A 72,089-nucleotide genomic window follows, 5' to 3' on the forward strand; every position below is an offset into this window, starting at 1 on the left:
TGCATTTGATGCCCCTTTCATGCTTTAAAAGGTTGGTGTTTCTTGCTCTATGTTTGTGCCATTGTGTATGCCTCCAGGGTTAGATCATTTAGATGCCATCTAAGTGGTTTTTGGGGCTTACTTTTGCATGATTTAGGACTGTTTTAGTTCATTTTGGTCATTTGCTTCATATGTCATATGGCCATGGTTTAAGTCCTTGGGCTTGGTGGCATGCCTAGCTTGCATTGTAGATTGGTTTGGCACCTTCTCTAACATGACTTTCAGAGCTTATAATGCATGCCATTTGTCCATGTTTGCATCCTCTTAAGTGTGCTTGAGAGTTGTTTCTATATGCCTAAGTGTTGGTCCTTGTGTGCACGCATGTTTGCATGTCATTTTGCCTTCATTCTTGAGCATATTGGCCACTGTTTTGGGCTTAGTATAGAGCTGCCCAAATTAGTTTAAGTCCATAGTTCGCATGTTGTTGCATGCTCACCTTGTGTGTTGTTGCATACTTGTGTGTTGTCACATGTTTAGGTTGTCTAACATGTTTGCTCCATGTGTCGTGGCATGATTGAATGAAGTCACATGCTTGCTTGCATGCTTGAACATCCCCATTGTATTTGGCATACTTATTGGTTAGCATGATTGTCACATGCCTTGTATGCTTGTTCGCATTGCTCATGTTGCATACTAGCTCATACGTCTAGGTTGTGTTGCATTGACATGCATGCTTAGCCTCTTGAATTGAGTATGACAGAGGATGAGCTCCTTGCTTGTTTATGTGCATTTCATTTGAAATCAAAGTGCATAACTTGGTTTCTTGGGCCATCACGCATCGAAATGCGCGGTTGGTGTTCTGAGAATCGAGAACCATGTCCCTTTGAGTCATAAACATGATAAGGGATGTGTTGGTGCACACATTTGCTTGGAATGCATTGCCATGCCTTGTTTTGCCCTCTGCTGCTGTCAAAACAGGATTCTGCTGGAAGATTTGGCCAGCCGGCCATTTTAGTACCGACCGACCAACAATTGGTGGCCGATAGCTTAACCAGTGGCCGGTGATCATTTCCTTTGGCCGGTGACCATTTCCCTTGGCCGGTGGTATCCCACAGGGTTCATAGAGTGCACCTCGGGAATTTTGCAATGATCAGAGAAGGAAAACAGTGTGGACAGAGGCAACTTGTGCATGGCAGTGGACTTCCGAGCGGAACTGAGCACGCATTGCATTGGGCCCTCTTCCCGAGGCTGTTTACTGTTTTATTAGATTAGTTAATTTGCTTAACTAGTTTAATTAGTCTGTAATATTTAATTAGCTTGTAGGTTAGTTAAATCTGTATTATTCTTTTGGTCCCTCCGAGCGAGGGCAAATTTGTAATAAGTGTGGGTGCGTGTGTGCATGTCTTCCAACCCCCACTTCTTTCTCCCTTTTACTTACCTGCTTTGATGGTTAGTACTAGGACACATTTAATTTAGCATCCTTATGCTATGCATGCGTGCATCATTCATTAGTATTGCATGCATCGGGCTCGGCACATCATACTAACTGCATAGTATTTCAAATCTAAAATTGAATATGTGCATCAAATGGTTGCATTTCACATGCCATCCTAGGATTAGCCGAGCCTATCCTAATTACATTCTGTATGCGTTGCATTAGACACTTAACATGGACTTGGATCATACATTGATTGCTAACAAGTTCTTTGTTTTGGCTTGGAGTACACTGTAAGTATTTCGTGCTTTAGCATCTCGCACGAGTGTGAATGCTAACATGACAGCATGCTTACCATGTGGCTAGATGCTTATGTGACATGAACTGCCTGAATGCCTGTGGGTGAAGGTTGGATTGCTTGAGTTGGAACAACTCATCAAAATCCGTGTTTTAGCCTACTCGCGAGTAGCAAATTTCAAAACATTTTCCAAACAAACGGATATGCGATGCTTTGTTCCAAATTAGGCAATCTAGTCTATACTTGTTTTGCTGTGCGCATCACATAGTAATTCTAGCTAATTAAACCGGAATAAGAACACATAACGTTTTCAAAATTGGATATCATGGTTAGTAGAGGCCGATTTTCGGATCTGGCGAGAGGGGGTGCTCATAGCTGACCTTCCCCAATCGTACCCAAGTTCCCGAGCCGAGGCAACTTTGGTAATGACGGACACGTGGCCTTAGGCAAACGAGTCAGGGTTTCCTAAATTCCCTCATAAAAAAATATTTAGGTGGTGACTCTGTATCTGGTAAAGCAGTCCATGTTTGGCACTTCTTTTCTAAAAATTTGTTTTCTCAAAACGATCTGTTGGATTTGGACTCTTTGGTTTAGATTAAGAACCGTGACACAAAAGGAAGTCCGAACTGTCGTGGCATAAAGCCCGAGGGCGCGTCCACAGTGCCTCAGCAAGACCACCTAATATACCTCTCACACCTAACATCGAGGAGTGAAAGGAGGATCAAACGATACAGCGGTGATCCAGATCCAAGGTTTGTGTTCCCATCATGGTAGAGCCCATAACCGATCAGCCTTATGGCATGCTTTTCCAAGGAAGCCTCCGGCAAACCATTCAGGAATAGCAGATGGCAAACACTATGACTTAGGCGCACCAATGCAAATGCAATGCAAAGAAACACATAAGTGTAAATAAAACAACATATCATGAGTTCGAGTCAAGTTCTCTAAATCCCCAACAGAGTCGCCAGAAACTGTGGACTCGACTTTCTCCGCGCGCCACCCTTTCAGGGAAGGCGCGAATTGGTCCTACAGTTCGGACTCCTGTCACGGTTCTGAATCTAATCTCACAAAGTGCAATGTGAGACTGATAAACACCAAAGAGTCCAATCTGGCAAATTATTTTGGAATATCAAATTTTAAATCAAATATTGCCAAAACTGGACTGCTTTTCCAGATTACAGAGTCGCTACCTAAATATTTTATTTTTGGAAAATTTAGGAAACCCTGACTCGTGCCAAAGACCACGTGTCCGTCATCACTAAAGTTGCCTCGGCTTGGGAACTTGGATACGAAGGGGGAAGGTCCTGAAATGAGCACCCCCACTCGCCCGATCAAAGATCGCCTTCTACTAAACATGATATGTTGTTTTATAAACACATGTGTTCTTATTTTGGTTATTAGCTAACTTACTATGTGATGCGCACGTCATACAAGTATAGACTAAATCGCAAAAATTGGAACAAAACAATTCATGTTTGTTTTCAAAAATGGTTTGAAAGTGCCACCCTCGAGTGGGCTAAAGCGCGGATTTGCCAGCTTCAAGTGGGCTTAAAACATGATGATTTGCCACTTCGCAAAGTGGGCTTAAAACTTGCATTTGATGAATTGTCCCAATTCAAGCAATAAAGCCTTAATCCACAGGCATTCATGTAGCTAATCACTTAAGCAAATAGCCTCATGGCAAGTATGCTATCATGGCAACACTCACACTCATGCAAGTATGCTAAAGCGTAAAGACTTACAGTGTACTCTGAGCCAAAACAAAAGCTAGTTATAAATATGCATGATCCTAACTATACAAGATTCCTAATGCAACACATGCAAAATACAATTAAATAGGCTCGGCTATCTAAGATGGCATATGAATGCAACAATTTGATACATGTATTCAAATAGGTATTGAAATACGATGCAGTTTGAATGATGTGCCGAGCCCAATGCATACAAGACGAATGAATGATGCAAACATGCAAGCATAAGATATGCTAATTAAAACGTGTCCTAATCTAACCACCGAAAGCGGATAAATAAAAGGGAGAAAGACGTGGGGTTGGAAGACATGCACACACACACGAACCTTTATTACAACATTGTGCCCTCTCGAAGGAGGGTCCAAATGACTACGCTAAGCTACTCTAAGCTAAGCTAATTAAACTAATTAGACTAAATTATTACACATCCAAATTGAATAACTAGTAAATTACTTACTAACTATTACAACACTTAACTAATTAGCACACTAATTAATTAAATTACAAATTCATGCTATCTAACAAGAAAAGCTTTAAACTACACTGCCTCAGCTTTGTTTGAAGAAGTTAAATACGCATGTATTCGGTTTTTGCACCGAGAAACCCACCGGTTTGCTCTTCAGAGGCTCTATTTGCAGGGTGTCTCCAAGAACTTTCTGCTGAACCTTACCAAATAACTGTTGGGGAGTGCACCAATGGCCTGCAGGCCATAAGGGCTTGCTGCCGGCCATCTGCCTGCCAAGAGTGGGCTCTGCCGGCCAACAATGAAGCACTGCCGGCCAATAATGAAGCACTGCCGGCCACTGGTGTGCTGCTTCACCAAACTGCAATAGAGCACACACATAGGAAAAGAGACGGTTTTGCTAGGACATGTTTGTACTGCACCCTCTCCTTATCATCTCAAAACATCAACGGAAGGGGGCTATTGGATCCAAAACCACTAACCAAGCATTTTTGATGCATGATGGCCAAGAATCCAACTTGCACACTTTCAAGAAATGCACAAAACAAAGATCCAAGTCCACTACCTTATCATGGATGATCAAAGGTAATGGAGACCAAGAAACGTGACACGTTTCATCACTATGAGTATGGAACGTCTCGCATTTCTTGTGTTTGGATTAATATCCGATCCAAACACATGCAATGCAACACAAATGCTTATATTGCACAAGTTTTACTCTGCTTAATTTTTGTTTACACATTTTACATTACCGAGCCATTCATTAATCGGTTAAGTCTAAGTGATTGTTCTCTAATGGGAGAGGGGTTAATCAAAGGATGGTTTAAGACATGAGAGAGTCCATGCCTCTGACTAGTAGAAATCCTCAAAAGAGAGTTAAAGCCATTGAGCACAAGCTCTATCTCAAGCTTAAACACAACCTAATGGTAACCAACTCTCAAAACAAATGGAAAAATGAAGAAATAAGGGAGGTTGCAGACTTTTAGTGCTGAAATGGCATGAAAAATAATGCTAAACATGCAAGTAACACATGCACAACATGTTAAGGGCCAAAAGCATTGAAACTAGTGAAGAACACTACACTAGAGGCATGCAATATCAAACTTAAATGACCAAACCAGCTCTAGATAAAGCTAAAACATGCCAAATCAGTAGCTAAATCATGCTAAAATCTAGGCATAAAAGATAAGAAAATCATGCGCACATGTTGGCTCGCAAGCAAGGCATAAGGCATAACTCTCAAAAGCAATGAAAGAGTGAAAAAGGTGAGAGTATGACAGAGGTATATGCACTAAAATAATGTGTAAAATGATGCTACAACATGCACACATCTCAAGAAAAGCATGGTAGAGACCTTAAAATACAAAGCTAGAAAAACCAATTACACTATAGCCATGCAAGGCAAGCCTCAAAGGACCAAGACCACTCAAAAGAAAGTTAAAGCATGCTAAATCAGTAACAAAAATGTGCTGGAATTAAGCTAACACATGCTAGAATGATAGGCTAACTCATTAGGCATGCTAGGGTAGTAAGGACAATTACACTGCAAGTGCAAGAAGCAAGCAACAAGTGCTCCAACCAATCAAAAACAGAGTTGAAACATGTCAAAATAGAGCCTAAAACATGCTTGAATTAAGCTACAAAAAGGTAGAAACACATGCTCATATGTTAAGCCATCAATACATGCAAACAAGATACAAGGAAGGGAGGCCACCCCCTCCTATTTTGGACCTCAAAACCAAGTTTTTGCCACTGAAAATTCCTTGGATTTTAGTGGTTAAAAGGCCAAAAAGTGGTTGTTTGAAAAGCTTTAAAATGTAGCATAATTCTTAGCAAATAAGCAACAAAAGGGAGTGGACCACCCCTAACTCGAAAAAGGCCTTAAACCACCATTTTTAAACCTTAAAAATAGAGGTTTTTGTAGTTGAAAATTAGGCCAAAAACAGCATGCAAAGGTGGCCAAACAAGTAAACAAAACAAAGTTAAAAGGGGGTAAGGCTTTACCCTTGAAGCACAGTAACCAAACAACAAAGACCTGAGCCAAAACCAATCTTAAGACCCCAAACAAGGCCTCCAAGAATCTCAACACAAAGATGATAAAGTTTGATCAAGGGTCTGAGTGCAAATATGTAGAGAAAACTCACTTTTAAGCACAATATATATATATATATATATAGAGAGAGAGAGAGAGAGAGAGAATTCTAGAGAGAGAGAGTGAATTTTTGCTCACAAATATTTCTCACCCCTCACATGGAGGAGAAACCTCCTTTTTTTATAGAAATGCAAGCCAAAGCTTGCCTTCATCCCTCCATACACGTATATGGAGGGAAGCACCAGTGCTCACCAACTGGCCCAAAATATCTAAAAATATCTACTGATGCACTGGTGGCTGGCCGGCCATCAGTGATGGCCAGCAGTGGCTCATTGATGGCCGGCAGGCCTAAATGCATGGTCGGCAATGCCCAAAAGTGGCCGGCAGTGCACCTAAAGAAGCATGCTGAAAGGACCAACACATGGTTCGAAAATAGGACAAAATTGATGCAGGGTTTGGAAAGTTCAAACCTGTGGCGTTCTGCCGCAAAATTCAAGTGCTCGACGAGCAATCACACTTGTCACTGGATGTACCTGCAAGAACATCCAAGTCTTGAGGGTGGTCAAAAATGGGGTGTCTACACATGCACAGTGTTCTTAGCATACTTCCACCAATAATTTGCATCTCCTTTTCAATTGGAAACCCGCCAAAGAAATCCTCAACCCTTCGTCCTCGACTGAGCATATCAAGAGTCTTGGTAATCTGTTCCAATCAACCCTCCACCTCCGGCGGTTTTTCCTCCCTTAAAAACTCTGGTGGATTGGAGCGAAAAAACTCCTTAGTAAGCTTGAGGGTACGCCTATTGTCCCGCCCATTGTGAGCTAGAGCATCTTGCACCGCTCTCACAATCTTGCAACTTCCTTGCTGACAGTCGATGATGCAACGATAGGTGTTAAAGGAATCGTTGTGCCCCTACCGGCACTCCTACTGCCCATTCATCCTCTATTCCCTCGTATAGACATCCTATAGAACCCCAAAACAAAATCAATCTTAGTGTACATCGCAACTGCCTTCCCTAGGCACACACTCACCACCGTTAGGCTACAAGACACACTTAGCCCCCAAAACATACAATTCCCATTGCATATAAACAATTAAACATCTAAACACATAACCAAATCAAGTCCACAAAGATAGCCACTCATCCCGGAACTCTCAAGGATTTCCTATTAGAAACCACGTTGATCAAGTGTGTCTCCAATAGGACCTTAAAGCAAGATCATCAGCTACAAGTACTATCCAATAAACTTAATCCCATGCTCACATAAATGCAACATACAAGTCCTAACACTTATCCTAACTATATGTAACGTCCCCACCAAGCATAGTAAATCCTTTGTGGTAAAAACCACTTCCCACGAGCCAAAGTATTCAAACCCTGCTCGCTCTAATACCAAGTTGTAACGCCCCACTTTTAATACTCGGAATCCATTACCAAAATCATTAAATTAATTCAATTTCAGAGATAACATGTGGAAACTATTTACATCAACGAGAAAGAATAAATAAAGATTCTCTCATCCAAATACAAAATGAATGTAACAGGAATATAACTAAATAAATTGCCCAAAGGATTACATCTTTAAAAGTAAAAGAAATGGTTTAACCCTTTTACAATAACGACATTCCGCCTACAAATAAAAAGGCTCCATGGCTAACAAAAAAGGGTGATCCTCAATCTTGAGCACTTCTTGAAATCATCTGAAAAGAATTAGCAATGTGGGATGAGCATAAAGTCAACTAGGGATTCCAACATGATCCTAAGCAATAACAACATTTAGATAGCTATGATCATGAATGCTTCACATCATATCATATATATATTGTGATAGTTTATAACCAAAGTATGCATACATAGATACCTTTCTCAAAATCATCTGATTTATTCAACAACACAACCAGTTCACACTTACTTCTCATTTTCCCATCTTTAACAAAATATCATATAATAACCGTATTTTCCTTCTTTAACAAAGTATTACTTAATAATCACCTTGCCTTTGAAACAAATCACAAAGATCCAATTTTCTTTTCGTTGATTCTTATAACCTCAATACATAAACACATTCATCACATTTCCATGCCTTAAAATCAAGGTTAAGGAAAATACTATCAACAATCAATTTGATACACCCATGGGTACACATAACCATTTAACTCAAGAGATAAAAACAACACACACTCTAACCACTACCTACTCAACTTTTAAGACAACTCAGTTTCCCAGAACCATAATTATCATAACACATGACATATCACAGTCACACTAAAACAATAATAATAAACAACTCTACTTTACATGCTTTAAGCACGGTAAGCCAACAGTACATCTTTTCACAACAAAATGCCAATTATCCAAACACCGACTGGAAGGTAATGGTACCTCTGCCAAGTTCTCTAGGCGCTAGATGGAAGATACCGGTACCTCATATTCTCACCGCGTGCACATTTTCCAACCATCACTTTGTACAACAAGCATAAATAACTCGAGTGTACTACGTGCACATAATCTTTTCAACATCACAATGTCATCCTCCACCGATGACCAAGGACAAAACCTCTCAACAATATGTATTAAAATAGATGTAATACAATTATCCAATTCTTATGATGCATTAAGTCCAACAATAACAATAATATTCAAGGCTTCCAACTTCTACCTAAAGTTCTTTCTCAATTTGCAAAAGAGTTATAATTACCTCTTCTTTCCAAAATCAATTTCCACAATTCCCAACTCACAATACACCAGCTATATTTTCAAAATAAAAAATAAACGCATTTCCTTCGTTTAACCAAAGACCCAATCCATGGATAACAAAGACATAATCCACTCAATTTCAACTCAAGAAAATGCAACCCAATGATTCTAATCTCATGGTTAACCCCCTGTAGACACCCCATTTTTGACCATCCTCAAGACTTGGACGTCACCATTGGAACACTTGGTGATTACCCTTGTTTGTGTTCGTTTGGAGTTCCCGGAGGTCTCGGCTACGCGCCTTGCCTTAGGATCTCCGAACTCGACCGTTTAGTGTCTGGTTTTGCGCCAAACACTTGTGTTTTGCCTTGGAGGGGTAGGGAATGCCTTGTGAGACATCCCCACACACCACCGGCCATAGCCACAGGCCACCGGCTGTGTTTTGTTGCCATCGGCAATCTATTTTGCCGGTCGGCAGTATTTGTTGCCGGTCGGCACTATTTTTTGTCAAAATGACATTTTTGGGCAGCCGACCACTGTTCATCTACTTTATGTAGATATTTTGTGCCAGTTGTGATAGCTGGCACAACTCTGCCTCCCTCCATACACGTGTATGGAGGGATTTCCCTCTAGGCAAGCTTGTTGTGTAAGCTTTGCAAGAGGGACTTCTATAAGAGGAGAGGCCTTCTCCTTGCTCTAGGTTAGAGACTTTGAAGGCAAAAACCAGAGCTTACACATATAGATACACCCTCTCTCTATATTTCCCTCTCTCTCCCCCCTTGTGTGTGTTTCTTGGCCTAAAAGTGTGATTTTACCTTACTTTTGCACTAATACACACACTATTACACCTTGCTCCGAGATTGAGGGACTTTGAGGGTTGATTCTTGAGTTTTTGGGCTATTTTTGATCAAAAGAGGAGGGCTGCATTGGCTGTTCTTGAGGTGTGCTTCAAGGGTGAGCATTTTATTTTAGTTTCCCCAAACTTGCACTAGTCTTTTACCTATCTTGCTTGCTGATTTAGTTTTTGTGCATAACATAAAAAGGCTTATATTTTCATGCTTAAGAACTTTCATTAAGGGTCCTTTGTGGTTTGAGTTCAAACTCACCCTCTTAGGCCTTATTTGGCCTTTTTGTTGCCTCTTTGTTAAGGCCTTTTTTGCTTAAGTGTTTTGGTCCTTTCACCACTGAAAACCAGTGGATTTTTAGTGGTGAGGAAGGTGGTTTGAAGTCTTGCATAGGAGAGGGACACCCCTCTCCCTTCATTGTCTTATTTCCTTGCATTTTGGCTTAAAGGGTAACATGCATGCTTGATTGGTTTTTGCCCTTTTTCAGAGGTTTTTGGGTGTTTTTAGGTCATATGTAATCTCTGTTTTTGGTAGGATTTGTACCCCTTTGCATGCTTAACATACTTGCTTTACATTCCTCCATTTGGCCTAGAAATGTGTCTCATGCTTAGGCCATGGTTCTTGGATGCGTTGGCTTAGTTCCATGAAGGTGTTGGCATTATTTTACCATGCTTAAGGTCTGTTGGCCATCTATTTCAGTCATGCTTGCCTTATTTGGTGTCCTCTCTTTGTGTTTTGGCTTGTAAGCTTTGAGCATTTTGACTTCTAGCATGCATAGCTATGACCATCCTCATGATTTGGCATCATTTAGGATCATTTTTCAGCCCATAAGTCATGTTTGTATGTGTGCATGTGTGACCTCTTTCATGCCTTGAGGGTGTGCCCTCTTATGCCTAGAAATGAGCCTTGGTGCATGCATCCCTTTGAAGCCATTTAAGCTGCCATATCAGTAGGTTTGGAGTCTATTTTGCATGTTAAATTTCTGTTTTGGCTTGTCTAATTCATGCCATGAGTGGTCATGTTGGTGTGAGTGAAGTGCCCCCTTTTGTGCCTTAACCTAAGGACCATTGGCTTGCTTGTTGGCATGAGTATTTGTCCACCCTTTTAGGCACTTTTGGCCACTGTTTTGGGGTGGATTAAGGTCTGCCCCTTTATGGTTTAAGGCCTCTTTGCATGCTTGTCTCATGTCCATTGCATATTTGCTTCATTAAGTGATGTAATATGTTGATCCCATTGCTCAAATTGTCCATGTTTGCATTGCATTTGCATCTTGCATGCCTAGCATTGCATACTTGCCATATTAGTTGCATGGTATTTGGCATGCCTTGTATTTCCAATCCCATGTTGTATCTTTGAGGCATTGTTTGCATAACATGCATTGCATTACTTGGTTTGGGGTGTCAAACCAAGTGTAAGGGCCAAGGAGCATTCATACTATAAGTGATGTAATGCGCCTTGACTCTCGGTCACCGAGGCCCTTGACTTCGGTATGATAGGGTCTTGGTCCTCATTTGTGTGATTGCATGCATTTTTACATCAAGTGGCAAACTTGATCTCTTGGGCTATCATGCACCATTGATGGCTCGAGGATCGAGGGCCATGCTTCCCTGAGTTCAAAGCATGATGGGAAACATGACCATGCTCACATGTGCCTGGAATCCCATGCCATATACTGTCTGTCTTCTGTTGCTGTCAAAACTGGCCTCTGCAGGAATCTTCTGCCGACCGGCATTGTGTGAATGGCCGATAACCCCAACAACAGCCGATGGAAATTATACAGGGCCGGTGGAAATTTCCTCCAGCCGGTGGTATTCTTCAGCATGCAAGGAACCTGTCCTAGGACTTTGGAAATTTTCAGAGAGACAGGGCAGTATAAACAGAGGCGGCAGTGGTATGGTGCGGGTTTTCCAGGCGAGCCGGGATTCGAGCATGCATCATTCGCGCATCCCGAGGCAGAGGCTGCGGCCACCTTTCTCCTTTTTTTGCATTCTTTCTATTAATTAATTAGAAATTCTGTAATAATTAATGTATTTGTTATTCGGACTGTATTATTTATTTGGTCCCTCCGGGCGAGGGCAAATCTGTAATAAGTATGCGTGAGTGGGTGTATGTCTTCCAACCCCACGTCTTTCTTCCCTTTTATTTACCTGCTTATGATGGTAGACTAGGGCATATTTAAAATTAGCATACCTTATGCAATGCATGCGTGCATTGATACATTTGCCCCGCATACACCGGGCTCGGTACATCACGCTAACTGCATTTGTATTTTAGTTCCAAATTGAATACGTGCATTAATTGGTTGCATTTCATATACCATGTTTAGGTTAGCCGAGCCTATCTAATTGCATCCTGTATGTGCTGCATTAGTCAATTTAACATGAACTAGGATCACGCATGTTTGCTAACCAGTTTATTGTTTTGGCTTGGAGTACGATGTAAGTATTTATGTTTTAGCATCATCGCGTGTGTGTGAATGCTATCATGGCAGTATACTTACCATGTGGCTAGATGCTTATGTGATAAACTGTTTGAATGCCTGTGGGTGAAGGTTAGATTGTTTGAGTTGGAAAAACTTGTTGAAATCCGTATTTTAGCCTACTTGCGAGTAGCAAATTCCAAAACAAACGGATATGCAATGCTTGTTTCCAAATTAGGCAATCTAGTCTATACTTGTTTGTTGTGCGCATAATATAGTAATTCTAGGCTAATAACTGGAATAAGAACACATAACGTTTTCAAAAACGGATATCACGATTAGTACAGGCCGATCTTCGGATCGGGCGAGAGGGGGTGCTCATAGCTGACCTTCCCCAATCGTACCCTAGCTCCTGAGCCAAGACAACTCCGGTGATGACGGACATGTGGCCTTCGGCACCGAGTCAGGGTTTCCTAAATTCCCCCATAAAAAATATTTAGGTGGCGACTCTGTATCTGGCAAAGCAGTCCATGTTTGGCACTTCTTTTCGAAAATCTGTTTCTCAAAACGATTTGCCAGATTTGGACTCTTTGGTTCAAGATTAAGAACCGTGACAATTTAAGAGTCCAAGCTGTAGTGACCCCAAAATGAACGGAACGGGAGCTCACCCTCCCGGAGCGTTCGGGGACGTCTACACCCCCTTTTTAGCAATTAACAAACTACTCAATTATAATCAACCCAACACAAAGTTAATGCTAAAATCATGAGACCTGATTTAATCTCAAATTAATTACCAAATCATTAATCAAATTCCTTAATTCATAACATGATTGTTTCACAATTTCAACCCTTTTTACCTATTGGGCATTATTACAAAAATTAGGGCTTTACCTCTATCTCAACATGAACATGTTAAACCACTCCCCAATTAACCCAAGCAACAATCAATTTCACAAATCTCCATCTCAAATATCAAATCCTAAATCCCCTTTCATGATTTTTGAAAAATGCATAACGAACATGGTTTTTATGCAATAAAACCTTCCACATGTCTATCTATAGACGAGGTATTAAAAAAGATCAAATAAGTCCCTACCTCAAAGAGAGAAGGGGAGAAAAGCCAAAAATCAACTTCGTCGGAATTCAATCTCCATCGGTCAAAATAAATCCCTCGGTATGCTCATCATTTTGGTATAAGGAACTAGTACCGAAATCCCAATGGATTCATGGGATCAAAAGGAAATGTAAAGTTTTGAGGGTTTGGGTAGAAAGGGATGAGAGAAAACAAAGAGAAAAGATTGTAGAGAGAGAGATATATTCTGAAATGAGAGAAAGAATGGCCAATGATCAATAAATGGTTGAAAAGCACAAAACTCGAGGTAGTTTCACGTGCCTACTACAACAAAAAGCACATTTGGCGACCAAAAAATTAGTTGCCAAAAGTACAAATTTCGTCGCGAAAAGAATCGATGACAAGTACCCAATTGGTCGCCAAAGGCCTGTCACTAAAAGTATTGGTGACCAAATAATAAATTGTCACCGTATGTAGACATTTAGTGACAAGCAAAATTGGTCGCCAAAAATCATGTATTTTGTCGCTATAAAATTCTAATTTGTCGCTAAAAGGTTAAGATTTGGATAGACTATGTAGTTTTAGTGACAAATAAATTCATCGCCAAAAGTACTATTTAGTGACAAAATTAATTTGGTCACTAAAAATCAACTTTTTAGCAACGACTAAGTTTTGGTTGCTAAAAGTTCTTGGAATAGCCACTAACTTTTAGCGACAAAACAATATGTTGTCGCCAAATGTATTAACAGCGACCAAAATATCACATGTCACTAAAAATTCATTGCACAAATTTGGATTTTAATAATTTTCTTGTTCAAAATAATTCAAACCACCAGTTTTTCTATACACAATATATACACAAATGCAATGTAAATAGTAATACACCTTTGTAAGACATTCATAATAATTCAAAATTAATAGCTATTGAACATCCCAATAAACATAATTACAATTCTCTATCAATTTGAAACATTCATACCAAAGTACTTACAAACTATTAACATCAAATGCACAAATCCATTACCAAATCCTATATCAAAATATTTTCAAAAACACAAAACCAAATATTTTGATGCTAAACATCTAACCCACAAGTCATTTACCAAAATCCTATGTCAAAATATTTGCAAAAACAAAAAACCAAATATTTTGATGCTAAACATCTAACCCATAGGTCATTTACCAAAATCCTATGTCAAAATATTTCCAAAAATACAAAATCAAATCTTCTGATACAGCCCGAACTATTTTCCACGATTGCCAATCTCTCACGTGAAAAAGAAAAAACAATATTAGATTAACAAGAAAAAAAAAACTTGGTATGAATTTCACAATTTTGATTTTAATTTTGTAACGGGAAGTCCAATCGGGGTGTTATTTGCTCAAACAATTTTATTTAGTCTTGAGCATGTTGCCCGTGCCAAGTTTTGGCAGTTTCGGTGGTTATTTCACAATTTTGCCCTCCCAACGGGCCTTTTAAGTCTTGTGTTTACAATTTTCCTTCTAATTTTCTAACCGAAAATCCAATCAAGGTCCCATTTGTTCCTACAAGTTTATTTAGGCTTAAGCAAGCTGCCCGTGCTAAGTTTCGGCAGTTTCGGTGATCATTTCAGAATTTCGCCCCCCAAACGGGCCTTTTAAGTCTTGTGTTTTACATTTTTTATTCTAATTTTCTAATTGGAAATCCAATCAAGGTCTCATTTGTTCTTACAAGTCTATTTAGTCTTAAACAAGCTGCCCGTGCGAAGTTTCGGCAGTTTCGGCGGTCATTTCGCAATTTCGGCCTCCAAACGGGCCTTTTAAATCTTGTGTTTTATAATTTTCCTTCTAATTTTCTAACTGGAAATCCAATCGAGGTCTCGTTTGTTCCTACAAGTCTATTTAGGCTTGAGCAAGCTACCCGTGCCAAGTTTCGGTAATTTCGGTGGTCATTTCGCAATTTCGGCCCCCGAATGAGCCTTTTAAGTCTTGTGTTTTACAATTTTCTTTCTAATTTTCTATCCGGAAATCCAATAGAGGTCCCATTTATTCCTACAAGTCTATTTAGGCTTGAGCAAGCTGCCCGTGCCAAGTTTCGGTAGTTTTGTTGGACATTTCGCAATTTCACCCCCCGAACGGGCCTTTTAAGTCTTGTGTTTTACAATTTTTCTTCTAATTTTCTAACCGGAAATCCAATCGAGGTCCCGTTTGTTCCTACAAGTCTATTTGGGCTTGAGTAAGCTACCCGTGCCAAGTTTCAGCGGTTTTGATGGTCATTTCGCAATTTCGACCCCCGAACGGGCCTTTTAAGTCTTGTGTTTTACAATTTTCCTTCTAATTTTCTAAGCAATCAAGGTCCCGTTTGTTCCTGCAAGTCTATTTAGGCTTAAGCAAGCTACCCATGCCAGGTTTCGGTAGTTTCGATGATCATTTCACAATTTCGCCCCCCAAACGGGCCTTTTAAGTCTTATGTTTTACTATTTTCCTTCTAATTTTCTAAATAGAAATCCAATTGAGGTCTTGTTTATTCCTACAAGTCTATTTAGGCTTGAGCAAGCTGTCCGTGCCAAGTGTTGGCAGTTTTGATGGACATTTCGCAATTTCGCCCCCCAAACGGGCCTTTTAAGTCTTGTGTTTTACAATTTTCCTTCTAATTTTAAGTATTGTGTTTTACAATTCCGGCACTTTTGTTCAACACAACCAGACATACTAAGTCAAATGCTTGTCGTGATTTGAAAATTAAATTATAAAAAATATACTTACAAAAGTGCTTGTCAATAAGATTCCTCTGATTGATAATCATCTTCATCAACCTCTATGCCTGCCCGATCCTTTTGCATCCTTATAAACTTCTCAATCTCTTCAAATCTTTTGTTTTGCATTTCAATCATTTTAGCTTGCTGTTGTGCTACAGGTTCTGGGCTGCAATTTGTTATTGCTGGACCTCAAACAAATTCTTCAATGACTCTAGTTGTTTTGGTAGGCTCGAAACCACCTCAATATGTGTTTGTGCACTAACAGAAGATCTGGATGATGATGGTTTTATACCAACTCTAAAGCCTTTTAAGTATCCCGATTTCTTTTCAAGAATCTCAATTGACAGCTGCTCCTGAGTTAAAGGTACTGCCCCAGGCTCTGAAGACTCTTCACGTCGCTTTTTCAAAGCTTCCTATCAATTTTTAAACAACTTCAACAAATACAACCATTTACATAAATATGTAACTCTATTAATTGGCATACTTACATGTAATTGACCACATACTAGGGCTACCCAATCCGATTTTCTCTTGCTCCAATGGGAATCTTTGTAGAAGTCTACAATGTCAGTCTTCTCGGTATCCTATTTCCATTTAAAAGTAATCACACTTTAATTATAACTTAATCGCACTTTTAAATATAATAAATGCATCACCTATTTATACATTGCAGCTTGAAATGACTTGGAGCCCATTGTATGATTATATGGTAACCTCGATCGACTATCCCTTGATTTTTCAGCCAAGTTCTACAAAATTAATTAATTAGTAAAATTAAATTAAAATTACAACATAATTCTTTAAATTATGAAATTTTACCTGATGATCGCCATCAAGCCATACATGATTGATCATGTATACCCAAGCCTCATAATTGATCCCTTTGTATGGTTTACTGTAAGTGTTAACACCAGCGTCTACCAACTTCGAGTAATGAGTCTTCATCTTGTTACGCCAACTTTTGTAAAAAGTTTTGCACTTTTTATTAACTCCTTTCTGATCCTCTTCATCCTCATTATAATCAACAATCTCAAATTTATCCTACAAATATAATGAATACTTTTATTAGTATCAAAATGCAAGTAATGGTTATAATCTAATTATTTTAAAAATAACAAATACATGTATCAGAACTGCTTGAATGATTGGGCCTTTATGAATCTCATCCATCTTGTCCCACTTTTTTATACCAATGATTGGTGCAGCCATCCTTATCTGTAACCCATGTTCATTTGCAAATGGAGTGGCATAAGGCCCTACTGGAACCTTTGCATCTACAAGGATCCAAACAGAAGTTTTTTACCACCATTGTTAGCTATGAGACGTGCTATGCTCTTCCCTCGTGTCTGACCCCTTACTTGTCTAGAACGAGTACGCAAACTAGTTATAGATGGTGCATCCTGGGTAGTAGTTGCATTAGTAGATGGTGTAACCTGGGTAGTAGTTGCACTAGTAGATGGTACAACCTGCGTAATAGTTGCATTTGTAGATGGTGCAGGCTGGATACTTAGAACATTTGTAGATGGTACACTCTAAGTAGATGTGGTTTAATTAGGTGGTGCATACTGAGTAGGGGCAACAACTCTAGCTGCAGCTTGTTGGGTAGGTAGAGGAACTTTGGATGATGCTGCACTTCGAACTTTACTAGGGCTTACCATCTAGCACAACAACTCAACAATTACATGTGTGACACATACATAAAATAAGCAATTACATTAATATCAATGGATGTATGATATAATCAATATCAGAACATAAGTGATAACTAAGCAATAACATGACATAAGAAACGAAAAAAAAACAAAAGCAAAAAAAAAATGGAGAAAGAGAAAGATAGAGAGAGAGAGAGAGGGGGGGGGACACACACAAACACACATACTCAAAAAATCTTTTTGAATAGTCATTGTACTCAAACTCAAAGGCACTTAAACAACAGTTTCATAAAAACATAAAAATGATACAATAATTAAAGTTCTATGTCAAAATCTATATTAGAATTAAAATGATTATGTAGGTCATCTTCTCGAAAAATCAATGCTCGTAGTAATCATCTTCATCATCGCACCCGTCTTTATCATCAACACCATCGTTGTGTGCTAGACTAACTGGTTGTAAAACCACCTAACTTGGGATAATTTAAGGATCAATGTCATTCCCATCAAGTGAGATTGTGATGGGATCTTCAACGCTGACTGGGACAACATCAGTTGTTTCATTCTGTTGGAATACATCATCAAGTTCAATGCCATCTTGTTCTGGTACATCCCATATTCCTCGATGTTGTAGTCTTTCTACGACTTTCCAATATCCACCTAACTTTGTATCATCAACATAGAAAACTTATTTCACATGACTTGGTAAGACAAATGGAGCATCTTTATACCATTGACTTCTAACATCAATACTTGTGAAATGTGTATCGGTACGTAATGTTCTATTGCTACCGGTGTTGAACCATTCACATTGGAATAAAACAACTCGATGTCCAAGTATGTAATGCATCTTCCACACTTTATTCAAGTACCCATAAAAGTCAATTGTTTGTCCCTCATGCTCCCCTTCCACAACCAACCCACTATTTTGGCATTTATGACTATTGTCACGATCCTTACTATGAAATCGAACACCATTGAAAATGTAAGCTGAATACAAATTAACTATCACAGTAGGACCATTTGCTAATGACCATAAACCATCAGTTGTTTCTGGTAATCCTTGACCTCGTAATTGGTTCATCTACATAACGACATCAATTTCAATCATTATGTTAGTATTCATATAAGTATAGCTCAAAATCTTTAGGATTATATCTTACATGTTCTTTGAACCATTTGGGGAATTCCTCTTTCTGTCTCTTTGTGCTGTCACGTGCACCTTGATTTTCTAAAAGATTCTTGTGTTGCCTACTTACAAACATATGATTGATAAGTAATGTATTATATTAAAAAACAATTCTACAAAAAACAATAATAAGAACGTACTCACGATAATGGACCAACTCAAGGCTATTATTCAAGACAAACCAATGACCCATTTCACGTTCTTTCTGAGACATTGTAATTAGCCCAAAAGGAAGAACATTTTGCGTGAAGGCCTCTAACCCCGACTCATGCACACCAACATCAACATTTCGTTCCTCTCGATTAAACATCTTCTAACAAATTTAGGATTTCATCTTGATCTTCGTCTGTCTCCTCTTCCATTCTATCCCCAACACTTCCAAAATTATTATGGTTTTCATCATTCAATACATGAGATGGATTCATAGGAACAGATTTCCCATGATGCACCCAAGTCTTATAAGAAGGGGACATCCCTTTCACGACCAAATGATACTCCACAATTTTACTAGTGTGTCATTCACAATTCAAACAATCCATACAAGGGCAACGAATCTTATCATTTAGCCATACATTTGTCATTGCAAATTGAACAAAAGCCTTCACCCCATCTCTATATTGGAAACTCATCCTATTCTTAAGTAACATCCAACTCTTGTCCATATTGGGTCACCTACAAAGCCAACGTTATGTGAAATTCTTTTGCTATTATGTACATTAAAGTAGTCCTATCCCATTTATGAATGCACGATGCAAAATATACTAAAATATACCTTTAACTTAATTAGGCATATGTAATTTATTTGTAAGACTAACTTAATTGTTTAGTTGTTACGATGACCCACATGATATGGCAATATTAATTATAGATTTTACAGGATTATGGTTCCATATCTTTTGCTCCAAAGTTTTATCTAATAGTGATTTCCAAGTATCCTATTTTGATAGTTCTAAATCTTGGATTATTAAAGTTGTTGTATGCATTACACCATAAAATAATTTACATTATTAACAAAGTTGTATTAACAATAGTAAGTGATAAACAAGAATCAATATTTAAGTAGAATATGCAATCTATAGTTAAGGGTGAAAAATAATCATATAGTAAGTGACGAAATGGGTATATAAATTAGAATTACCGTATAAATTCTAGTGTTGAAATTGTTACATATTAATTTAGTTATTCTTGTAAAAACATATTCATCTATTTTAGCTATTTGACTTATTTATTTGTTGAGTTAGACATGAAATTAAGATTTTTAAAACCAAACACAGCAGTCACCCCTAATTAGCGCATTTGGTCTTATCTTATTTATATGTCAAATAGTTCTTTGGGTCATCTAAGTATTTTTCATATTATGAATGCTCAAAACATTAGGAAAAAAAAAAAGTGAATCCTCTAACAACCACAAATTTAATTAAAAAAAAAAAAAGTGCCAAAATTCTATAAGTAAATTAAAAATGCCCGAACAAATAGTCAAAACTTAATTGATGTAGTAATTGCCCCAACAAATGATTGCAGCCTTTTTATCTCTTTGCATTAGCCAATAACCTCTAACAATTGTAATTGTAAGTCAAAGTTTAAACTAAAATCGCACAATACATGAAATTAATAGAGAGTTATGGGTATGAAATGAATATCAAATAATATACAAGGACACTCGTGTCCTGTCTTCTTCTTTTTTCCTTTTTCTTTTCTCTTTTCTTTTTTTTTTCTACAAAAGAAGCCACAATCACAATAGTGAATTGTGTAAAACAAAGTAGCTAAAGCAAAAACTAGAAGTGGAAAAGAAATTCAACAAAGTGGAAAGCAACAATTGGATAGCAGCAAAAGAAAAGAAAGGACGAGAATTGTCGAGTGGAAAGCAAAGGTTAGATAACAAGATGTGAATATTTAATTTAGTGATTTCTTTTGCAGATGATACAAGAAATTAGGCTATTTTGGGCCAGAAAAGAAAGCTATAGTTTGTGAAAGACTTCAATAGCAGAAACATCTTTAGCTAATTTCTTTAAAAGATGAAACTAATGCCTTATTTCTCATCATGTCAACATTAAGTCGTATGATTTTTGTTCTTCAAAATTATAATCGCGTTGCCAAAAGAAGTAAAACCCTTAATAAGAAAACTTTACCACAAATGAACAATTAATATGACGATAGAATTTTGAAATAGGATCAAATTTAGAACTGTATTGATGGGCATCAAAACACTAATCCTTAAAAAAGTATAGCTCAAACAATTCTTGCATTTAATTTCATAAAGAGATAATTTTTACAATATAATGCACTCAAACTATACAACAGAATATACTCTCTAATGAATAATAGCCCAAGTTATGAGATTGGGACTAATTATATCTGTTTCTCATTCTGAGATTATTCAAAGCCTTTTTTTTAATTTTATTTATATTATTGTTTGTATCATGTGAGATGTGGTTTTTATTTCCTTCATGGATTCTTTGGCTGGATGGTTGTTTAAAATTTCTGCCATAAGAGTGTAAAAGGAAGTAGTTCATGACCATATGCAATAAATCATATGACTAATTTCATATAAAATTGGCAAAACTATTATATGTACTTAAAGTGTCAACAAATTATTGATTCCACAATATTGTCATGGGATAAAATATTAATATATTGAATCGGCTTCTTGGTGACAAAAGCATCAACTTAAACATACATGTACATGAAGAAATTTGTGCCAAAGGAGATGAAAGCAGAGTAATTACATAAGCTACCAAACTTTCAATAAAAAATCAAAATACAAGTACTTGATTTTATAAAAATCATTAATATTCTGTTTCTAACAAAGGAAATCATGCATAGATTTTTGATTAGTGAATATTATTGTCACAACCCCAAACAGCCCCTAGAGTTTGGTGCCGTGATGGCCAGTAATCCGAGATTACCAAAGGCCAACTTTCAAAATTCACACACAGACAGAGTATAAATATATATAGGGCTCACAAGTGCGGAAGCAATAAATTTAAAAATACGAGTGGTCCATAAGAGCAGTGCGTAAGTTACATAGAATGACACACAACTTTACATAATATTACAACTTGAATACAAATACAATGAAGTACAAAATACATTTTATATCTTGATCAAAAGGCTTCTTCAGCCGACATGTGTAAATTGCAGACATTATAAGCCGAGAAGCATAGTTTCAAGACTGCCGACATGTATACAAGTTAAGCCGACATAACAAAACCCGAAACAGCTTGCGAGTCACACCTAGGCATCACCGCCTTCCTGCTCATCACCTACATATATATAGAGAGGGTAAGCTTGGATACTCAGTGAATGGTATAAGAAATAAAAGGGTTTGCATGACTGGTATTCAAGATCTTTACCAACATTACTTAACATAATTAGTGCAAGTCAAGGGATGAACCAAGTCCATCTTCCAAATCTGTCAAGTTTCAAAGGATGCTTACTAACATCATTATAATACAAGTGATAACATCTCGGCAAACAAAACCCACGCGGTAAACTGTCAGTGGCAAACAAGACAAGACAAGGCAAGACAAGGGAGATATCTCAATTCAATGGTGTCGTTGCATTATAGTCCCCGAACACTAAGGACTTGTGCTACTAATGCTTAGAGTCCCCTAGCACGTACGGACTTCCAAACTTTGTGCTACAAATGCTTATAGTCCCTTAGCACGTACGGACTTTCAAACTTTTTGCTACAAATGCTTATAGTCCCTTAGCACATACGGACTTTCCAACTTTGTGCTACAAATGCTTATAGTCCCTTAGCACATACGGACTTTCCAAACTTTGTGCTACAAATGCTTATAATCCCTTAGCACGTACGGACTTCCAAGAATGTCATCAGAGCAATGTAAATATATTTTCCAATTAGGAATAACCATTCATGCTTTACAATTACTTTTCAAAACGGAGCAAACAAGACTTTTATCAAAGCATTATAACATAGCTTTATTAAAAATACCACTCACTTAGTTTTTCAAACGTCGGGGTCAAGGCAATTCCAAATCCTACAAACACATGGCAAAGTCTGTTGAATGCGCTTTCAAACAAGTTTCACGTGCATGCAGATGATCTCGGGAAAACATGCTGGGCAACTACCAGGTCTAGGCCGAGGTTCCACATCCCCTGGCCGAGGTGTGACCTCGATGGCCACATTCAAAGGAATGAAGTCGGGAAAATCTGGGTTTCCCTTTTTTGAAGAACATGATGGACATGAAGAACAAGAACACGAGGAGATGAATGCAAAGGTCGTGATTTGCTATTACAAAATCTGAGATTTCATGCTATGAGTTCAAAAAACATGGACCTGGATACCCATATTCAAGGATCTTGTGAGAACAAACACAAAAACGTGAATCTTAATGTAAACTTTCAGATCAAACAAGACTTTTCCTTCAAAAACACATGAACGCTATTTTCTCTTTCCAAAACCAATTTTAAATCGATGCATGACATGCAAAATAGGTTCGATCATGCAATGCAGCTAGATGATCAATAAGAATGTCAAGAGTAAATCAAGAATCTAACCTCAATACGTGAATCTAATGGTTTGATCTCTAGGAATCAAGCTCGAAACCCACTCTCTCACTCTAAACTTCTTCTTTTTCTTCTAGAGCTTCTCTCTCCTCACAAACAAAGACATACAGCAAAATGATACATTTATAAGTCTGCTGGCTGACTTAACCCTCTACAGGGGCACGTGGCAGAGGCTGGTTGGTGCTACACAGAAAGGTGGCTGAGTGACAAGACAAAACTATGACAAAGTGTGTTCAACAAGTAAGACGGCATGGGCACTCTGGAGAGTAATGATCTCGACTAAGAACAAGACATTGGCAAGTAGGGAACAATGACCTCGGCTAGGAAGGACAACGCTTGACTAAGCTGTGCCATACCTTGGCCTAGATGCGCCACACCTCGGTCTAGGTCATACCTCTCCGGGACAAGATCACTTAGGTGCAAAAGTAACATCTCGGCCTAGATGATTCACTCCTCGGCCTTGGTGATGAACACCTTGGTCTGGATAATGACATCTCGGCCAATATGTCAGGGCGAAGGTGGAGGTCAAACAAAGTGGTTCCAAGGGAGTTCTAGACTAAAGACGCCCTCGGCTAAACTCACACCAAGCAACGTACAAAACATGCTGTAACACTTAAACGAACAAGGACAAGACTCGAAATGCAAGTTTACAAGACAGGATCACATGAATGCATATAAGTATGGTTAGGATAGCGTGAGGGTTATTACAATTATTTTAGGACAATAAATCTATGAAGAAAAAAAAAAGAATTTTGAACCCATTTCTTTAGTTTCAATAAGATTCTAGTGGGGTGAATTTTTAAAAATCTTAAAATTATGAACAAGGCTTGATTTCTTTTCCCCAATATTTTAAAAGATCCTGAAATATTTGCTTTAGGGGTTTTAATTGGTCTACTATGTAGACCTATTCAGATTTAAAAGCCCTACTGGATATGGATGTATGTCTATGAGCCTTTGATAATGAACAACAACAACAAACAAACAAACAAACAATGAAGTGTTGTCCTGTGTTCCAAAATAAGTCCCAAAATCAAAATATCAGTCCTAAAATTAGAATATCAGTCCCTAAAAAATTCAAAATCAGAATATCACTCCCAAAATCTGAAAATCCGTTCCAAAATCAGTCAGAAAATCAGAATATATCAATCCCAAAAATCAGAATAGTAGTCCGAAAAATCAAATTGATGACAAAGAAGAAAAAGAGAAAGATGAGGTAGTGTGAGAGAGTGAGATGGAGAGGGAGAGGAAAAAATCAGTCCCAATATCAATGTTGTGTTGTGTTCTGCCATGCTGAACAAGAGAATCAGATTGATGACAAAGAAGAAAAAAAAGAAAGAGGAGGCAGTGTGAGAGAGTGAGAGGGAGAGGGAAAGAAAGACGAAGAAGTGGGAGAGAAGACATACCTCTGTGTCTTCTGCTGTGCCACTTCAGGTTGTAGAATGAGATGAATACTAGGTCAATCTTGTTTATTCACCTAAAGGTCATAAAAAAAAAAGAAAAAGAAAAAAAAGACGGATTCAAAATGATGTCATTTTGACCCCTAATTTATTAGTGACGAAAATCATTAGGTTGCCATAAATATCATTCAGCTTTTCATGACTATTTTAATTTTGTAGCCAAAAAGTTACACTTGGCGACCAAAAGTTTCGTCGCCATATATTAATTTGGTTGCTAAAACATTTTTAGCACTCTCGCGCAAAAAATTAAATTGGCGCCAAACATTTTTGGCAACCAATTGAGATATTGGTCGCTAATAGTTTATTTTTTGGCAACCAACACGTATATTGTCGCCAAAACATACAATTGGCAACTAAATTCAATTTGGTTGCTAAAATACGTCGCCAAAAATGCTTTTTGTTGGCCACACGTGCGGAGCCCTTCCCGTACGTGCATAATTTCCCACCGCACGTGCAATTAAAGCAGAACCAAAACTTTAACCCAGCTCAACCCCCTACGTGCGACCCTTTCTCCCACACGTGCAGCCTCTATTCCTCACGTGCAACCTAAGCCCCGGCACATGCAGTTCCACCTAACTCGGCCCGAACTTCTCGAGGTGATCCCGGTCCCCTCAGTTTCGTCCTTACGCCCGAATTCAAAAAAAAATTAACTCGGTCTAACGCGAGGTGGATTAAACAAGTTCGAACTCCCAAACATCAATGTAACACAGATCATCAAGGTATCGAACAGGAAAAAAGTAGGTCCAAAAGGTACATTCAAGTCGGGTGCAAGACCTGGGACATCACAGTTAATATTTGAACCAAGAATGGTTTTGTACAAACAATTTCCAATGTTTTTTATGTACCTGACTTGAAAAGTAATTTGTTAAGTGCTGGTCAGTTGCAAGAAAAGGGTTATGTGATAACTCTTAAAAAAGGTGCCTATGAGATTTATGATCCTTCAAGAGGAGCAATTGTTATTGTTAAGATGAGTTCAAACAGATTGTTTCCTTTCAAGATAACAACAACTCAACCTTGTTTAATGGCTGAAGTAAAAGACCCCTCATGGCTTTGACATTTTCGCTATGGCCACTTGAATTTTGGTGGATTAAAGACTCTTCAACAGAAAGATATGGCTACTAGCCTCCATTGAATTGCTATTCCTTCTCAAGTTTGTGAAGAAACGTCATTCTCTATTCTCTCAAGGAAAGTTGTGGAGAGCCAAAACTGTCCTGGAGTTGGTTTATTCAGATATTTATGGGCTGATAAATCCATCTTCTAATGGGGATAAAAGATATTTTATTATTTTTATTGATAATTATACTTGAAAAACTTGGATTTATTTTTTGTATAAGAAATTAGAAGCTTTTAGTACATTTAAAATCTTCAAGACACGAGTTGAAAATGAAGCAAGAAAAACTATCAAAACTTTCCGTACTAATTATGGTGGAGAATACTACTCAAAAGAATTTGAAGGTTATTATAAAGATCATGGTATTCAAAAGGAACTCACAGCTACTTATACACCGTAGCAAAATGGTGTATCAGAGAGGAAAATATAACTATCCTCAACATGGTGAGAAGCTTGTTGGCAAGAGGAAATATTCCAAAAGATTCTGGCCGAAGGCAGTAAACTGGAGCATTCCTGTGTTGAACAGAAGTCCTACTTTTTCTGTTCAAAACATGGCACCTAAGGAGGCTTGTAGTGGGCGCAAACCAGCTATAAATCAATTCAGAATTTTTGCATGTATAACTTATGCACATGTTCCAGATGAGAAAAAGAAGAAGCTTGATGACGAAGGCGAAAAATGTGTCTTCCTTGGAGAAAGTTAAGACTCCAAAGCTTACAAATTGTTCAATCTAATTACTAAGAAAGTAATTACCAGTCGGGATGTTGTTTTTGATGAAGAACAGATGTGGGATTGGACTGGAAAGGGCAAAGAACTACAATAAATTCCACTTGATTTGATGATGCAGAGAATAGGATTGAAATGCAGCAGCAGTCCTTTGATAAACACTTGCCCAGTTCTTCAGCGATTTCACCAACAAATGAGCAACCACCTGAGAATCAACGTCCAAGGAAAAGACCAGCTTGGATGATTGACTAGGTAAGTGGAGATGAACTCTTTGATGATGATCCAATTACTCATTTTGCTTTATTTTCAGATTGTGACCCTACAACTTTCGAATATGTTGTCCAAGAATCAAAATGGCGGAATGTGATGAATGATCAAATTGCAACCTTAGAAAGAATGATACTTGGGAACTATTTGATCTTTCAAAAGGGCACAAAACCATTGGCGTGAAGTGGGTTTACAAAACAAAACTGAATAAAAATGGTGAAGTTGACAAGTATAAGGCACGATTGGTGGCTAAGGGATACAAGCAAAAGTTTAGAGTCGACTACACAGAAGTTTTTGCCTCGATTGCAAGGCATGATACAATTAGATTGGTAATTGCGCTGGCAGCATAGAATTCTTGGCCTATCTTCCAATTGGATGTCAAGTTGGCATTCTTGCATGGAAACTTGGAAGAACAGGTATTTATTGATCACATCCTAGTTATATTAAGATTGGAGATGAGCATAAAGTGTATAGATTAAAGAAAGCTCTCTATTGATTAAAAAAGGCCCACGAGCATGGTATAGTTGCACTAAGGCTTATTTTTTGAAAGAAGGTTTTCAAAAATGTCCATATGAGTACACACTTTTTGTTAAAGTTAGAAATGGAGGGAAAATACTCATTGTTTGCTTATATGTAGATGATCTTATATTTATTGGCAATAACAGTGTCATGTTTGAAAAGTTTAACAAGTCTACGATGGTTGAATTTGAAATATCTAATCTTGGTATGATGCATTATTTTCTTGGCATTGAAGTGGTGCAATCTGCCATTGGAACTTTTATGTCTCAAAAGAAGTATGTGCAATAAATTTTGGACAAGTTTCAGCTGAAAGATTGTAATCCTGTATGTACTCTAACTGAGTTTGGCTTGAAGCTACACAAAGGTAATAGAGGAAAAAAGGTAGACAACACACTTTATAAGAAAATTGTGGGTAGTTTGATGTATTTAACTACAACAAGACCTGACATAATGCACTCTGTGAATCTAATCAGCAAATTTATAGAGAATCCAATAGAGCCGCATCTTAGAGCTACTAAGAAAATTTTTCGTTACTTGCAAAGAACTAAAGATTTTGGGCTGCTCTACAAGAAGGGTAAAAGGTCAGATTTGATTGGGTTTACTGACAGCGATTATACAGGAGATCAAGATGACAGGAGGAGCACTTCAGGTTATGTTTTTATGTTGGTGTATACACTCCATTTTTTACCGCCCTTACAACTTGGGCGTCACCACTTGCGCACCCAATGATGAATTTGTATATGCTTGTCAAGTGCTTGAAGTCCTCAACAGAATGTCACAACTTTGAGCCTTCAAACCCTGCACACCTTTTGCCTTGTTTTGGACCAAAATCACAGTTTTTCAAGCCTAAATACCCTGGGACTTGCAGGCCCCCTAGTGTGGGCTACTGGCCACCAATGTGGGCTACTGGCCATGTGCGTGGCCTACTGGCTACTTGTGTATTTTTGCAGATATTTATGCCAGCTGTGCCAAGTGTTTCCACAAGTGCATGTATCTGCCTACACGTGTATGTGTGGATATTTCTGAGGGAGTTTCATGTTTTTCTATAAATAGAAGACCTCCCCTTCCATTTTTGGGGGTTAAAAAATTTGGAGCAAAAATATTTCTCTCTCTCTCTCTCTCTCTCTCTCTCTCTCTCTCTCTACAATTCCCTCTCACTTTAAAATTCTTAAGCCTTTGCCTATACACTCTAAACCAAACCTTGTGGTATTTGAGCTGAGATACTTTTGAGCGTACTTTGAGCTTTTGAGGGTGTGTAAGTGTTGGTTTGCCACTTAGAAAGGGTTCTCCTCTTCAAGAGTTATAAGTCTTGGTTCATTTCTTTGATTTATTTGCTATTTTTCCTACTATTTTTGGACTGTTTATACTCTGTATTTTTGAGCTGAAACTTGTGGTTTAAGGCCATTAGGGGTAGAGGGGTGGATCACCCTTATTTGAACCTCACTTCTCAAGCCTTTGCCCTTGTGTTTCCCACCCTTTTGTCAACTTTTTTTGAGCTTTTTAATCCTAAATATCTGAGGTTTTTCAGAGGCTAAAACTATGTTTTGAGGTCCAAAAAATGGAGAGTTTAGCCACCCTCTTTATGCTTGTTTGCTAGCTTAATTGCTCCATTATTTTAGCTTACTCTTTTAGCTTTTTTTTTACATTAACTCCAGCATTGTTTTAGTCTAATTTAGGACTATTTTGAGGTGTTTATTTCATTTAAGCTTTGTATAGTATGCTTGTAGTGTAATGGTCCTTATAGGTTTGGTGTTTTAGGAATTAGACACTAACCTATTTGAGTTGATTGTATTTATTTCTTGCTTTCCATACTTGTTTTCATATCTAATCACCTTTGCAATCTCCCTCCGTTCTTGGTTTTTTTTCTTTGCTTTGAAAGTTGTTTCAAACTACATGTTTGTTTAAGCTTGAGATTGAGGTTGTTGTGCTTAATGGTTTAATCCCTTTGGGGGTTCATTACCAACGACATAACAGTTCTCTCATACCTAAAACAACACTTGGTTTGGTACTCCTTTCCATTAGAGGACTTAATCTTTCACTTTTGGACTCAATTGAACTAAGGAATGGTTGGTAATTAAAATGAAGTAATAAAATTGTGATTAAAAATTATGCAAGATAATAAGCAATTTGGTGTTCAATCGGACGTTAATTGAACACATGGAAACTTGAGGCGTTTCATACTTGCTAGTGATGAAACGGTTCAAGTTTCCAAGGTCAGTCACTTCCCTCGATCAATCCACGATAGGGAGGAGGTTTGAGAGTCTTTTATTGTGCATTTATTGAAATTGTACACCTTGGTTTGTAGGCCATCATGCAATAAAATTGCATCAATTGATGGCTTGCGAATTGAGCTTGCCACTCTTTTGAGCTGTTTGATGATAAGGAGGGGTAAGGTGTACAAACATACCTTGAGAACACCCTATTTGTGCTCTGTATGCTTTCTGTGCAGCAGGAGGAACCAAACTTCAGTGGCCGACCACTTTTTCTGGTCAGCAAGCCACTTCTTTTGGACGGCAGGCTACAATTTGTGGCTGGCCGGCCACTACTTCTAGCCTCCCAGCCACTTTTGTTAAACTGAGCATCAAATTTTTGAAACAAGAACAGAGCAAAGGCTGAGGCGAAAAGATGTTCTAACTGTGCAACAGAGGTACTCTGGCAACAGAACAATGGGCTTTTCGGGTGGAAATCCACGTATGCATGAGCATTTCTCGCTTCCCGGGGCTGATTAGTTAGCTTAGTTATTTTTTTCATGTTGTATTCATGTTGTAATTAATTAGTTAGTTCTATAGAATAGTTAATTAATTAATAGGTTTTGTAATAACTAGCTAGCATAGTTAGTTTATTTGGTTTATAATAATTAGTTAATTCATTTTGTAATAGCTAGTTAATTAACTTAGCTAGTTTATTTATTCGGACCCTCTTGCGAGAGGGTACAGTTGTAATAATGTGTATGTCTTCCAACTCCACGTCTTTCTCCCTTTTATTTACCTACTTATGATGGTTAGTTTAGGGAATCATGTTTAGTTTAGCATCTCTCATGCCTTGCATCTGTTGTCTTTCATGCATCGAGCTCGGCACATCATTTTAACTTGCACTATTAATTAATACATTCTTTGAATACGTGCTTAGACCGCATGCTATCAAATTGATTCATATGTATGTGTTATATTAGTCATATTGTATAGTTAGGATCATGCATTATTCAAACTCTGTCATATTTTTTGGCTTAGAGTACTAGGTGAACTTTTATGTGCTTTAGCATATTGCATGAGTGTGATTGTTGCCATGTCAAGCATACTTGCCATGAGGCTAAGTGTTTAATTGATATAACCCTTGAATGCCTGTGGATGAAGGCTAATTGCTTGAATTGGAATAATTTGAGTAATGTATATATGCGATCACTTTTTCAAGTGATACATATTCAAACATTTTGCAAACAAACATGAGATCAAGTGTTCCAATTTTTGCAAATCAGTCTATACTTGTGTACGCATTACATAGTAATGTTAGCTTAATAATCGAAACAAGATCATATAATGTAAATAAAAATCACATCATAATTAGTAGAGGCCGATCTTTGATCGGGTGAGTGGGGGTGCTCAATTCATGGCATTCCCCTCTCATACCTAAGTTCCCAAGCTGAGACAATCTTGGTGATGACAGACACGTGGCCTTTGACACAAGTCATGGGTTTCCTAAATTTCCCAAAAACATTTAGGTGGCGACTCTGTATCTGGCAAAGCAGTTCATTTTTGGCATTTTGATTCAAAATCAATTTTCCAAAAGATTTGTCGGATTTGGACTCTTTGGTGTTTATCTATTTCACATTACACTTGTGAGATCAGATTCAGAAACGCGAGAGTCTGAACTGTAGGGCTTATCGTCTTCAGAAAGAAGCACAAAAAGTCAAGCTAGAGCTGGGTACAGGGGTTGTTTCGTGGTCATCTAAGAAGCAACCAATCATCACTTTCTCCACCACTGGAGCTAAATTTGTTGCTGCAACGGCTTGTGCTTGCCAAGCTATCTGGCTAAGGAAAATTCTCGAAGAGATGCATTTCAAGCAAGTGGGAGCTACGACAATTTTTTGTGACAACAGCTCAATCATCAAACTCTCCAAAAATCCTGTGCTACATGGAAGAAGCAAACATATTGACGTGAAGAATTATTTTTTAAGAGATCTCAGCAATGATGGAGCAATTGATTTGAAATATTGTAGAAGTGAAAATCAGCTGGCTGTTATATTTACTAAATCTCTCAGATCTTTTGCTTTTCACAATTTGAGGAAGTTGTTAGGACTATGCACTTTGGAGAATCTTGCTTGAAGAAAGTACTGCATAATTAAACTAAAGTCTTAAAACTTTCAGTTTAAGGGAGGGTTTGTTGAATAATTTAAAGTTGCTTGTTTATTTTCTCTGTATTGAGTCAGTTAAAGTTGTTCTAGTCTGTAGGAATTGGTTGTCCTAGTTTTTAGGATTTGATTAATAATGGAGTATTGTTCTACAAGTTGTTTTTATTTACCTAGTCTATAGGAGTTTGTTTTTCACATTTGAGTAGTGTTGTGAAGTGCCTACTTTTATGGTATTTTCTGTTATGTATGAGCCTATATAAAGGTAGTTCTATTTTATGAATATAATCAAATCCTTAAGTTTCAGCTTTTCTACATATTTAATTCTATCCATATATTGATCTATTTTATGATGGTGAAGTTGTTTGATCCACGTGGTCTCATTAATTCCTATTATCCAAGCATGTTATTGAACTGAAGTTCTCTCACTTATCTGAATTTGACAGTTTTGCAGATTTAAGCATTTTAGAATTTTGTTGATTGTTCTCATCAAATTGGTTTGAAATTTTATAAATTATTTTTACCTTTCTAGAGATTTCTAACAAATATAGGGACCGCCCATGTGGTTTCAATAATTACAGAAACCTCTCCTACTTTAATTGACAATATCAAGATTCTCCCATTTTTTTACTACCATTCATACAACTAACAGAAACTGCTGATGTCATCAAAGATAAATATTGAAATGCCCATAATATCCTCCAGAGTTTTGTTGAGACAAAGCAATACCCAGATTCAAACAAAGCAATACCTAAGTTCAATTGATTTTTCAAATCTCATATATACGAACAGATACATTTATATAAACACATGCAAACATATTTTGATTTTAGAAAAGAAAAGAAAAGAAAATCCAATTAAATTAATTTCTAAATTTGTTTAATAGATATATGTATATATGTACACACATTCAAACATGGGAACAACTTTTTTTTCTTCTAAATTTAAGATACAAATATATATACACACACACACATAGATATATGTATACATGTACACACATTCAAACATAACAACGACTTTTTTTTTTGTCCTTCTAAATTTAAGATACATATACACACATTCAAACATGGAAACAACTTTTTTCTTCCCTTCTAAATTTAAGATACATACATATATATATATATATATATATACATACACACACACACTCATTAAAATTCAAATAAGAATTTGTTTGGATTTCCAACAAAGAATAGAAACCCAATTTAACAACTGAACAAGATGAATGACCAACATAGAACAATTGAGAAGTCATCCAAGACTCACAAACCCATCATGTATAGTAGGAATGAAGACAATGAAATAACAAGAAAAAAAAAAAAAGTTGATAAAAATGGTTATTGAAGTGATCAATCCATAGATTCAAACACCCAAGCCCTCGATTCTAGCAAAATTGAGCATCAATATTGTTATTTCATCACACTCAAAAGTAGATCAAGCTTTGATCTTGCTTGAATGTGTAGCCCCAACCAAAAATCATAAAGAAATTGATAGTAACCTCCCAAATTAAAAGTAACCAACTTCCAGGTAAATCTTTAAAATTAAAGAAAATTAAGTACCCAAAACCATAGCAATATCGTGTACTAAAAAAGGCAATCAAAGAAAACCTTATATACCAAAGTCAAGAATGAAGCAAATCAGCTAAAAAATTGGTAGTCATGTCCAAAACAAGAAAAGAAGTGGAATAACAAAACTGTGATGTATACATAATATTAATATATATACCTGCGATTGGAAGCTATGGGAGTGATGCCATTAGTGGTAAACCCCTGATAGTGAACTAAAACCAAAGACTTGAAGGCCCTGTTTGGTACAGCTTAATTTCAGCTTATTTCAGCTTTCAGCTTAATTTAAGCTATTTTGATGTGTTTGGTTTAGCTTATAGCTTATAGCTTATAGGTTTGTGGAAGTCAGAAAACAGCTTATTCTTTAAGTGGGGCAGGAGATGCTTTAAGAATAAGCTGGAAATCAGCTTAAGCTGAAAGTTATAAGCTATAAGCTGTTTAGGCATAAGCTATAAGCACTTTCCCACAGCTCTACCAAACAGGGCCGAAATTTACAAAAGATTGAGAAAGTAAGTCAAGACCCTTATCGGAAACCAGCATCCTCTATAAGCGTAGGCCCTCTAGATTAACACCATTCTTGGCCATGGCTTTAATCCATGTATACACAAAGCCTCACCAATCATGCGAGACCAAATTGAAGTTCGCAAAATGGGGTTTTCCTTTCAATGTTAGAGACCTAACTCTAGAAAACCTCTTGATCAACTTCTATGGACTAATTACATAATAATTCCCTATGAATAAACTTTCTCTGCTGAACCTCTCCACCCTATACCATGACTTGCACACCACTGACACCGCATTGCGGTCTTTATGTGACATTAATAAATCAAATACATGTTCTAAGACCTCATCCCAATGATAACCCTGATCCCTCTCACCTTCTCTCTCTATTTTTCCAGATCTGGCGATGGTGATGGACAAGCAAGTGCGATAGGAATGAGAGAGGAGAGAGGGCGACAAAGGAGAGTGGTCACCATTAGAGGAAGGGTGTTGAGGAAAATAATTGCCAGTGGGCTTTGGGATCACCGGAGGCAGTTGTACTAGTAGTGACCGGAGAGATTATATGGATGAAAGAGGAGACGAGAGAGAAACAGACAGAGACAGAGCATGGTGAGGTAGGTAAGAGAGAGAGAGAGAGAGGGCAGAGCATGGTGAGGTAGGTATAAGAGATTTAGGGATGAAAGGGTGTTTTCGTCTTTTCATGCTTAAATGAAAGGGTAATATGGTCATTTTATAAAATCAAGTAAAATTGTTTGTGCAAAATTGACGGATTGAGAGAATCTTGATATTGTCAGTTAAAATAGGGAAGGTTTATGTAATTATTGAAATCACAGGGAAGATTCCTGTATTTGTTAGAAACCTCAAGGTAGATATATGTATAAATTCCTCGTCTTTAAAACCAAATTGTTATTGTTGAAATCTTACATTTCAACAAAACCCACATTTACTCCTTTTGTGATGGGGGCTAGAAAAATCAAGAAAAGTACTTTAATATACAAAGATATAAGGATAAATTACAAATATATTCCTAAGATTTGATAGTGTAGTGAGTATTCTAATAAATAGCAGATAGTAATCACTTGCCAACAAATTCAACTTGGAATGATAAGGGTATTTTTGCATTTATGACCTGTCACCCCAATCATATGTATTTGTATATGTATTTTGGTATTACTTTTTTCTGATCATAGTAAAATAGTAACGATTATAGATAATGCGTTAATTTTAAGGTCAACCACATAAACTTTTTATTGTTGTATATGTGATTTATAATTTATTGTTTACTTAATTTTCTATTTTTTGCATTTCATATATCCTCACTAAAGATTCCACAATCATTAATTATTTCAAAGTTCTCTACCATATGATCAAGCTAGAGGTGTTTTAGAAAAGTAATTTGGTACAAGTAAGGATCTAAGGAGAATATCCGGCCACCAAAGAGAGAATCCAATACCAATCATGTTCATTACTTTTTGCCTCTAATCATCCAAACTCTTCTTCAAAAACATCAAACTCCCCCATCACCACCTCTCTATCCAATGACCCACCACCAATCTCACCACCAACCATTTGGGTTTGTAAATATAACTTCTCTAACTCTCTTCCCCTATCTTAAGTGATTGTTTCGCCTCCGAATTGAACTTGTTTCACACTATGTTTTCTATGTTTGGTGATGGTGGTGGTGGTGGTGGAACAAAAGTGGATGTAGAGGTGGTGGCATGACGGTAGTGTGGTGCTGACGGTGGTGGTGGTTGTGGTGTGGTGATATTAGTAAAATTTTAGATCGAAAAATATTTTTAGCCTTTTAAAAATAGAAAATATTTTCTATCCAAATAAACTTGTTTTCAAATTACTTTTGTTTTTTATTTTACCAAATATGAAAAAATATGAAAAATATTTTTTGCCTAAACAAACGGTGTGTAAAAGACTATGATATTATATATTGTTTTGTAATTCTAGCTATTTGAAATATAAGAGTAGCTTGAGACCTCACTACAACAAAATTGACTTTTTATGGCACCACATTAACGGCATACAATATATGCATGTCGTAGTTTCTCACTTTTACGACTTATTTTTTTTCCACATCGTAAATACTTTTCTAACCACGACGTGTCTATTGCGTAGGCCGTGAATGGTAATAAAGATGATTTTTTTACGACTTGCAATGCATGCCATAAATAATAAAACTTTCTACGATGTGCATATGACATGCCGTTAATACATCAATTATACACGACGCACATATGCCAGCCGTGAAAAGTGAATACTTTTCATGGCGTACACAATGTCTGCCATTAAAAGCATTGCACTTTTTACGATGCACACATCACCTGCCGTTAAAAGTATTACTTTTTTACGATGCACAATACATACCGTGAATTGTATACTTAAAAAAAAAAAGGCGCCAAAATAAAATTTGGGGCTCCATTCAAAAATATATATATATATATATATATTAATTTTTTTTTCCCAAAAAGAACAATTTTGCCTTCCTCTATCCAGAATGGAACATTTCAATCTCTCTCTATGATGATGACGATGAAGGCCGAATCAATTGCTAGGGTTACCAGGATCATCTCAGCTCTTTTCTTCGGTTGTGTATCTGAAATCAAAGGTATATATCGTCGCCTCATGCTTCTCTTCTCTTCTCTTCTTGGTTGTGTATCTGAAATCCCTAATTCATTCTCACTCCCAGCCCAGTCCTGCCCTAGTTTCTTTCGCTTCTCTCTCTTTCAGCGGCCGTAACACCGTATACAGTATCCCATACGGCGACGTGTTGGCGCCGCCCTATTTCAACCACAACAATGGCGTCTCTCATCCCTGGCATCCTCTCCAAACTTCTCCAAAATCTCAGCAACACTGTCGCGGGAGGGTATTGAGAAGAAAGTAGGTGTGAAAGAAGAGATTGAGGGTTCGGAGAGTCTTCGATCTTCGGAGCCATTGATTAGCCCCCAATCACATAGTGGGTTGAATACAAAACCTGATTTGGGGTTTTTTGAGAAGGTCTCTGTAAAAAAAGTAAGATTTTATGGATGGGTTTGATAAGTTTAAGATTGTAGAGAGATGGGTTAGAGAGAGAACGTCCTCCTTCGTTGCAGAAGTAGCAATCTTCGAGAGTCACAGCAACAATGGCAGCGATGGCTGCTCTTCAGAGCTCCTTCACTTCTTTTTCTCTCTCCTAAAATTGCTTCTTGGGCCAATGCATCTTGTCCCCCTCCCTGGTATTTGCTCTGCTCTCTCAAATTTTGTTTCTTTTTGTCTTTTAAACCCATATTCTCATGGAACTTGAATTACCCATATTAATTTAATTTCAATATTTTGGTGATTTTCATTCATATTATGATTTTTTGTTGATAATATCAGATGGGTTTCTCACAATTTGGAGTAATTGTTCTTTACATGGTCATATATCAATTATTAACCCTCAAGGACTTTTGGCTTCAGTGTTTAATTTGAACTTTTTGTTGTTAAAAATGGGTTTATTGTACACAAACTGATATGAGGCAATTGAATTTGGTCTGCCATTCTCTCTCAATCTGGGTTTATTTCCTAGTTGCATTAGATAGTAACACTTGTTCTGTAAGACTATTATACTGTCTTTATACTTGTATTGTTTTGATAGACTTGTTTGCTTTTATTATCTTTAACTGAATTCTAATTGCTTGCATTTAGGAATGTGGAATCATCAGACTGTTAAGCCACTATAACCACTGTTTTGTAGTTATCCTCACAAATGCACTTACTTCGGAAATATACGTCTTATGATCCTTGCATGGATTTAAATGTTTTTATTATTTTCTATTTGAAATATCAGGAACTCAAAATTGAGGTATTTTAGATTCTCAACCCTTTTTTTTTTGTCTTCTTAGTAACATTGAAGCACTGACTTTTCGACACTGTTCATATGTTTTGAATAATAGTTGCAATTAAATTTGTTCTTGCATTGCAGGAATGGGCATACTTTCTTAACGAATGGTCTAAAGTGAATATTTCATAGTGTCAAATCCCCAAGTTCTGCCCCTTTGTCCCTTGTAATAGCCCAAGGTAAATTTAAACTTTTCAATCATGAAATTATGGCAAGACAAATAGTACTTTTTTGTGGATGCAATTGTACATGCTACTTTTCAAGTCTATAAACACTTTTTTAATAATGTCAGGGATTAAAAGAAATGTAGTTTCTGGAGACCCTTTTTGATTTTGCTTTGAAATGGTTTACTAACATTTAGGTCCCTCAAGGAGCACATTGGAATCATCCTGATCAGCATGTAGATGTTATCTGATACATATTGAATTGTTATGGTCTAATGAGTCGTGTTTAATCGTATCAGAGAGTGACATCAATGAGTAGGAGGGAGTTTATCTTTGTTATTCATATGTGAGCATATATTTAGGTTTCTAGAAAGTTTGACTTTTATGTATAGGAATATTTAAAAACTAATCCAACTGCTTCAAAATCTTGTTTCTTCTCCCACTAGGAATTCTAAACCTGTTACTTATCTCATGTCCACTGCTACACAGTGTGTTCTAGCCGTACCAGCTTTAATATAGCAAATATTCAAAAATAATCTGTCAATTACAAGAACTATGAACCCTCTTAAGTTATAAGTTTATCGATATACACATGTAAACATTTTAAGCCTCAACACATACAAAAATGTTTTTAGTTTCTTCACACTTATGACAATTCTGCAGGGAGAGAAAGCCTTGTTGAGTGGATAGAGGACCCATTGTATCCTAATACAACTTTGTCTTGGAACATTATTCACGGTATTAAGGGGGGTAATGTTACTGTTATATATTGTATGATTAAAAAAATTTGTGGTGGATTAGGTTATTAATCTTTATGTCTTTTCCTTGACAGGAAATCGTATCATCCAACGGGAAGTTTTGTGGTCTACATTGTATTATATTGCTGTGGGAAATTTGAACTCTGAGGAGGTGGAGGTAATTGTGGAAGTATTTAAAGACCTCTGTGTTTAGTAGGGAAAAATAAATAAATAAATAAATAAGTGATTTTGTAAGCTTGTGAATTTGTTTCAAATGATACCAGAATTATGGAGTTCTCAGGATAGATGCTTGTAGTATTTGTTGCTCAAAATTCAGTTGGGCAGTATCTTCCTAGAATTGATTAAGATTACATCGAATGACTTTCCTATTTGTAGTCCACAATCTATGCACCTTTAGAATTAAGATTGCCATTGAGAATTTTATTCTCTATGGTCTTTAGTGCTTCTAACAGAATCCTTTGTGTCAGAATAGGTGAAACATTGGTAAGAATCCTTTTCATTTGCAAAACTTTGGTTGCTTTCATTCATCTCCAAGGATTTGGTTACTGTAGACGTCCCCGAACGTCCCGGGAGGAAATCCCGTTTTGTTCATTGGGCTTACTATAGTTCGGACTCAAATGTCATGGTCCTGTATCTAATTTCGCAGAGTGCAATGCAAAGCCGATGAATCATCAAAGAGTCCAAATCCGGCAAATCGTTTTGAAAAACTGATTTTTAGAAAGAAGTGCCAAACATGGACTGCTTTGCCAGATATAGAGTCGCCACCTAAATATTTTATTTTGGGGGGGATTTAGGAAACCCTGACTCGTGCCTAAGGCCACGTGTCCGTCATCACCAAAGTTGCCTCGGCTCGGGAACTTGGGTACGATTGGGGAAGGTCACTTCGTGAGCACCCCCGCTCGCCCGATCAAAGATCGGCCTCTACTAACCATGATATAGAGTTTTCGAAAACACATGCGTTCTTATTCCGATTATTAACCTAGAATTACTATGTGATGCGCACAGCATACAAGTATAGACTGGATTGCCTAAGTTGGAATAAAGAATCGCATATCCGCTTGTTTTGAAAATGGATTGAAGTTTGCTACTCGCAAGTAGGCTAAAACATGGGTTTCGACGAATTATTCCAACTCAAGCAACCCAACCTTCACCCACAGGCATTCAGGCAGTTATATTACATAAGCACATAGCCTCATGGCAAGCATGCTATCATGGTAGTCACTCACATACATGCAACGATGCTAAAGCATAAACACTCACCGAGTACTCCAAGCCAAAACAGAAACTAGTTAGTAATCAATGCATGATCCTAGTTCATGTTAAGATGGCTAATGCAACACATGCAAGATGCAACTAAGATAGGCTCGGCTATTCTAAGATGGCATATGAAATGCAACAGACAACATGTTTTCAACTCGAAATTGAAATACAATGCAGTTAGCATGATGTGCCGAGCCCGGTGCATGCAAAACAGATGAATGGATGCAAACATACGAGCATAAGGATGCTAATTTAAACGTGCCCTAAAACTAACCATCATAAGCTGGTAAATAAAAGGGAAAATGGCGTGGGGTTGGAAGACATACATCACACACACACACACACACACACACACACACACTTATTACAACATTACCCTCCTCGGAGGGTCCGAATAAATAATACACAACCGAATGAATAACGAATTACAGCTAATTATTACACAATATTAATTAATTAACAAATTAAACTAAGGAAGCAAATAAACTAGCATGCAGGCTACATGAAATGGACTGCCTCAGCTCGGTCTTGAATGACAGGGATGCATGCATGCTCGAGTCGCCTTGCCGGAAAATCCATCGCAATGTCCCAACTCACCTTTGTTTGCAATTGATTTCAGAATGTTACACGAGGCCCCAGAGAGATGAAACTCCACCCAGGGAAGCTGTGGGAAGGCTACCGACCAAGCTATGGACAAGGGAGACCACCTGCCGACCACCCTTGGTGGTGAAGACCAGAAAAGGTGGTCGGCCTGCCAGAAAACCTGGTCGGCCGACCAGTTCATCCTCCTGGTTTCTGCTTTTTCTGCAACAAAGGCAAGAGAGAGAGAAGGCAAGGTATTTTCAACATATGTGTGCCCGACCACTCTCCCCGTCATTGCATAAGCTCCAGGGAGTGTAGTCCTCGATCCTGATGCCACCAACCATGCATCTCGATGCATGATGACCGAGGAGTCGGATTGCACGACTCGATGTAAAATGAATGCACATATAAACACAACAAGGCCTAAACTCCATCATGGGTAATCCGGAGTGTCGGCGACCGAGAATCAAGGCACGTTTCGTCACTTGGAGTACGAAACGTCCCTCGTTTCCCATGTTTGGACTAAACCCTACTCCAAACACAATGCAACATACATGGCATGCATGAATGCAACTCTAACATGCAACCTAAACATAATGCCACTAAATGATGCAAACATGCAAATGATGATATGCAAACATGCTACTAGCATACACAATGCTATGAAATAATCAATGGTATACTCAATGCACATGAAAACTATATGGCATACGCAATGCACACATGGAGACTAACAATGAAATGATCAAGGCATACACAATGCAATGGTCAATCATGCAACAACATGGACTAAATGGCATATACAATGCAAGATGGACTTAAACCAAGATAGGTGAGCCTCAGCCACACCCAAATCAGTGGCCAATCATGATGAAATTAGGTAACAAAACACATGCAAATATACACAAATGCAAGGGACCAAACCTAAGGCACCAAATGCCACTCTATCAAAGCATGGCAAGGGATGAAATATGGCATACAAACACACATTTTTCAGCTCTGAAATGACATGTAAGATGGTCCCGAATCATACAAACATGTCACACAATGCATGTTAGATAGCCCGAATACCGAAACTAGTGAAGCGCATTACACTAGAGGTACATAAAGCAATGCACAAATGGAAAAACCAACCCCCAAAAGACCCTAGGCAGGTCCAAGACAGTGGAAAAATGGTCTAAAATGATGGCTCGAAAGGCACGAAAATGAAGCTCATGCAATGATCCAAAAACGAGGCATACAAGCACGACTCTCAAACACATTTAATGAGTGGAAAACATGGGAATATGGCATACATGTAAGCTCTGAAATATGATGCACAATGGCCCCAAAACATGGAAACACTTCAACATAAGCATGCAATAGGCTCCAAAACTCAAAGTTAGGCAAGGGTATTGAACTACAACCATGCATAGCAAGCATCATTCGACCATGAGGCATAAAAACAGAGCTAAGGCAGTCCAAAACATGCACAAAATCAGTTTAAAGCATGGCCAAAAAGTGCTAGAATCAAAGGCCGAAATAACATGCAATATAAACTAGTAAAGGGGGTTTGCACTACAAGCATGTGAGGCAATCAAGATACCATCAAACCAGCAAAAGTCAGAGGTATGACATGCCAAATAAAGCCCAAAAACCCACTGAAACATGGTCTATGCATGCAAGAATGATAGGCTCCTTTGATAGGCTATAAAGAGGGTTGTTCTACACATGCAAGATGGACACACAAAATAGAAAAATGGGCTCTAGAAAGAGCCTATGCAAGTCCTAAAACCCACCAAAAATGGCCTGAAACATGACTTGGAAGCATGCAAATAAGGGCTCCTTTATTAGGACAAATATGCTAGTAAATAAGACAAGGGGTGAGAGGGTCACCCCTCTCTGATTTTGGTGCTCAAAACAGCATGCTAGCCACTGAAAATCCATTGAATTTTAGTGGCTAAAAGGCCAAACAAAGGCCAATGCCAAGGCCCTAAGGCATGGCTCAAAAAAGATGAAATGAAGCATGCAAGGGGGTAGATGACCCCAACAGAAAAATGATCTTAAACAAACGTGTTAAGGACCTCAAAATAAGACTTTTTTTAGTTTATGACAAAGCCCAAATATGCTTGCAAGTATAGAGCTAAGATATGAAGCAAAATAAAGGCCAAAATGGGAAATAGGGTGTTACCCTTGTAGCCAAGAACTCCAGCAGCTTTTGGACCAAAAAAGTAACTCCTTAGCCTCTGAAAACAAGCTCCAAGGACCTTAGAGTGAGGGGTTAGGCTAGGAGGTGGTACGTAAAGGTGCAAGAACAAGGGACTTTGGAGCTTGACATAGAGAGATAGAGAGGGGTGTATATATATGCCTTAACCAAATTTTTTGAACCTCTACAAGGAAGGAAAGGCCTTCCTTTATAGCCAAGAGGGTCCAAAGCTTCTCAAAGAAGCTAAAAACAAGCTTGAAGATCCTCCATACACGTGTATGGAGGATCCCTTCTGTGCCTTCCAGCTAGCACAACTGGCAATAACTCACAGAGACAAGACTGAGGGAGGCAGGCCGACCAGTTCAGGTGGTTGGCCGACCACTTTCCCTGGTCGGCCGACCAGTTCAAAAGGGTCAGGTGGTCGGCCAGCCCATTTGGTGGTCTCCCAACTAAATGTAAGCTAGTGGTGTGATGGGAGACCAGCAATTGTGGCCCAAAAATGAGGGAGACCAATTACCTGTCAAGGAAACCGGCCGGCAGGAAAAAAGTGGTCTCCAAGGAGAAAAGGTGATCTCCCACCCTTGTACCACCTTCCAAACAATGAAAACAACGTTCATGCCAAAAATGAACCAACACGGATGCAAAACGAGGGTTCGGGGGGTCAAAATGCACAGCCGGGCGCCCCGAAAACAGGCTGTTAAGCATCGAAAGTGGCGTGCAACCACGAAGGTGGTCTACCGGGCCACAGTGTCCCTCTAGAGAGAGGAAACAAAGTGTGTGCCAAAAATCGGAGCAAACGGAGAAAGTTAAGCGGTCCCGAACCGAGGCGCACGACCGACGGCTCCGAAAATCGAAAACTAGTCTCCAAACGGGAACAGTGGTCTACGACCACGAAAAGTAGCCTACGGCCACTGAGAGATGGTCTACGAGACCTCTCCCTCCCTTCGAGAAGAGAAAACAGAACCTTGTTCGCAAACCGAGGCAAAGCACAAAAGAGTCCCGAAATCCGGAAGCAAGGCTCTCAGCCGAGACTCCGTAACCTCAAAACGAGCACAACATGCACAATCGCCGAGCGCTCAATCGATGACGTTTGAGTCTTAAGGTCGGTCAAAAATGAGGTGTCTACAGTTACATGAAACATTTATATTCTCTATTTGGTTTTGAGCTTTCAAAATTAATTTTTGAGTTTTTTTATTTTTTTATTTATTTTTTTATAGTTATTTTATTTAATATTTTCATAAAATATCTTACATTTTAGATGATTTATAACTGCAAGAAACAGTAGTATTACGAGCTTTTGTACAAGAGAATTATTAAGAGCGATAAATTCCCATTATTTGTTGTTCCATGCAGTCATAGAGTGATATAAACCATGTTATTTAACATATATTTTTACTGTTAAAAATATAGTCAAATTATTATCACTGGGGGCAATAATATACGTAGTATAAACATGCTGGTGTCTTCGATTTGACTTATTTTGCTTAATTCTGCATTGACTAGGTTCAACTAAACTACACAATAAAGGGTTTTCTTTATAATACAACCTAGGCATATTACAAGTGCTCTCTGAGTCATCTTTTTGTAGTTTGAAGCTTTTTCTTCTAAGGGCAAATGCTGTTGTGTTAACTTCTCTAACCACAGAACATGTCATGACCCAAACCCGGTACCCAAAGGCTCGGCGTCGTAACAAGATAAACTTAAAATAATTTAAATAATTTTGTAGTCGTAGCGCAAGTGGATAAATTCAATAAATTAAAATAAAATTATTGGGTACCAACTGCTTATTTAAAAGGAAACAAACATAGTCATTTGAGCTTCATTGTATTACAAGAGTCTGATAATAAAAAGATAGAAATCTTAAAAAGAAATAATAAAAAAAAAAAACAAAACAACACAGCGATTCATTTTCCATCTTGATCCCGCTAAACCTCGTCACCTGAAAGGGGTAATAGCTATAAGCACATAGCAGAGTGAGAAATATTATACTGTGAGTGTAGGGGCACAAAATAGCCATGGATTGTTATTTAAGCTAAAACATTAATATAATTTGAGTTGAATACACAATTAATTAAGTGACAGAAACTGAAATAAAGAACTATAACCACAGTGCAGAACAGAACAGAACAGAACAGAACAGGGGTCACTAGAGTGACAATTAGAACAGGGGTCAATGGATCCATGACAAATAGGGGACCACAAAGTGGTCAAACACGGGCCAATGGTTATTTTATTCCAAATGGATCCATGACAAACAGGGGACCACAAAGTGGTCGAACACGGGCCAATGGTTATTTTATTCCCCCAAGGCATGGGACTCCCGTGGTGGTACTTACAGAAAATAATTGTTTACAAAATCATTGCCAAATAATCTCTAAAATTTAAACAAACATATCCATGGGTTTTAATTTAAACAAATAGAGTTCAGAAAATAATCCACGTAATTGAAATATTAACCTAACCATAAAACATAATTTATATCAAATAAATTGTGGTAACTCAAAACATTCGTAAAATATATTATGGTAACTTAAGACATGTAGAAAACATATTATACTAACTCAAGGTATAATAAAACTCACCGAAAAATTACTCCTAAATTCTTCTAAGCTTGCTCCCCATTTCTAAGACTTTCTCTATAATCTGAACTCCTTACGTTTGCTTAATTGCTTCAGATTTTTGGGTTCATGCTACAGCACCAACCTCCTATTTATACATGTCTTGAAGTGAGGCCCAAGCAAAACAATATACATGTGGACAATTCTTCTCCTTGCCACCCGTTTCTTCACCTTTCAAAGTTTAACCCTTAATTGACACATGTTTCACTCCTTAGTTTTTTTTTTCATTTCCATGCTTTCACCAAGTGCCAATGGCAGCCACGTTGTTCCTACTTTCCTGCCACGTTAATAATTTGTTGGTATTTGAGGGGTGAAGCCACCTGTCCTATATGATGAGTCACCTAAATTAATTTGGCTTTATAAAATTCTAAGGGTTATCACTCTTTTGGTGATTCATGATGATTCCCAAAATTACGTATAATTATAAGTTAGGTTCACGTCTAAAAACCTCACTACCAAATTATAAAATATCACTTACCACTTACTAAAATATTTAATGTGTGGTGTCTCGCAAACAATTTAATTGATAACTTCCCAATTTCCTATTTATTTAATTATTATTATTATTATTATTGATTGATTTATTTATTTATTTTTGAGTTCTATTTATTGAAATTTTAACTTTAAAAAGAAAATTCGGATGTTACGGAACTGGTAAAGACTGTCGTGATGTCAATTTGTTTTTTTAACTTAAAAATATATTTTTTAAAGAGCTGCCCTTGAAATTTGTTCATATATGCATTTTCTACTATATTTATCAGCGAGGTTAGAATTTCAAGATGCCTTAACTGTGAATTATATGAGCATTTGCACTGTTTTATCAAAATGTGTTTGGAGATTATGTATAAAATAAGTTATTAACTGGAAGAATCTATGATAATCATTACTAATGATTTTGCTTGCCTTAGTCACTGTTGGGGCACGAATCGACATCTAGAGTCCTTTTTGGCTCTTCTCTGTATTCTCTTAGGCCAAGTTTGGCATGAGGCAAAAAAGACAAAAAGTTAAAAAGTCACTATCTTATTTAAGTCACATCATCTTATTTAAGTTACATCACCTCTCTAACACATCACTTCAAACCCAACCCAAACCCAACCCATATTTCATAAAAAGTCAAAAAGTGCACTTATTTAGTCTTCCCAAACTAGGCCTTACTCAGGAAAAAAAAATAATCTTCTCTGTATTTAGACATACGTCTCAGAGAGTCAAAGACCAATTGTAAATAGTATAAATGGATCAGTTGCAGATCTGATTCATGAAGATTTCGATTTTTCATTTATGAATTTAAACTCGTCGTGCTTCTCTTAGGCTGTACCATATAAAGAATGGTTTGGAATCCTTACAGCTTCATCCTTGGTTGCTTATTTCTTATTTTCATTTTAATTACTAGATTCCTGGTAAGTAACAACCATAATTGGCGATTTCTTTTTTGTTGTTTTATTTTTTATTTATTTATTTATTTTTTCACATAAAAACAAAAATAACCAAGATCAAACATAGGTGGTGGTCTATACAATTTCTTTGTCTACCACAATTCTAGTGTATACTTACTTTGTGATTCTGTGATATGGGTAAAAGGTAAAGAGAAAACAAGAAAATATCTATTTTATTGATTTTCTAAATGAATCAACATTATACAGAGAAGATAATATATATACAAGAGTGAGCTACTTAACCTAACCATAACCGTCTGACTAAACTATAGTTAAACTCTAACAAACTAACTACCTAGCCTTGATAATACACACGTGACTATTGGAGCTATTGCTCTGAAGCTGCTGAGCTGCTGTGGCTGCTGCTCTGCTTTGGAGCTGCTGGAGCTGTTGTGATTGCTGCTCTGCTAGAGCTGCTGTGTTGTGGCTGTGGCTGTGCTGCTGTGGAGCTACAGGAGCTCCAGCTGCTGCTCTGCTAGAGCTGCTGTGTTGTAGCTTCAATTGTGCAGTGGCTGAACTGTTGTTTTCATCAAAAGGGACAAGAAACTCTTTTGGTTGCCGGCCATTGCACCATTGATGTCTGTTATTTTATCTACTCTTATCGTTTTCCTGACAAGAGCTGATAAATATGGAGTTAAAATAGTGAAACACATCAAAGGAGGGATGAATCCAATCTCAGTTCATCAGTTGCAATTCAACAGCCCACATGCCTCAGAAATGGCTAAAATTGGACTGATTGTTTCAGTTGTCGCTCTCACGGTGCATTCCTCATCACTATTTATTCCCTTCCATTTATTCTTCAACATTATTCATGAACATTTTGAATTTCTTGTGAAAAGTGTCTTGATACATGTGCCAACCTCAGGAAGCCATTGCGTTTGGTCGATCTTTTGCATCCATAAAAGGATACCATCTTGACGGAAACAAGGAAATGTTGGCCATGGGCTTCATGAACATTGCAGGATCTTTAACTTCATGCTATGCTGCCACTGGTAAGTCTTTTGCTTTTGTTTTGTTTCTGTTTTGTTTCTTCTCTTTCTTGTTTGTATTGCCTAAGTCACTAAATCAAATTGCATTCCACTACCAAGATAAATAATTATTACTAGAATTTATTCAAAAGATAAGCTTGCAAATTAAGTTTATTACTTTATTTGGTCACTTAGCTTAGTTTGTTCATATTTTTAGCTGTCACTAATTAAAGATATGCCCACCATACAGAGAATATATAAAGAAAAGGGAGGTCATTGAGATGTAGTATAGCTAATGTATACATTTTATAGAGTTTTTTTTTTTTCTTTTTTTTTTCCTTCTATATTTTATATTTTTGAAAATATGTGATATGCAGTTTCTGGTTATAGTTTATAAGATACAAAGATTTTAAATAAGCTGAAAAAATTGAATTATTGAGCAATAGGGAAGGGTGCTTCTAGTTTCTATTTTATGTTATCAGCTTTTGGCTTGAAATACACCAAATAGCCACATTATTATTTTACCAACTGCTATAGTAGCATGTAGCAACATCAAAAGTTTTTTTGTAAGAAATTTTTTTTGATTCATTTTAATTCATAGGTAGTCTGTAGTTTCATTTTGTAAACCCATATTGCGTTTGGACCCAAAATAGTTTTCTGCGAGGGAAAGGTAGGAAAAATTGATTTCTGATTTTTCTACTTAATTTCATTGGGTTTGGTCCCAAAATTGTTTCCTGTGAGGGAAATGATAGGGAAAATTGTTTTTTGTGAGGGAAAACAAAATTGTTTTTACTTCCTGTATGATCCAAAGGCTTAGTCATGGAATTCTTTGGTGCTTCAGTTTATTACTTTCCTGTGTGCTTCAATTTATTACATGAGTTTATGTATCTTTCCCTCTTCATCTATTATTTTTTTATTTTTTATAAAATAAGTAAAAAAAAATTAATTTTCATGACACACCCATCCAATGATCTCTAATATATAAACGAAGAATATCAGTTGGTGTTACCCTATTTTGACATTGTGTTGATTTTAGTTTATTCCAAAAATATTAGATTAGGTATATATATTATTAAAAAAATTTATTTATGTTAAGTTGCTACTAAGTGCTCAGGTAGAATTACATCATATTGTCCCAAAAAGCGCCTAAAGCTACTAAAATTTACCTAAATTTCTTCTATAATGGATTGAAAGTTTCTTTTTAAACTTGTAAATAATAGACTCTAATTTGACTTGGACTCTTTATTTTGGAACTTACAATGGTAATGGATGAAACCTATACAAACCTAAACCTCATACATAGAGATCCTTTAACGTAATTATGCAAGTCCCAAGTAAGTGTTGCATTGAAGGAGATTAATTCAACCTCTTCCTCTTTTTAAATGTGATTTTTCTCTTGAGCTTCTTATGGTCTGGATTTAGTAACAAACTATTGAGATCTTGAATTTTTGCTAATTTTTCATTATTACATTGCTTTTATGGGGCCATTGAATTATATTATTAATTTTGAAAATGTTTTGTTGATATTTTAAAATTTCTTGATCATTTCTTAATACCTCAAGAAATATTTTTGTCCTTGAGTTGTTGGTTTTTGTACTTATGTGAAGTTTCCTTTGTCATGCAGACAAGAAATGCAACATGGTTAGTTGCTCCAGCTATTGTCGCAGGTTTAGGTGCCTTAACACATACATTGGGTACCCTTGTCCCTGTGATAGGAGCAAGTGGATTTGCTACAGCTGTAGCTGCAACTGTTATAGGAACTGTTGTCGATAGTTTTAGATAATCTCTTAATAATTGTCGTTATGTTTAGAAAGTTAGATATGCATAGTTTTGGATGGTTTAAACTTTTTGTACAATTTAGAACTTAAGGATATAGTTTTCAAATGTTTGAATGTATAGACAATTGTTGAATGTTTATAATTTATGGATATAGTTTCTTTTTTATGTTTCAAACAATATTTTGATGGTTGATTGATGTTTTGTGATGCTTATTTGTAATATTTGTTAGATTGTACAAAATTGATCAAATAGAACCTGCTGAATTCAAAATAATAAAAAAACTGCATATTTTACGACAGGCATAATAAGTCTTATTACATATTTTACGGTGCACAATCAGCGTCGTTATTTGTCTTACCAATTAACGGCGTACAAAAATAGTGGTAGAAAAAGTAACGACGACGCACAAAATTTGCCAATAAATAGTTTTTAATGGCGTACCCTAGCATGTCATAGAAAAAATAACGACGACACACAAAATCTGTCGTTAAATAGTTTTTAACGGCGTACGAAGCATGTCATTGAAAGTGAATGACTTTCCATGACTGGTCATAATATGACACGCACTGCACGTCATAGAAAGGTTTTTACGCGTGCATTGCGTGCTGTAAAAACCTTTTTTAGGCCTAACAGAATGAGAGTAGGCCTCACACTTGGTCCATAGTATGAAGGTTGGGTCAAGCAAACACTAGATATACCTGGTAGGAAAAATGGACTGAGCTAGAATCATGCCAGCTTGTGAAGCGCTCAACTTCAATAAAGCACTACACGAGTCCCCAGTCTATAGCTTGGGAGTCTTTGGGCTAAAATGATTAACGAAAGTGTGCAGCAATAGCATGAGCAATTGGGGTGAGCAAACCATCTCTATCTGGTCTACTACATGAGAAGTGGATATACTTCAAACTACAAACTTACAAAGTTTAGGGTGCTTAAGTATAATAGATCTATCATTTAAGCGGTAGACTCCTAATAGGTTGGGTTTATGAATTGAAATTACAAATCCATTAGGACTTTACCAAAGAAAAACTTAAAAAAGTCACAGGGTTCATCTAACAAAAAGCTAATATAAATCTAAGTACTCAAAAACTCTATGCTTTCCTTGATTTTGATCCTAAAAGTGTAACTTAGGCATCGAAAGGGTTTTTCGACATACACCTATCAATAGTTGATTTGATTTGATCACAATTTGTTTACTTGCAAAGAAATTTATTGTACTTACATTAATTATAATATTTTAAAATTTAAATTTATTATATTAAAAAATTATATAATATATTACGTATATAAATATGTTTAATAAATATAAAAAGAGGAAGAGGTTGGGAAAGATCTATTCAAGATGCAAGGGATGCATAGGTGGACATGTCATCTCTTTAATATATGTTAACTAGACAGGTATATGTCATTGACAAACATTATAAAAGTGGGGATAAGATTTGCCGAGTGGTTAGGGTTGCAAACGAGTCAATTCGAGTTTTTTTGAGTTTGAGTTCGACTCATTTGCTTATTGTAACGCCCCAAAAATAATACAATAAATCCAACTCATGAGCAGAAGAATAATAGAAATAAATTACTTTCATTTATCAGAGTTCGTTTACAAAAGTTAACACATGTAATATACATTTACACATATTCGTTCTGAATCTAAAGCATGTGTTGCAACAATAAGAGAATTGAAACTAAACAAATAATCATATTCCGTATAGGCTTATATCTTTTCAAGTCATGGCTTGGTTACACAAAAGTGAGCCTAACTTAATACAATTTAAGCCCTTGGCTATACAAAAGAATACAACAAAATACAGAAGCTCTTGCTCCCAAAGTCCCTCCAAGCTATTGCCTTAGTGAGGGCATGTCACCAACACCTGAAAATGTTTTTGCCAAATAGGGTGAGTCAAAGCCCAGCAAGAACAATCTAACACAATATATGAGATTTGACGAAGATATAAGTACAATGTGCATATACAATACTTATGACAGGACATTTCCATTTTAAATGATTGTAAAGTCTCAAAGTTCATATTTCAACCCATATTCCTTCAATTCATTTCATGTTAATTTATTCAATGTTCTCAATTCATGAGCCAATTTCATTATCTTTCAACAACCCAACTAAGATTACACCTTAGTGGTCCTCTTATCAACACAATAACCACACAAACACTTCAATCTACCATTTTATGGAAATTTCATCCGTGGAATCGGCACCCATGCATACACAAGATTTTGGGACTTTCACCCTGGACACTCCGGCCAACTTAATTTCAATGGAGTCCATCTCCTATCTCCTCCCAAACAATGGAGTACATCCCCTTTCTCCTCCAAATCATCATACATATATAATGTATTTAAAACATAGTCATATTCAATAACAACCAACAATAGATTAGTTTCAATTTACCTAATCCTCATGCAATTTCTACAACAATCATAGTTGTTCTCCATCGATAGCCCAAGACAAATATTTCTAACCAGATATACAATCTTCTCAATAGACAAATTATTCAAATTCCCATAGGTGAGAGACAACATGTGTCCAACTTCACCATTTACGTCAACAATCATCCAATTGCACATTATCATAATCAATTTTAGTTATTTGTAGAAAACAACATTTTGATCCATTTAGGGCACAACTCCCTCTTTTCCAAGCTTAAACCCAAGTACAAAAATTTACAAATTTGACATAACAGCACCTCATATTCAATTCCCAGAGTCATTTATTTCACACTCAATTAGAAACCCCTCTTTTCATTTCACACTCAAACCCTAGGTTTGTTCAAAACACTTCCAAATCCCACCATTGTTACACAATGACAAATGACTAAGCTAAAAACCATATGAAGGAGTAGAAAATCCCTACCTCCAAAAGTGAAGATGAGCCAAGCAAGAGTGAAACTTCAAAGATGCCCAAATCCAACTCTATTCGGATCAAAATGGAGATTTTGAGATGGTCTACCTTTTTATCAAAGGGATTAGGATGAGGAAATCACTAGAACTAGGTGAAAATGTAGAGAGAGAAAGTGTTTTAAAGAGAGAGGGTCTCAACTTTAGGTTTTAAGGAGAAAAAATTAAAAAAGTGATGTAAAAAGTCATTTTCGAGATCTGATAAACGCACAGTCTGCTTGAGCGTCAGACAATAAAAGTTGTTTTGTTCGAGCGCAAGAAAGGCCACTCGAGCGCCAAGACACAATGAACAAGACGCTCACCACTCGAGTGCAAGAAATGACACTCGAGCGTAGAAAATACACATCCAGAAGTTTTGCAAACAACAGACCAACGCTTGATGCAAGAGAGGCCACTCAAGCGCCTACCCACTCGAGCGTAGGAAACGCCGCTCGAGCATAGAAATCACTCTTCCAATACTTTTGCAGACTTGCAAAAGTATTGAGTGTTTGCAAAGTCCGTTCGAGCGCAGGAAATGCCGCTCGAGCGGAGGACCAAAATTCTGGGCAACACAAGGTTTGAAAAACAAGTGACCAACCTGGCCAAACACAACCACAACAACCCAAAAGCCAATTTCAAAGAGACATAATGGAAGAAAGAGGTAAACAACAATATGAAAGCATTAAACCCAAGTCCGGGATACCACAAGAGTCGGGTCAAAACTGGGATCGCTATAACCTCCCCCCCTTAAAGAATTTCGACCCTGAACTTGCAAATCACATTTTAAAACCACGTTTTAAATAAATTTCCACAATGATTACAAATCAATTTTCAATGCCATGACCCATCCACGGGTCATTCAATCCCATTTCATGATGAACGAGTCTCAATATACATCTCAACATATATTTCCAACATACATTTCCCGTAATTTTAACCAATTTTAATATATATTCCATATTTCCAAAACATTTTCAATGTTTATGATAAACTCGCATTTCTAAAACTTAAACAACATATACAATGTTCAAATTAAGCTTACGTCTTCAAAACATATTCAACATATACAATGTTCTCATATTTAAACATATACAATGCTTTTACATTTCAGTAACATAATCAAATTCTCAATGTATGTTCAAACACTAGCAAATAAGTCCAGATATTTCTCTTGAACGTCCAATTCGCTATCCCAAGTTGCTTCCTCAACCCCGTGATGTTTCCACAAAACCTTAACCAAGGGAATCGTCTTGCCTCACAAAAATTGGTCCCGAGTATCCAAGATTCTCACCGGTCCCTCCTCATACGAGTCATCCTCATCTACCTCTAGGTCGGTCAAATCCAATATGTGTGATCGATCCGGCTCATACTTCCAAAGCATACTAATATTAAACACATCATGAACCCCAGAAAGCTGTGGTGGCAACACCAAACAGTAAGCAACCTCTCCGGCCCGTTTAAGGATCTCAAAAGGGCCAATAAATCGAGGGGACAACTTCCCACTCTTCCCAAATCTCATCAAACCCCGCTTAGGTGATATTTTCAAAAAGACATTGTTTCCCACCTCAAAAGACAAAGGTCTCCTCCTACGGTTGGCATAACTTTTCTGACAACTCTAAGCCGTAACCAACCTCTTCTGAATAAGTGTCACTTTCTCCGTCATTTCCCGAACCAACTTTGGACCCAACAAAGGTGCATCACCTACCTCAGCCCAATAAACAGGAGACCTACATGGTCGGCCATACAAGGCCTCAAACGGTGCCATGCCAATACTTGATTGAAAACTATTGTTATAGGCAAACTCCACTATGGGCAAGTGCCTCTCCCACGATCCCTTGAAGTCAAGGACACAACCTCGAAGCATATCCTCAAGGATTTGAATAGTACGCTCAGATTGTCCGTCAGTCTGAGGATGCTATGTAGTGCTAAAGGTTAATCTAGTGCCCAAGGCACTCTGCAAACTCTGCTACAACCGAGCTGTGAAACGCGGGTCTTTATCTAAAACAATCGTTACAGGGACCCCGTGCAATTTCACTATGTCCCTGATATACAGGTCGACAAGATAGTCTACCAAATCACTCATGCGCATAGATATAAAGTGCACCGATTTGGTCAACCGGTCAACTACTACCCAAATGGCATCACTGTCTCGTTGAGTTCTAGGAAGACCTACAACAAAATCCATCGTGACATGCTCCCACTTCCACTCAGCTATAGGCAAGGGTTGCAACAAACCCGCTGGCCTTTGATGCTCGGCCTTCGCTTGCTGACAAGTAAGGCACTTTCATACAAACACTGCCACATCCTTCTTCATACCTCTCCACCAAAATTGGCAACTAAGGTCATGATACATCTTTGTGCCTCCTAGATGCACCGCAAGGCGCGAATGATGAAATTCTTGGAGTACCTCCTCTCGGCAAGACTCCGGCACGAACAAACGGTCACGGTATCTACACTCAGGTCGGAATACATGCTCAAGCCTCTTTCTACCTTCCCACTGGAGATCTTCTTCTGAAGGGTTTCTTCCTCGGGATCACCCCTATGTGCCTCCATCACTCGGTTCACAAGTGTAAGTTGGGCAACTACTGTAAACAAAGCTATAGATTCAACGGACTCGCCGAGATGCAAGTCAAACTCTCCAAGAGCACCCAACATCTCCCACTCCCAGATGGCATACTAGCCACACTGCTAATAGATTTCCTACTCAAGGCGTCAGCTACAACGTTGGCCTTCCCCGGGCGATAATGCAACTCAAAATCATAATCCTCATTGAACTCCATCCACCTCCTCTACCTCAAATTCAAATCCTTCTATGTAAACAGATATTTCAGACTTTTGTGATTGGAAAACACTTCAAATCTCTCACCATACAGATAGTGCCTCCAAATCTTCAAGGCAAAAATCACTGCCGCTAACTCTAGGTCATGGATAGGATAATTCCTCTCATGTGTCTTCAACTGCCATGAGCCATAGGCTATTACCTTCCCCTCTTCCATCAAAATACAACCCAAACATTCCTGTGAAGCATCACAATAAATTGAATAGTTCAAACCCCTCTCCGGAATAATCAAAACTAGAGTAGTTGTAACTCTAATCTTAAACTCTTGAAATGACTCCTCACAAGTCTCACTCCACACAAACTTGATTCCTTTCCTCATCAACTTAGTCAAAGGTGAGGCTAGCCTAGAGAAATCCTTCACAAATCGACGGTAATATCCGGCCAACCCTAAGAAACTACGGATCTCAAAGGCATTCTTAGGTTGTACCCAATCTTGCACTGCCTCTATCTTGGATGAATCAACAGTCACCCCTTCTCTGGATATCACATGGCCTAAGAACTCAACATCTTTCAGCCAAAACTCACACTTTCCAAACTTAGCATACAACTTGTGGGCTTTAAGTAATTCAAGTACTACTCGTAAATATTCCTCGTGCTCTTCCTCAGAGGGTGAGTAAATCAAAATGTCGTCCACGAAGACAACCACGAAATGGTAGAGAAACTCTCGGAAGATCTGGTTCATCAAATTCATAAATACAACCGGTGCATTAGTCAGCCCAAAAGGCATCACTAGAAACTCATAATGGCCATACCACGTACGGAATGTTGTCTTCGAGGTATCCTCCTCCCTTACTCTCAACTGGTGATAACCCGATCTCAAGTCTATCTTAGAGAAGCAACAAGACCCCTTCAACTGGTCAAACAAGTTATCTATATGAGGCATTGGGTACTTATTCTTAACAGTTACCCGGTTCAATTTCCGGTAATTTATACAAATTCGCAACGCTCCATCTGTCTTTAAGAGTTGGTGCTCCCCAAGGTGAAGTACTAGGGCAGATAAAACCCTTATCTAATAATTCCTGGAGTTGAATTTTCAACTCACTCAATTCAGCAGGTGCATACCGATACGGTGCCATAGAAACCGGTGTCGTGCCAGGCACTAAATCAATAGAGAACTCGATCTCTCGGTGAGGTGGTAAACTAATAATATCATCTGGAAAGACATCCAGGTATTCGTAAACTACCCTTAGCAACTCGACCCGGACTTCATTACACTCACTACTCAAAAAGCTAGCAAGAAGGCAACTGAGTTCACTCCACCCACGCAGATCATACACCGGTGATAAGACTCTATCCACCGAGTCCCCCAAGAAATAGAAACAATCACTGCTTAAGGTAAATACAGTAACCCTATGACAGTAGCAATCTATAACGGCCCGATATGATGATAACCAGTCCATATCCAAAATGACATCAAAACTAGACATATCAAGCAATACAAATGTAAAAAGTAATCAGTGACCGGTAACCTCGATATCATAACCCCGACACCCCTGTTTCAAGATAACCTCACCACCAATAGGTGATTTTACACAAATAGGATATGCTAACTGAGCCAACTCTAATCCCAAAATCGATGCAAATGCAGACGAGATAAAAGAATAGAATGCACTTGTATCAATCAATACACTAGCAACTGAATTGAAAAACAAGAAGGTACCTCTCACTACAGAAGGAGCAGGTACAAGATCTGGCGCTATAACAGCATACACACATCTCTACTCCACCTACTCACCCCTTGGAGCATAAGTTTGATGCACTTACTAAGCCAAAGAGGCTCCCTAATTGGCCCTCGAGACCTGTGCTAACTGTGCATGTTGATGGCTTTGTACCTGCCTCGAACTAGAAGCACCAGATGTGCCACCCAACTGTGGGCAAAACCTCTTCAGATACTCTGCCTATCCACATTGATAACATGTGAGCGGCTGCTCTCTCCCATGACTCTGGCCCTGAAAATGAGCTGAAGATGATGTTACTCGCTGCCCTCATCTTCTCTGCAGGCAAGCTGGAAACTTGTGGCCCAACTGACCACACTTAAAAAAATAAAATCTCCCTGGCCACCCCTCCTAGAACTCGAACTCAGCACTGGAAAGGTAGACCTCGACTGTGCTCCCTGGGACTGCTGGGGGTTAGAACCCCTCTGTCTTTTGCGGTAACCCGACTTTTTCACGCTCGCTTTTAAAAGGAGAAATAAGCCCTACAGTATCGGACACCTGCGGTTCTGAATCTTATCTCATAGGTGCAATGTGAAATAAATAATCACCAAAGAGTCTAAATCTGACAAATCTTTTGGAAAATCAATTTTGAATCAAATTGCCAAAAATGGACTGCTTTGCCAGATACAAAGTGGCCACCTAAATATTTTGAAAAATTTAAGAAACCCATGACTCGTGCCGAAGGCCACGTGTCTGTCATCACCAAGATTGTCTCAGCTCGGGAACATAGGTACGAGAGGGGAAGGTAATGAATTGAGCACCCTCACTCGCCTGATCAAAGATCGGCATCTACTAATCATGATATGAATCTTATGTACATTATATGCTCTTATTCTGATTGTTTAGGCTAACTTTTACTATATGATGCGCATACACACAAGTATAGACTAACTTTGCGAGAATTGGAACATTTGATTAATGTTTGTTTTGAAAATTGTTTCGAAATATGTACCTCTTGAAAAAGTGATCGCATATAAACGTTTACTCAAATTATTCCAATTCAAGCAACAAGTTTTCATCCACAGGCATTCAAGCAGTTTATCATTTAAGCAATTAGTCTCATGGCAAGCATGCTAATCATGGCAACAATCACACACATGCGATATGCTAAAGCTAGTAAAAAAAGGCTCACCTGGTACTCCAAGCCAAAATAAACAAAAGAGTTAGAAAAATGCATGATTCTTAACTATGCAATATGACTAATGCAACACATGCGATATGCAACTAATAGGCTCGGCTACTAATATGGCATATGAATTAATTAAATAGCATGTGGTCTAAGCATGTATTCAAAGAAGTATAAGCAAGAACAATGTAGTTAGAATGATGAACCGAATCTCGGTGCATGTGATACAAATGGATGCAAATATGGAGTATGCTAAACAAAACGTGATGTCCCTAAACTAACCATCATAAGCTAGTAAATAAAAGGGAGAAAGACATGGGGTTGGAAGACATACACATTCTTACATTATGCTCTCACAAAGGAGAGTCCGAATGAATAAACTAGATAACTAGTTAACTAATTAAAGCTAAGCTAATTATTACAACAAATGAAATTAGCTAAACTACTTAACTAATTATTATAACACTTGAATTAACTAACTATTCTAGTTAATCAAATTACAACACTACAACTAGTTAACTACTTTAACTGATTATATAATTTCAACACAAGTGCAATTAAAAAGTAAGTAAGCTAAACAATTAAGCGCTAAGCTAACTACCCCGCCTCGGGAAACGAGGGATGTTCATGCGCATGCTCGGTTTCTACCTGAAAATCCATTGTTTTGCTTTCGGAGAGCCTTTGTTGCACAGAGAACAAATATATTGTTGCCCACTTCTAGAATAACTCTGCTTTGCTTGAAGAACACATTGTTGAATTTTGCATCAGTGGGTGGCCGGCCAGCCGGCCAATGATGGGGATTGCCGGCCATGGACAGTAGCCTACCGGCCACTGCTACCCAATTCACCTTACTGCAATAGAAGACAAACAGAGCATGCACAGGCTATTTTTAAGGGTTTGTTTGCACAACTCACCCCTCCTTTTCATGACCAAATCAAAGGAGTAATGAACTTGGTTTATAAACCATCAACTCAAGCAATTTCATTGCATGATGGATTATGAACCAAAGTGTGCAATTTCAATAAATGTAACAAAAAATAAGACTCATACCACCTTCTTTTCATGAAAAGATCAAAAGAAATGGTGACCTTGGAAGCTTGAATCATTTCATCACTAGTGAGTATGAAATGACCCTAAGTTTCCATGTGTCCAATTAACGTTTGATTGAACACAACACTTTTATTATCTTGCACCATTTTAGTTTCATTTTAATTACTCCATTTTAATTACCTTTCAATTCTTTAGTTCATTGAGTCCAAAGGTGAGTTCAAATCCTCTGAATGGAAAGAGCGCTCAAACCAATTGTTGTCTTAGGCATAAAAGAGACATCACACCGTTGGTAATGAACCCCAAATGGATTAAACTATTAAGCATGACACCTCAATCTCATACTTTAAACAAACAAGTTGTTTGAACCACTTTCAAAGCAAAACAAAAGCCAAAAAAGGAGGGAGGTTGCAGAGATGATTAAGTGTGATCACAAGTATGGAAAATCATAAATAAATGCGATCAACTCAAAGGAGGTGGTGTCTAAGGCCTAGAACACCAAACTTATGAGGACTATTACACTACAAGCATGCAAAACAAAGCTCAAATGCAACTATCAACCAAAAATAGTGGTAAAATAGTCTAAAATAAGTCCTAAAACATGCTAGAATTAAGACAAAAAAACTAGATTAATATTCTAAAACATGGCATAAACTAGACTAGTAAGCAAGACACCAGGAGGGGACTCTAACCCCTCCAAATTTGGACTTTAAAACATGATTTTGGCCACTGAAAAAGCTTTGAAAATCAGTGTTTAAAAGCTCAGAAAAAGATAGTAAAAAGGTGGGAAACACAAGGGAAAAGACCTCCAAAACAAGGTACAAAGAAAGGTGAATCACCCCTTAACCTTTAATAGCCTTAAAACCCAAGTTTCAGCCCAAAAATACAGAAGTTTTACATCCTAAAAATAGTTGGAAAACAACAAGAAAAAAAAAGTAGCTAAAGCAAGCAAAGAGGCAAAGTGTTATACCTTTGAAGAAGAAAACTAATTCCAAGCAACAAAACCAAGCAAACACACCCTCTAGAGCTCCAACAAGGCTCAAGAACACCTCAGCTCAAAGATGAAGAGATTTGGTTAAGAGTGTATAAGCAAAGGTTAAGGATTTGTAAGCCAAAGTGTAGGAATTTGCTAGAGAGAGAGAGAATTGTAAAGAGAGAGGAAAAATTTTGCTCTAAAATTTTTCTAACCTTAAAACATGAGAGAGAAGCCCTCTATATATAGAAAACATGAATTCTCCTCAAGAATATCCAGCCCTACACGTGGGTGAAGATGCATGTATCTGTGCAAATAGCTTACATAACTGTCACAAAATATCTGCAAAAGAAACTGGTGGCCGACCAATCGTCACTGGTGGTTGGTAGGCTACATTAGTGGTCGGAAACCAAAAAGTGATGGCCAGCAGCCCAAAAAGGTGGCCAGCAGGCCACTAGAAGCTGCATGAATGAATAACCAAGGCTTGGTCCAAAAATGAGGCAACAAGGGTGCAGGGTTTGAAAGGCTCAAAGCCGTGGCATTCCGCTGAGGACTTCGAGCACTTGGCGAGCATATACACTCATCATCGGGTGTGCATGCAATGACATCCAAGTCTTAAGGGCCATCAAAAATAGGGCGTCTACACTTGCTGCCCCCCCTAATTATCCTGACTCCTACTGGAGCCTCTTATCCTCTCTTCCTTTGCCTGCATAATAGTCTCAAGATAGGCCGCTGCCTCCACAAGGCACCCATAATCCTTAATCATGGATCTGGCCACTCTAAACATGAGCCCAGTCCTCAATCGCTTCTCGGACTCTAGACAATGGTGCTCCTCAGTCGCCACGAGTTCTGGTGTAAACCTCGACAAACTGGTTAATGTGGCCTCAAACTTGGCCACTGGTGTGTCCAACTGCACCTACTTAGAGAACTGGTCTCTCAACTTCCCCCTAACAGTGGGAGGCAAAAACTTGTACTGGAAGGCATCGACAAAAGCCTCCCAAGTCCCTTCATCACGCCCTCACACATACTTTCATCATTGACCCGCGTCTCCCTTCAGCTGGAAAGATGCCAAGGTCACTCTCAAACCCCCGTCTTCGATGCTGAACATCTCAAACGTCTTCACCATCTACTCTAACCATTCATCCGCCTTCAGTGGCTTCTTGGGATCATGAAAAAACTCATTTGGATTTGACCGGAAGAATTCTCTCTTCAGAAAAGATGGCCCTACTTCAGCTACTTGGGCCTAGACTTGATTCTTAACCCTGAGATCGTCCATAGATTCCCGCAAAGCTCCGGCCATTTTGCGGGCTAAGGCGCCTGACCAACCCCTTCTTTCTGTGCCAGAACATCATCCGATATAGGCACCTCGTGCCTTCTAGGCCTACCACGCCTACCGCCTACCACCACCACGTCCACGTCCTGACATCCTAATAAAGGTAACAAAAGGTATTAGCACATTTACAAATATGCCAAAGCTAACTCACTCACGTCCTAATGCGAAGGACAGTAGTAATTCAATCCATATAAGCACATAGTCACATAAACACAAACGAATTTCCTTCCTAAATAATGACCGTCCTGTGGCGTTGCTAGAGTTCCAATTAGAAACAGCAGTGATCAAGTGCTCTTCTAATAGGACTTCCAGAAACCCGTAGAACTAATCAATATCTTAGGAACCAAATCCCATACCCATGTAATCATATAAGCATACAATACATACTAACGTCTCAACCAAGCAAGACAAACCCATTGTAGTACTAACCACTTCCCACGTACCCAAAGTATTCCAACCCGATATGCTCTGATACAAAGTTATAACGCCCCCAAAATAATATAATAAATCCAACTCATGAGCGGAAGAATAATAGAAATAAATTACTTTCATTTTTCAGAGTTCGTTTACAAAAGTTAACACATGCGATATACATTCACACATTCATTTTGAATCTACAACATGTGTTGCAACGATAAAAGAATTGAAACTAAACAAATAGTCATACGCCCAGTAGGCTTACATCTTTCCAAGTCATGGCTTAGTTACACAAAAGTGAGCCTAACTCAATACAATATAAGCCCTTGGCTATACAAAAGGATACAACAAAATACAGAAGCTCTTGCTCCCAAAGTCCCTCCAAGCTCTTATCTTAGCGGAGGCATGTCACCAATACTTGAAAATGTTTTTCCCAAATAGGTTTAGCCAAAGCCCAGCAGGAATAATCTAACACAATATATGAGATTTAACGAATATATAAGTACAATGTGCATATACAATACTTGTGACAAGACATTCACATTTTAAATGATCGTAAAGTCTCAAAGTTCATATTTTAACCCATATTCTTTCAATTCATTTCAAGTTAATTTATTCAGTGTTCTCAATTCATGAGCCAATTTCATTATTTTTCAACAACCCAACTGAGATTACAACTCAGTGGTCCTCTAATCAACACAATAACTACACAAACACTTTAATCTGCCATTTTACAGAAATTTCGTCCGCGGGATTGGCATCCATGTATACACAAGATTTCAGGACTTTCACCTTGGACGCTTCGGTCAACTTAATTTCAATGGAGTTCATCCCCTATCTTCTCCAAAACAATAGAGTGCATCCCATTTCTCCTCCCAAACATCATACATATACAATGTATTTAAAACATAGTCATATTTAATGACATCCAACAATAGATTAGTTTCAATTTATCTAATCCTCATGTAATTTCTACAACAATCATAGCTATTCTCCACTAATAGCCCAAGACAGATATTTCTAACTAGATATACAATCTTCTTAATAGACAAATTATTCAAATTCCCATAGGTAAGAAACAACACGTGTCTAACTCTACCATTTACATCAACAATCATCCAATTGCACATTATCATTATCAATTTCAGTTATTTGTACAAAACAACATTTTGATCCATTTAGGGCACAACTCCCTTTTTTCCAAACTTAAACCCAAGTACCAAAATTTACAAATTTAATACAATACAACCTCATATTCAAATCCCATTGTCATTTATTTTGCACTCAATTAGAAATCCCTCTTTTCATTTCACACCCAAACCCTAGGTTTGTTCAAAACACTCCCAAATCCCACCATTGTTACACAATGACAAATAACTAAGCTAAAAACCATATGAAGGTGTAGAAAATCCCTACCTCCAAAAGAGAAAACGAGCTAAGCAAGAGTGAAACTTCAAAGTTGCCCAAATCCAACTCTATTCAGATCAAAATGGAGATCTTGAGATGGTCTACCTTTTTATCAAAGGGATTAGGGTGAGGAAATCACTAAAACTAGGTGAAAATGTAGAGAGAGAGTGTGTGTTTTAGAGAGAGAGGGTCTCAACTTTAAGTTTTAGGGAGAAAAGATCTGAAAAAGTGATGTAAAAAGTCATTTTCGTGATCTGATATATGCACAGTCTACTCGAGCACAAGAGTTGACGCTCGAGTGTCAAACATAAAAAAGTTGTTCCGCTCGAGTGCAATAAAGGTCGCTCGAGTGCCAAGACACAATGAACAAGACGCTCACTGCTCAAGCGCAAGAAGTGATGCTCGAGCATAGAAAACACACATCCAAAAGTTTTACAGGCAACAAACCAACGCTCGAGTGAGAGAGAGGCCACTTGAGCGCCCACCCGCTCAAGCGTAGGAAATGCCACTCAAGCATAGAAATCACTCGCCCAGTACTTTTGCAGACCTGCAAAAATACTGAGTGTTTGCAAAGCCTACTCGAGCAGAGGACCAAAATTCTAGGCAACACACGGTTTGAAAAAAAGCGACCAACCTGCCTAAACACAACCACAACAACCCAAAAGCCAATTTCAAAAAGACACAAGGGTAGAAAAAGGTAAACAACAATATGAAAGTATTAAACCCGAGTCCGAGATACACAAGAGTCGAGTCAAAACTGGGATCGCTATACTTATTGAGCTCGAGCTCGACTCGATAAGTAACTGAGCTTGAGCTCGAGCTCTCGGCTCGGCTCGATAAGATTTTTTAAATATTATTTATATTATTTAAATAAAAAAATATTTTACATATTATTTAATATATAAATAACATATTTATTATATAATTTAAATAAATATAAATGAGCCGAAAAAAAAGTAGAGAAAAAAATATGTATGTTTAGGATAACTTTTTGATTTTTTCCGAAACAATGTGTAATAAAATTAAAATGACCATTCTACCCTTGTTGAATTTTTGAATTTTAACTTTTTGACTTTTGGGTAGTTGAATTCAAAGGGCAAAATAATAATTTTTCCCTCTAGGCTTCCCCCACAAGACTTTTTAACTTTTTTAGTAACTTTTTGACTTTTCAGCTTTTGGAAGCTATGCCAAACCAAGATGCTTTCCTTGATTTTGATCCTAAAAGTGTAACTTTAGGAATCAAAAGGGTTTTTTGACACACACCTATCAATAGTTGATTTGACTTGATCACACAAGTGTTTACTTGCAAAGAAATTTATTGTCCATACATTAATTATAATATTTTAAAATTTAAATTTATTATATTAAAAAATATATAATATATTATGTATATAAATATATTTAATAAATATAAGGAGATGAGGAGGTCGAGAAAGATTTGTTCAAGATGCAAGGGATGCAGAGGTGGACATGTCACCTGTTTAATATTTGTCAACTAGCCAGGTATATGTCATTGACAAACCTTATAAAAATGGGGATAACATTTGCCGAGTAGTTAGGGTTACAAATGAGTTGAGTTGAGTTTTGTTGAGTTCGAGCTCAGCTCGTTTGCTTATTAAGTTTGTTTATTGAGTTTGAGCTTGACTCAATAAAGTAATTGGGTTCAAGTTTGAGCTTTGCTCAGTTCGATAAGATTTTTTTAAATATTATTTATATTAATTAAATAAAAATATTTAATTAAAAAATTTTATTTATATTATTTAATATATAAATAATATATTTATTATATAATTTAAATAAAGATAAATGAATCGAACTTATTTGAATTCGAACTATAGCTTGACTCATTTACTAAACAAGCATTCGAGCTCGAGCTCGACTCGTTTACTAAACGAGCCAAATCGAGTCAAGCCAAGCCTATTCGTGAACAATTCAGTTCATTTGCATTTCTACAAGTGGTTAATACAATAAAATTGAGCTGATTTATTTGTCTGTTTTAGAAGGAAAATTATAAAATAATCTCGGAGTATCATGTGATCATATTTTCTCATCAATTATTATTTATTATGTCTTCTCATATTTTTCAATTACTAAACACAAATAATTAATACCCTATCTTCTCTATCAATCATATTATTATAAAGTACTACGTAACCGTACTTTGGAACTACTAAATAATCCCGTTTTAGAATATTGTTTCGTATCAGTTGACATATGACATTTGTCTTTTATTTTATTTTTTTTATAAAGACATTAAAGTGAAAGGATTTATTTTTCTAGCCAATCAAATTTTAAATTGACATATAATTTTTTAAACTTGACTCCTTCAAAAAGATTTTTAATTTAGATTTGCCTACTCTCGAATTCAGTCCAATCATTGATGGAAGAAATTATTTGAGGCCATGGGATTCATTACAATTTTATTTTAATGATCTAAATTATTTATTTTGTTAGATTTTTTGCGTATATCATTCACATAAAAAAAATTAGGTCAATCCGATAATCATGATTTATTTAATTTATTCCTTTCATTTCAAAAAAAAAAATAAAGAACAACAAATATGTTTATAAAAATAGATATTTTCTTTTTTTTGATAATAAACGATAAATTACGAATATTGAATTGATTTTTTTTTTTTTAATGTGAATGATATATACAAAAAAAAAAATCTAATAAAGTGAAGTCTTATAAACCAAAATAATACCTTCCAATTTAGATCATAGAGAGAGGTGCAAATTTGGTCCAGCCCACTGTTGCGCCATGCAAGCTCCTGCAAAAAATTGTGTCGGGCCGACCCACTCGTGTAAAATTGCAGTCCAAGCTCAATGGGTACTCAAGCAGGGCAGGCCTTGGGCTAGGCCACTAGGCCTAGGTTTGGGCTTGACCATTTTTTAATTTTTTTTCACCAAAAATGATATTGGGCCGAACAAGCGAGGCCTTGAGCGGGCCAATGGGTCGAGCCTAGTAGGCCCGACTTTGAAACAAACGACGTAGGCGCAAGCCTAAGGTAACAAAAAAATAAATCTACCAAAAAAACCAATTCAGAGAAAACCATTGATCTTCTCAAAGAGATGTGGTCTAGAAAGTAAGATCTGCATCAAACTAAGCAAGATCTACTTGAAAGTTTGCCATCCTCGTCGCTACTGCCAAATTCCGCCACCGTCGCCGCCGCCAGACTTCGAACACTGCTTGAAGCCAGAGTTGAGAAGGATTTACATCCACAATAATATAGGAGAAGGCTTGAGAGATGAGAGAACCATCATAGGTGTCGAAATTTAAAAATCTATGCTGAAATCAGATGAGAAAACTTTCAAAATTCCTATTTTAGACATGAAGTCCAAATTTACACTCTAAAACTGCAGATTTATATTCTAAGAGTGTAAATCTACACTTTAAAATTTTAAAAAAGGATTGTCGAAATATCGCCAAAGTACCGCCAAAAATCTCCGAGAGAGAAGCTCTACTCTCTCCCTCTCTGGGACTGATAATTCCAAATACTGAGATTTATGTGGCCATGGATCCTCATAAGAGTTTCTTCAATTCTAGTTTCAAAATGGATAATTAAAAATAATTTTTTAGTCAATAAAAGTGAAATTATAAATATAAAAAATATTAGATTAAATTGGACAATTATAATCTAACAATAAGTAGGGTCAGTTTGACATACAACTATAAGCCACATTTTTTTTGAATTTTTTTATTTTTAGTGATCTTTTTTCACAAGTCTGTCAATTATTTTTTAACTTTGCAAGTCTATTTTGTGTAGATGAATTTAAAAATTCAAAAAATCAAAAAATGTTCACTAAATACAACCCTCCCCCCCCCCTCTCCCAAAAAAAAACTATTTTTTGCTTTGTTTTTGTCATTTTTGGACCTTTTTTTCAAAATTTTAATTTTTTGGGTCCATCTATTATTTAAAACAAAGGGAGAACTACATGCAGGTGGGAGTTAGGAAAAAAAAAATTATCAACACATAGAGGGGTGTAAGTGACGGTTGTACCCTCATAGTCTTTCATTTGTACCCCACCATAGACACACTTACACCCTCAATATGTTTGTAATTTTTTTCCCAACCCTCACCTACATGCAGCTCCCCCAAAAACAAATGTTAAAAATGCTATTTTTTGTCTTTTGTAATCATCAATTTTTTTAGCTCATTGAAGTTATTTTAGTCTAATAAATTGTAATGCCCACAAAATAATACCATAAATCCAACTCATAAGCTGAAGGATAATAGAAATAAAGTACTTTCATTCATTAGAGTTCATTTGCAAAAATCAACACATGCGATACACATTCAAAAATGTTCATCCTAAATCTACAACATGTGTTGCAATGTTAAGAAAATTAAAATTGAACATATACTCATATGCCCTATAGGCTTACATTTTTCCAAGTCATGGCTTGGTTACACAAAATGAGTCTAGCTCGGTACAATTTAAGCCCCTAGCTGTACAAAAGAATACAACAAAATAAAGAATCTCTTAGTCCCTAAAAGTCCCTCCAAGCTATTGTCTTGGCGAAGGCATATCACTAGCACCTGAAAATGGTTTTCCCAAATTAGGATGAGCCAAAACCCAGTAGAAATACTTTAACACAGTATATGAGATTTAACAAAGATATAAGTACAATGTGCATATACAATGTTTGTGACAAAATCTCCACATTTTATATAGCCGTTGTTGGTCTATTTTAATATCTTTTATTTATTTATTGATATATCTTGTTCATGAATAGAGTTTCATTACTTTGGTAACCTCTTATCTTGTTCATGAATGGAGTTTCATTACTTTGGTAACCTTTTATCTTGTTCATGAATGGAGAGTAATTAGAATTCATAAACTTGGTGGTGAGTTAGTTTTTGGAGTTACTCCATTTTCTCTAGTTTAATGATCATCTTTATTTTTGGTGTAACTTGTAAGGTCCTTGTGGCCTATAAATAGTCCCTCTCATCTACTCTTTTCTACACCAACACACACCAACTATTTTCTATACAAGAGAGATTACTAGCAAAGAATGGTGTTTTTTTTTATGGAGCTTTGGGTTCACCATCTTATGCAGAGTTGGCCTAAACCATATGACAAGTAGTCGGGATGTTGTATCTTGGAGGGGACAAGTCATAGTTTTGTGACTGCTGCATCGGTATTTGGGTTCTTCCTACCGCATTGGGCTTGATCTCCTTAAAGAAAACGAAATATCCGTGCCTCAGTCTGATCTATTTGTATCTCATTTTCTTTGCATTATTTATCAATAAAATATAATTTTTTCTGGTATTGTCACCAACAGCCGTAAAGCACCAAGGTTCATATTTCAATTAATTTTCCTTCAATCCATTTCAAGTTCACTTATTCTTCTCAATTCATGAGTCAATTTCATTATCTTTCAACAACCCAACTGAGACTACAACTCAGTGGTTTTCCAATTCAATACGCTACCCCACAAATACTTCAAATCTGCCATTTCATGGAAATTTCGTCTGCGGGATCGGCACTCATGTATACACAAGATTTCGGGACTTTCACCCTGGACACTCTGGACAACTTAATTTCAATGGAGTTCATCCCCTATGTCCTCTCAAACAATGGAGTACATCATTTTCTCCTCCCAAACAATCATACATATACAATGTATATAAATCATAGTCATATTCAATGACAACCAACAATAGATTAGTTTCAATTTGCCTAATCCTCATGCATACAACAATCATAGCTATCCTCTACCTATAGCCCAACATAGATATTTCTAAATAGATATAAAATTTTCTAAACATATATATTGTTCAAATTTCCATGGGTGAGAGACAACACGTGTCCAACTCCACCATTTACATCAACAACCATCCAATTTCACATTACCATCATCAATTTTAATTATTTATACTAAATAACAATTTGACCCATTTAGGGCAAAAATCCCATTTTTTCCAATATCAACCCAAATGGCCCAAATCAAGTATTTGGCCACAATACAACCTCACATTCAACCCCGTAACCATTCATTTCACATCCACATAGAAATCCTTCTTTTATTTCACACCCAAACCCTAGATTTGCTCAAACTACTCCCCAAATCCCACCATTGTTACACAATGACAAATAACTAAGCTAAAAATCATATGAAAGTATAGAAAATCCCTACCTCAAGAGAGAAGACGAGCCAAGCAAGTGCGAAACTTCAAAGACGCCCAAACTCAACTCTATTCGGATCAAAATGGAGATCTTAAGAGGGTCTACCTTTTTATCATAGGGATTAGGGTGAAGAAACCACTAAAACTAGGTAAAAATGTAGAGAGAGAGAGAGAGTCTCAACTTTAGGTTTTAGAGAAAAAAGATCTGAAAAAGTGATGTAAAAAGTCATTTTCGCAATCTGATATACGCACAGTCTGCTCGAGCGGAAGAGTTGACGCTCGAGCGTCAGACACAATAAGTTGTTCCACTCGAGCGCAAAAAAAGCCACTCGAGTTCCAAGACACAATCGACAAGACGCTCACCGCTCAAGCGCAAGAAATGACGCTCGAGCGTGGAAAACACACATCCAATAGTTTTGCAAACAACAGGCCAACGCTTGAACGCAGGAAAAGCCGCTCAAGCGCCCACCCGTTTGAGCATAGGAAACATCGCTCGAGCGTAGAAATCACACTTCTAGTAATTTTGCAGACCTGCAAAAGTACTGAGTGTTTACGAAGCCTGTTCGAGCGCAGAAAGTGCCGCTCAAGCGGAGGGCCAAAATTCTAGGCAACACAAGGTTTGAAAAGCAAGCGACCAACCTGCCAAGCACAACCACAACAATCCAAAAGCCAATTTCAAAGAGATACAAGGGAAGAAGGAGGTAAACAACAATATGAAAACATTAAACCAGAGTCCGAAATTTCATAAGAGTCGGATCAAAACCGGGATCGCTATATAAATTTTAAGCAAGAATTCACAAATAGTCTCAATAGTACAAAATTATAATAAAAACATTATAAGCATGCCATAAACTTTTACTAATGTAAATTAATAATGTAGTAAAAATTTTAGTAATGGAACAGTGTTACCTCATTTCATCTCTGTTAAGTTGTTAAAAATTAAGAAATGACTATTTGTTTTGTGATTGTTCATTTATCAAATTATGTAATGCCACGTGCGACTAGATCTATCTAATAGTATTTTTTTTTAATACAATTAATGGTATATAAATAAAAAAAATTTACATATTATTCCAGTACAATTTGAATTAAGATAGTTTTATTTACAAATATACCACTATTATATAATAAATTATGAATAAACATTAGGGTGGTTCATCCTTTTTATAGTAAGGTTGGCCTTCTTTCAATCCTAGATCTAGATTAGACTGTATTGTCTGCACTTATGGAATCTATCATAAATTTTATTTTCATAATTTAAATCGTTTATTCTATAATAGCTCGATTTGATAATCGTACCAATTCAATTTATCGTGTTTTATCAAAAAATGAATGATTTATTTTTATAAAAAAAAAAAACACACTTTTTTAAGACTAATGTGATAAATAGAACATATTCCAATATCCATCTCTTTTTTTTTTTTTTTTTCATACACAATATATATGAAATTTTTTATAAAATAAGTTATGCGAATTATCAAAACAACATCTACAATGGAAAGCCAGACACACTTACCCAAACAACATCCGCTAATCCAGATTTAGGCACGGAAGCCATTTTTTTAGTATGGCTCAATTTAGGAAACTTGACGTATTTAGTTGGTTTTCAAGTTGCTTGGCTATTTTAACCTGGTTAAAAAAGTTGTAATTGGAAGATAGTTTTTTTTATAGTTGATTTGATAGTTGTGACATTTTAATCTATTTTGGATGTAACATTTTATCTTATTAACTATTTAATCTATTTTATTTTTGTTGGCTATTTTAACTAAAAAGGCCAAAAAAAATCATATCCCAAACAGGGCTTACTTAAAATTCTCCATCTACAGCACTACCCATTTTCATGGAAGAACAACATTAGTGGTGGTTTGGGATTTTTTTTTCATTTTCTTTATTTTTTTTTTTTTACAAAAAATATGTAAAAAAAAATTAAAAAAATGTGGCTATTGTCAAAAAGTCCTATTGGTGAGATTGGTATTCCATTAAGTCGTCCTTTCTTTTTTTAACTCATAAAGTCTTATTTTTAAAATATTTATGTATATACAACTGTTTTACCGTTATCAAAAGGCAAGAAGAATTGAGAAGCGTCGATTAATTGTGTTAATAAAAATTTATTAGGTGTTACCATTGCACCACATGATATATAATGTTATCCATCAATCACCAAACACTATGTCTTATGTCTCATTACAAAATTGTAAGTTTCATTCTCTCCACTAATCACAAATCTTTTGATAATCACCTAATCAAGCCTCAAAGCACTAAATATTTTGTCTAATTCAAGTGGTATTACTGATGTGATATTTTATTTTTGTTTGGTTGTTTCAAAGCTCAAAAATTTCACAACTTTTATTATACACATTTATTTTTAATAAAAATTATATTTTTGGAGTCTACACAATAAGATCAATTAAACAAGACCAATATTGAATATAAGATTGTATAAACAAAATATCTATTTTTTAGCTATACAAAACCAACAATTTTTCAGTTTGCGAAACTATCTAGTAAATTGAGAAATTTATCAGTTTCTTCTAGTATTAACTGAGAATATTTTCAATTTTTAAGAAATTTCTCAAAAAAAAAAATTTCCAATTTTAAAACTGAGTCAATTTTTTCAGTTTTAAAGTGAGAATATAATCTCAGTTTTAAACATGAAAAAAACTGAAAAAGTTAGACCAAAAAAATATTGTTTCTTAAGTAAAAAAATAAATTAAAAAAAAAACTTACTATTAAAAATTATTTAAATTGTAAATTTGCAATAAAAAAATGTTTATATTTTTATATAATTTTGTACTTAATATTAATCTTATTTGATAAATTTCGTTGTGTTAATTCTAAAAATATAAATTTTATAAAAAAATAAATACATATTATAATAATTATAATAATTTAAATTTTTAAAAATCAAAATAAATGTTACATCACTATATTTTTTTTATTAGGGACA

The 72,089-nt window shown here is 36.9% G+C and overlaps 1 protein-coding gene and 1 long non-coding RNA gene across 3 annotated transcripts; one reads left to right on the plus strand and one right to left on the minus strand.

The window, feature by feature from the left end:
• The first annotated feature begins 36,127 nt into the window (after positions 1-36,127).
• On the plus strand, positions 36,128-49,442 carry LOC114267971 (low affinity sulfate transporter 3-like). Of its 2 annotated transcripts, XR_014335115.1 has the most exons (7): positions 36,128-36,270; positions 36,352-36,877; positions 37,606-37,700; positions 38,349-38,423; positions 38,518-38,600; positions 47,387-47,513; positions 49,114-49,442. XR_014335115.1 is itself a non-coding variant. In XM_082877638.1 (3 exons), exons 1-3 carry the CDS (start codon positions 47,098-47,100, stop codon positions 49,260-49,262), a joined length of 459 nt encoding a protein of 152 aa, XP_082733764.1. In that variant the 5' UTR covers positions 46,237-47,097; the 3' UTR covers positions 49,263-49,442. The 2 variants fall into 2 exon arrangements, 1 of the variants encoding a protein (XP_082733764.1); XM_082877638.1 differs by lacking the exons at positions 36,128-36,270; positions 36,352-36,877; positions 37,606-37,700; positions 38,349-38,423; positions 38,518-38,600 and adding an exon at positions 46,237-47,280.
• Positions 43,629-46,379, minus strand: LOC145795017 (uncharacterized). Its single transcript, XR_014335116.1, has 2 exons — positions 46,239-46,379; positions 43,629-46,053 (listed from the first exon to the last, which is right to left on the minus strand). It is a non-coding gene; the product is annotated as an uncharacterized LOC145795017 (long non-coding RNA).
• Positions 49,443-72,089: the final 22,647 nt, after the last annotated feature.

The sequence above is a fragment of the Camellia sinensis genome, chromosome 7 (assembly GCF_055761805.1).
Source record: "Camellia sinensis isolate YWXY chromosome 7, ASM5576180v1, whole genome shotgun sequence".
Classification (NCBI taxonomy): Eukaryota; Viridiplantae; Streptophyta; class Magnoliopsida; order Ericales; family Theaceae; genus Camellia; species Camellia sinensis.

Coding starts and splice junctions, on each gene's coding strand:
- LOC114267971 (XM_082877638.1), top strand. CDS start 47,098: ATGTCTGTTATTTTATCTACTCTTATCGTTTTCCTGACAAGAGCTGAT. Junction 47,281..47,386: donor TTTCAGTTGTCGCTCTCACG/GTGCATTCCTCA, acceptor TGCCAACCTCAG/GAAGCCATTGCGTTTGGTCG. Junction 47,514..49,113: donor TTCATGCTATGCTGCCACTG/GTAAGTCTTTTG, acceptor TTTGTCATGCAG/ACAAGAAATGCAACATGGTT.